Source organism: Alligator mississippiensis, chromosome 15 (genome assembly GCF_030867095.1).
Source record: "Alligator mississippiensis isolate rAllMis1 chromosome 15, rAllMis1, whole genome shotgun sequence".
In the NCBI taxonomy this organism is placed as follows: domain Eukaryota; kingdom Metazoa; phylum Chordata; order Crocodylia; family Alligatoridae; genus Alligator; species Alligator mississippiensis.
In genome coordinates, this window is record NC_081838.1 from 16779372 (window position 1) to 16848828 (window position 69457).

Genomic DNA, 69457 nt, shown 5'->3' on the forward strand with positions numbered 1-69457 from the left:
GGCCTGCTGTGGGACTCAGAGGCATGGAGGCAATGCAAATAGATCTGATGAATAAAGGGGTTAATAAGGAATGCCCTTCCCCCCCCCCCCCCCCCCCCCCGCCCCCAGGGCAGCAGCCTGACCACTTGGTGCCCTCCAGCAGCCCCCAATGGAGACAGCAGTGTTAAGGCGGGTGCAAGTGTTAAGGCGGGTGCAAGTGTTAAGTTGTGTTAAGAAGGATCTTGTCCCTGGGGGCTGGGCTGAGAACGTGCCAAACTTGTTGCACAGAAAGCAGCAAGAAGCATGCAACTGGCAGGAAATAGCAGGAGGCATGTGTGTGTGTGTTGGGGGGTTACACATGCACATACGCACGTGCGCACACACACACATGCACACACAGCTGTTTCTAACTTTCATGCCAAGAAAGATCCAGGGACCCTGCTACCCTGGGAGCTGTATCTCTTGCAAGCTGCTTGCACTAGGATGCTGCTGTTTTGGTGCTGGCTTCTCCCTGGTCCAGTTGAGGAAGCAAAGCAGGCAGGGCCCTGCACTCCCAGCCAGCCTCTGCCATGCCTCTTGGTGGTGAAGCACAGCCAGCCCTGCAGTAAAAAAAGACAGACAAACAGACGTCCCGTTAATTGTGTGAGCTCATCCCATCCTAGCAGTCCCCCAGATGCAAACCCCTCTCCTTCCTCTGCTGGTGGCAGCCACATTTAAGCTGTGGATGGATGGGAAGTGACATTAGTCTTGAACCTTTTTTTTTTTTTTTTTTGGGGGGGGGGGGGTCATTTAAACAAAATGGGTTTGGGGCAACTGCCAAGCAAAAACTGTCAGGGATAAGCCTGTGCTTTTACGCCAGAAGGGCATGCAGCTGGCCAGAATATTCCAGGCTTTGTTTAATCTTCTGTCTGTCTATCTATCAGTCTGTAGGTCTGTCCATCAATCTATCTGTCTGTCAGTCAGTTGATATCTATCTATCTATCTATCTGTCTGTCTGTCTGTCTGTCTATCTATCTATCTATCTTTCTATCTATCTCCATACATCCATATACTCATCTGTACTCTAATTCATCCACCCATCCATCCAGCTAGATAGCTATTTACCCCCATCCATCTGTCCATACACACTCATCTATCTATCTATCTATCTATCTATCTATCTATCTATCTATCTATCTATCTATCTATCTATCTATCTATCTATCTATCTATCTGTGTCTGTCTGTCGGTCAGTTAGTCATTTGATCTTGATCGATCAGTCTATCTGTCTCTCAATCTACCTAGCAGTCAGCGGGTTGGTCATTTGATCTCTGTCTATCTGTCTGTCTATCTGTCTCAATGAAATCTTTTGATTCTCACTCCCTGAAGAAAGAAAACCATGGACGTGTGGCACTCATCATCCTCATACGATGCGGTGGAAGCTGACAGCTTAACCCAGGGGCGGGCAATTATTTTGGGCGGAGGGCCGCTTACTGAGTTTTGGCAAGCCATCGAGGGCTGCATGACAGGCAGCCCAGGGCAGTTTAATATTAATTTTCTAAATTTTTTAGGGACCCCGCAGGCTGGATAGAATGGCTTGGCAGGCCACATCCAGCCCACAGGCCGCATCCAGCCCACGGGCCGCATTTTGCCCGCCCCTGGCTTAACCAGATTCAAACAGAGATCAGACCCATTGTTGAAGGAAAGGGGAATCAGTCACTATGGAGCAGGGAGTGAGGGGCATGGCCTCTGCATCAGGACTGACTGGATATTCAATGCAACCTCTGCACTTGGACCTTCAATGCTGGAGGCTGCCAGGGAGAGAGGAGCAGGGGAAAATCTGGTCAGGTCCAGGCCACTCTCCAGTCCAGCCTCCACAGGTGACCTACCGTCCATCTGACCCAATGAATGGCACTTCTTATGAGCTTTTGGGGGGGTTTGATAAAGCCCTGCCACTTTGGCTGCCAGGGGGTGTTTCCCAGGGAAGTTTCTGCATTGATGAAACCGCCTGGATCCATGCAATTTCTGATGCAATTTTTCCTCCCCACCATCACAGATTTTTCCTTCCTGCCCCTCCCAAGCTGCAGGTTTCAAAGCAGCATGATAGGGTCTTGTGAGCACAGCCCTATTTGCTCTCATCCACATGTCCTGGGCCTTCAAGTACACAGTGAGGGTGAGTCTCCTGGAGCAAGGAGAGGGATTTCTGCACCTGCTACACCTGGCAATGAAAGCTGGCCTGTCCCAGCTCTGCACCGCGGCTTGTCAAGAGCAAGGCAGCAGCACCCTCTGCTGGGATGCTCACGGCAGCACTGGACAGTCACCGACTCTTTGCAGCCAGCATTTAACACCAGAAAGGAAGGGGCCTCCAGGTCTAGCTGGCCCAGCACCCTGACCCCCATGGTGTACCCTTTCTCCCTTCGCAGGCAGTCTGGGCCTGGACTGAATTGCCTGGCTGCCTTTGCAGCTGTCCTGGAAATGCAAAAAAAAAAAAAAAGAGATAACTGGACCATAGAGCCACTGGTTCCACCCTTCTTTACAGCCTCGCGTCTCTGCTGCTTCAATGTCCCACCAAAAATAATTCATGATGCTGATTATCCCTCTGCCAGTATCATCCATCCGCTCCCATCGCCCTGCTCCCTCCCTGCGGGCATTCAAGACATCTGGCCTGTTGGACGGCTTCCCAGAATGCTTTGGGAGGAAGAGCCATATCTCCCAGCAAAGTTTGTGGGGGGGATTCAAGTCTTCTTAGGACAAAAGCACATGGGCTTGATTCCCTCCTTCCTTGCACCCTCGGTCCTGATCCTGATGCATGCTTTGGACTCTCGACAGCTGTGGATTGCACAGACTCGACCCCCTAAGAGCTGCGGCAGGGTGGCGGTAGCAGGAGGGCTCCATATGTGCCCAGTCCCTAGGGCTGGGCACGTATGGAGGGTTATACTCGGCCTCTCTGCAGGGTCCGAAGCCAGTACTTGTGTGATGGGCTCCTGCCTCCTTGTCTCTGAGGCTGTTGGGATAAAGGCAATTTTTTGTGGGGGGAAGCTTCTTACCCTTAAATAAACCAAGTGCTTCTCCACGCTGCTGTCTTGCCTGGAGAGGTGGTTCCCAGGGCGCCCCTGCTCTGTCAGCAAGCTCCTCCGGTTTCCAAGAAGCCAGCTCCCCAGCAGATTGGGTTTCCACCTAATCTCCATCCAGACATCCTGTCTGGCTGCCCGGCTCCCCCCTTCCCGTCCCCGCACCCCGGTCTCTGGTTTATTTCATGGACGCTGCATTGAAATATCATTAAGTGAGGTCGACAGCTCAGGGGGCAGGTGAGGCTGGTAATTCATCTCTGTGCCTCTGGGGGCTGTGGCGCTGAGAGATGGATCCATGCTGAGCTCAGAGGAGGATGCACCTGGAAGGACCACAGTGGAGGAGTTTTGGAGGCAAAGAGCAAAGAGACTGGTTGGCTCAGGCCAGCTATGGGGGGAGCTGGGGCTGGGCGTTGTGAGTTGCTGCAGGGCAATATAGTACCAAATCGTCACATGTACAAGCACCCGTAGTGACTGGGAGCCTGTGTTGTGGACCCTGGGGACCTCAATGGGCTGGGCACAGAAGAGTAACACCCAGTGATGCTCTAGGGCTACGTCAGCAGATCTCAGATACTTTCAGCGATGAGGGCAGGGTGTTGTACCCCACTGATATGGGCATAATCTGCTCAGCTGCACCCCAAGACACTAGTCCTGATGCCTGTCCGAACACTGGTCTGAATCTAAACTGAGCATCCTGGAGCATCCTCTCCATGATGGCATTGGCAAGGAAACGGTAGCCCACCCAATCAGGGTGCCTGCCCCATTTGGGCTGGGGAGAAAAGCAGGCCCAGGAGTACTTGGGGTTTATCTAGCTGCAGTTTGCTACAGTGGAGGTTTCTCTGCAGGGCTGATGACCCTGCAGATGCTATGGGAGCCGGAAGAGGTGACCTGGGGTCTGAAGAGCTGTGAAAGGACCATGCTTTGGGTGAAGACTCTGTAAACTGAGCCTGGATTGGGGTGGAGGTGGGTTGGGAGGGTGCAATGGCACCGCCCCCTCCCCCCTCCCTCCACCTGGCCTAACCTCTGTTTTACAGATTCATAGATTCATAGATGTTAGGGTCGGAAGGGACCTCAATAGATCATCGAGTCCGACCCCCTGCATAGGCAGGAAAGAGTGCTGGGTCTAGATGACCCCAGCTAGATGCCTATCTAACCTCCTCTTGAAGACCCACAGGGTAGGGGAGAGCACCACCTCCCTTGGGAGCCCGTTCCAGACCTTGACCACTCGAACTGTGAAGAAGTTCTTCCTAATGTCTAATCTAAATCTGCTCTCTGCTAGCTTGTGACCATTATTTCTTGTAACCCCCCGGGGTGCCTTGGTGAATAAAACCTCACCAATTCCCTTCTGTGCCCCCGTGATGAACTTATAGGCAGCCACAAGGTCGCCTCTCAACCTTCTCTTGCGGAGGCTGAAGAGGTCCAGGTGCCCCAGTCTCTCCTCATAGGGCTTGGCAGATGGGGAAACTGAGGCACGGAACTTGCTCAAGGTGGCTCTGCAGGCCAGAGCTGCACGTAGCTCCCTGCTTCCTTCCCAGACCTAGTCCAGTGCTCTTGCCCCTTACCCAAAGTTCCTGACTGCAGTATGAAGCTAGAGGCAGCCCGCTGCTAGATCATGGCTTCAGGTGAGTCTCTGCTGCCTGTGCTGTTGGGTGGGTGAAATGACTTGCCTCAGGACACCCAGGGAGTCAGTGGCAGAGCTGAACTGATGCCTGGGGTCCCATCTTGCTCCAGAGCAGGGAGGACAATCCCCCCCCCACCCCCCTTTGTTTCTCCCACTCATCTGTGCAGATCCCAGATGGAGCCCTGAGTCCCTTGCTGTGCTAATGTGATGCAAATGAATGGGCTGATACCGGCCTGGGCTTGATTGTGGCTGCTCAACTGACCTCAATGGTGGCAGACTGGCAGCTCTGCCAGCGGAGGGAGGGTCTGGTTTGCTGTGTCTCTGAGCAGGGCACCATCCAGACCAGTGCTGGTGAGAGGGGGCTGGTCCCGTTTGCCCTATGAAGCATTCAGCAAAGAATGTAACCCTGAGTCCGGCCACCTCCTCCCTGCCAGGGCCGGGTATCACGTGCAGTGCTCAGGCTGGCCTGCCTTGCTCTGAATGCTGATCTATTGATTTACAGCTCAGCTAGGCTGTATTTTTCCAAGACTGCCAAAAAAAATAATCCCTTCTCTTTCTGTGCAAACCACTCAGCAGGGGCCTTGTACTATACTGTAGCCACCCCCGGACCTTGGCATTATCTGCGGTGCCCAGGGGACCCACCATCTCCCACCCCTGCAGTGGGGAGCCTGGGGAATGAAGGCCAGCTATTTGAAATGGAGACGGGGGAGTGGGTGAAGGGTGGCATGGAGCAGGGAGATATGCCCTAAACCAGGGGGGTCTAGATGGCAGGTCTTGGACACAGCAGCTGTCTTGGCCTCTGGGCAGACATAACTCTTAACCCCTTTCAGTGGGGATGAGCAATGTCCCTGACACCTGTATTCATGAGAGGTTGCATCTGAGTCGGGACCTGGCAGGGCACAGCCCTTTATACACTGAGCTTGCCCCACAGATAAATGGCATCTCCCTAGAGTTATGGGAGGTCCTCCATAAGCACTTGAAATGGAGGATCCCACATTAAAAGGCTGTCCTAGGAGAAAGCAGGCCTTTTTTGAGCCAAAGGGAATCAAACCAGCTTAAAGCAGCAATGCGCTGGCTAAATTAATCTAGGAGCTGATATCTTAATAGTCCTGTCTGCATAATTACAGGACATGTTTTTAAATGGTTCACATAGGAGCACAACCAAACAGCTTGAGGACGCCTATGCCGGTTCTGAGGCTAGCGGCAGAGTCCTGATAGGTGGACAAATGGATGATCTCCTTTGGTCAGGCACCTCCTGCAGCCAAGCTGGCTCCTGCCTTTCCTTTGGATTAAACCAGCAAGGCTAAGAGGGACAGTGACAGTGGGCAGCTCCATGTCCCCATGCACACTGCCCAGGCTCTTGTGCCCTGGAGAGGTCACTCCAGCTTCACTTAATCTCAAGCAAGGATGAAGTTCAGCAAGGCTCAGTGTAATGCTATGGTCTCGCAAGACCGACAGGTGCTTGTTACTACCAGGAGCTGGATGGGATTTTTAGCAAAACCAGTGAAGGAGCTGGCAGGGAGCATCAGGAGAGCAGCCGTCCTGCCAGCCAGGGGCATGGGGGTCTCCTAACAGGCAGATGGTGGTTGCTTGGGTCCCAGCTGGCTTGGTGTTGGGCAGCTGAGAACTGCTTGAGGGCATCATGCTGGCATTGCTGGTGTTTGGTGTGCATGTGCCTCCAGGGTCTGCTTGGCTGCTTGTTTCTCACTCGCTGGTGGGTGTAAGCTGCTTGTTGGTCTCACTTGCTGGTGCTTTGCACTGGTGCATGGGGAAGGGAGTCTGGCCTGTATCTCCCTTGCCAGGAGAATGCAGACTTCAGCCCTGGTCACATCCGTAGCTGTGCAAGACCTATCGAGGGCGCTACAGAGACCAAGGCAACTGTGCTGGTTCCTTGGCACTGGGTCTGGGTTGGGTTGCCTACAGCTGGGCCTGGTGTAGGTGCTGAGCTCTGGATATGTGGCAGTGAATAGGGATGGCTATGGTTTACAGCAGGGCAGGGGCCTTGCAGTTTGGTTCTAGGACAGAAAAGGGCACAAGAAGACAGGAGAGCTGATCCATAGGGCTTGTGCCTCAATTTTTCCCTTCTGGCGCACAGCGATGAGCCTGGAAGCAATCCATCAACCTGACCTACCCTGCCAGGATGGCACCAGGCTGCAGAGTGGGCACAGCATGAATCCAGATGCAATATGAGCCTGGCTAACCCATCTCCAGCTCTTGCCCAGAAGCAGAGGGACTGCACTGACAGTGTTGTACCTGGTTCTTAGGTCTGCTAATTGACTAATTCGGCTAACCAGAGCTGGACAGAGTGCATCTCCTTGTTTCAGAGGTCTGGAGTAGCTGGGCCTGTGTCTGAGATTCTGTTCCTGACATCCTGGCTGCTTTTAAGAAGCCCACTTTTTTTTTTTCCTGCAGTGTCCTAGGGCTGTGTAGGCTCCTAGCCTGCCTCTAGTGACAGCTACAGCAACCTCCAGGCTGCTCTAGTTGAAGTTGGTCCCTCTGGATGCAAGCAAAACCATGCAAATACCCCCTGCCCCAGGGGTAGGATCAATACAGGTGCAGAGCTGCTGGCTGGGAGCCCTGGATGGGGCAGGGTGCAGAGGGGAGAGGTGTTACCCCTTTCCATTGCCTTTGCAGGGGCCAAAAAGCCAAAATCATGGAGTCCTGGAATGATGCACTGGCCAAGCAGGGAACATTTGTTTCTAATTAGGGTGCAGCATCCCTTGCTGAGCACGCAGCTTGCAAGCCCTCAGCCACAAATGTACCAGCTCAGGATGTGATCTCATGAGCCAGTTGAGGCTGGGAGGAGAGACCTCCAGGTTGTTGCTGATTCAGGCAGTGGCAGAGGATCAGGGAGGAATGAATGGGCCATTGTGACGTGTGGGGGGAAATCTTCAGGGAAAGGGGATATTTCCTTCTGGCCTGGCAGCCGGTGCAGCCCCAAGCCACTGCCTAGTTGCATGGCTGGGTTTGGAGCAGGGTAGAAAGATCCTTTGGCTGATTCCCCTGCCAGCAATATCAACTGGATATGCTCATCTGTAGGGCAGCAGCTACACCCCAGAGCTGGCTGCATTTCGGGGCCAGGAGGGCCACCTCTCAGCAGTGTTGCTCTGAGCTGTTAAAAGCTGCAGCGTTCCTCCACAGAAGTAGCTGCATCTTGGTGCTGGCTGAAACGACTCTACATCTATCCCTTTGGAGTACATGATGCTGTGGAAACCCTTGAAGTCCTGGATGCTCCAGCTGCTTGATGACCACACAGCCCAGTGCTTCGGTTGTAGGGGAAGAAAAACCTTTCTAAGTCCGTTAGGAGGTGTGGGCTGGGAAAAGCTGCCAATGGAGGCTTTGCTGCTAGCCTGGGAAGTCCTCCAGGCTTGACTAGACACCTATCTATTTCAGCGGCTGTAGGAAAAAATTGAGTCATTTCTACCTCAAGGCTGAGCAGTGGCAGAATTAGACAAGGCTAAAAGCGGCCTGGATCAGCTGGGATCTTGCACCTGGTACTCCATAACCCTGAATGAGCATTTGAGGGGGCTGTCTGAGGAGCAGAAGGAGGTGGCTTGCTCTGAAGGAAAGGAGCTGGCAGTTCCCCATTGGCAAAGAGCAGCACATCTTCTGTGCTTGGCCTAGCAGAAAGTGCATGGTTGCTATGATGCATGGGGCACGATGGATATAACCCCCCCACCCTGTGCTTTAGAGCCTGAGCTGAACACTTGCTGGCAGGGGTCAGGAAGATGGGTCTATGGGTTGGTATCATGGGGACAGGCTGCCAGGATGCTGGTTGAATCCCTGCATCTTATACCCTGGCTTCTCTTGGCGGAGGATCAAGCCCCCAGCACATGAGGGTCTTGGGCCTGGGCGGGCCTTCTCAGTGCTACCCTCACCGAAGACTGGAATATCCAACAGAGCACTGGAAAGTGGTGCTTTCTGAGCCCAAAAGTCCAAATCTTGGACACTTCCACAGAGGGAAATTGCCCTGAGCTATCTGACCTTTGCCACCCAATGTTTCCAGAGAACAAATAAAAGGCAAACGATTGCAGTCTGAGTGCCACCATGACCTCATTGCTTCGAAACAGGGCCTTTTCCACAAAAATCGCGTGCTCCTAGGAAACATTCAGGTGTTGCCAAATGGGCATTTTTCGACTGTAAGCAGTTCTCCCAAGTCTTCATTCTGCTCTGTTTCCCGACCTTTTTAAAACCCCTGGGTTTTGAATCTCGAGAACCTCTGCCAAAGCGACAGAGATTGCTGCTAGCAATGCTCTCTCCTGTATAGTGGGGCATCCTGCAAGCTTTTGTTGTCCTGCAAAATGCCTGGTAGGCTGTAGACATGGCATCAAATTGGAAAGAGAGGAAACCCTCCTCCCTACAGCCCCTTGGCTTTAACAGGAAGCTTCAGGGTGGCACTGTGCGACCACCTCTGGGGTGGAACATAATGTCTTTGAACAGGCATTAGAGACCCCTTGCTTGGAGAAGGGGGTCACTCCCTGGCTCTACAGTGCAGGTGGAGTAGGGCCTGAGAGCTGCTTGACAGCACTGCAGTGGGGTGCAGTGGTTAGTGCACAAATTCCTAGCTCTTGTTAGTTTTGGGCAAATACTTTCTTTTTCTCTTCCGGCTATAAGCCCTTTGGGAGCAGGGTTTGCTGCTGGGTGTCTCAAAGCCCCTAGCACATAGGCGTCGTGGGCCTTCTCAGTGCTACCCTCATTATAGCAGGAGATGCCTTGGCCTCTTTCATCATAGGATTGGGCTTTACCACGGCTGAAATGCAGCCAGCTCTGGGGTGGAAGGCTGCAGCCAGTTGGCGTGCAGCAGAACGTTGTGGGCAGGAAAGGCTCGGGCAAAGAGCAGCGAAAGCAAAACTCCCGTCTTGTGTTTAATGTCCAAGTAGCACAGGGAGGATCTGAGCCTTGAAAGGGTTTGGCTCAGTGAGCCCCAAAGCTGGATCTATCGCCCCTGGAGCACTGAGCTGGGGTTGTTGGGCGCTGATTAACTCTGGAGAACGTGTCTGTTGCAGGGGACCGACTCTTGATTTCTATTTCTGCCCCCTCCCCTCCACCGGTTGCCAAATGAGGTCCTATCAGCTGGCTGACAATGGACCCCACTGTAGTTAAAAACTGCCCTAACAAACCCCTGTGCCTTTATGAAGCCATCACCATCATTGTTATGGACTTTTCCCATCCCCATTTCTCAGCTGAGTACACTGAGGCTGGAAGGGTTCCAAGCAGAGTGGGGGGAAAGAAGGGACATCCATGGGTTGAGGGGAAAGGGGAAAGCACCTGCCAGTACTAAGGTGATCTGGACTGGATGCTGCCTGCTGTCACATCCAAGTCACACCTGGTGGTTTTAATAAGCAGGAAATAAAGCTCCAAAGTTGCAGATTCTGGAATAAAATCAGGGATATTTCCCCCGTCTTCCAGCATTGCTTTATTTTTTAAGTCTGTCGTAAAGGACTGTAGAGCCATTGATCCATGCCCACCCTGGCCCCCCATGCACACAAAGAGCTGGGGGGGATTTGCATGACAAAGCCACCCTGGCTACCCCCAGCCTCCTGCCAACAGCTGCCCCCCCCATTCCTTCAAGGCTGCCAAGTGCTGCATATAACTCAATCCAGGGGCCAACTGGCCACCCTGAAAAGAAGACGGGATAGGGGGGAATCACTTGTGCTCTGTATTGATCCATGACGGGTATTGATTCACTTCTGCACCCAGAGCTAGGGCAGGTACCTGGGTGTGTGTGTGTGTATTTGAAATTCTGCAAGAGAGTGACCAGGACCTCAGAAAAGCCGCATTTCTCCCAAGCCAGGGCACCGCACTTTGGATTTGCAACTCGGAGGCATCAGCAAGTTTTGCTGCATTGGATTGAAAAGCTGCCCTGCTTCGGTTTTCTCCTCCCGCATCTTTTCTCGGGATGGTTCTGCCAGTGGCAGGGAAGGAGGAGGGAGGAGGGAATGCAGCCAGCGCAGCATCGAATTAGAAATACAGTGCATTTCCTTGGCACTATAGATTTTTTTGCAAAAGGGTGGGGGGAGTGGGAGGGAAAATATAAAAGGCTGGAGCGGGGGAGGATTTGTGTGTGTGCATCCAGCAGCTCTGTCCTGCCCGGCAGCTCCTGACTGTATATTTTATCTGTGCTCCCTTCTGAAATAACTGCAGTTCATCTCTGCATTGCCCCCCCTGCAAGCACCGGCTGAGCTCCAAAGGAAAAGTTCTTTCTCTCTCTGCCTTTCTCAGCTCAGCACACACGCGCCTGGTCCTCCACCAGAGGCTCTGCAAGTCTCCTCCCAGCATCCTGAAGAGGTTGGTGAATGACTTTGGGCTATTTTTTTTCTCCATCTAAGGGAGACTTTGGAAACTGGTGACACTTTAGAGCCAGGTTGGGATAACTGATGCCTCCTGGTTGCTTGTGAGCTCAGTGGTGGGTCCTATCCAGCCCTTGAGGACCAGCACTCACTCCAGTAAGACTCACTGGGGCTACTGATGGGAGTGGGTGCTAGCCAGAGTCTGTGCGGCTGGCTCTGGGGGGCTCTTTTTTTAAGTGCAAAGAGATTTCTTGTTTGACCTCCCTTGCTCTTGATCTTTAATGCCAGAAGGTAAGCGAAGAGATGCAGCAGGGAGTCTGAAAGGGTCTGGATGGTAGATTTATCTTGTGTGTGTGTGTGTGAGTGAGATGAACCTGATACACCACAGAGGAGATATTTGACCTGCAATATTCAGCTCTGGGCTTGTCACTTTGGTTGGGTCACTTGCTGGAGAGGTTTGTCCTTGGCTTGGGGATTTTAAGGGTTTTTTTCTCTCTCTCTGCATCAGATGATTTTTTCAGTGTGTGCAAGTTTTATTATTCTTGTTTTTAATAGATCAGCTTTGTGCTACAAATCCAACCTTCCCCCTACAGCTACTTCAAATCTGCAGCTCTAGCGATGAGGGAAACATGGTTAAAGTTGCGCGTGTGGGAGAATTGCGCGCCGGGCAGCAGTTCTGGCTGAGCAGGGCTGGGGAGGATGCTTGCTGTGTGCGCCTCTCTGAGCAGGGACAGGCTGGGAGCAGCACTGGGAGATGGATCCTAGCAGCACTGGGAGCTGGATCTAGCAGCCTACTGCTGCTCTGGGCATGCTGGATCCAATCTCCTTGGCTTCTTCATCCAGAGGTCTTCCTGCTCAGCTCCCCAGGACATAGAGGAATACCGAATATTAGCAGCGGTGGCTGCTTTTGTGCAGGGAGGGCAGGGGCACTGGGCTGGGAACTGGGGGACCCGGGTTCAGGTCCTGGCTGAGCTCTGGACTTGTTGTATCTGATGGGGCTGGGGTGTGCATCTGGTTCCATGCCCTCTGTGCTGTGTGATAGGGGATGGTGCTCCCTGAGAAGGGATGGGGTGCAGCTAGACCCCCATTTGTGAAAGGTGGGTGCATGTCCTGATGCACTGTGGGGAACAGTCCAGGCCTGGCCGGCTCAGCCCTTCCCTGCTGGGCTCCATGCAGCCATCGCTGCACCTGGTTCTCAGGCCTGGGTGATATGGGAGGGTCAGAGGGGGGCAATTGCAAAGATCCCTCCCAGCCTGGGGATCAACCCTGCTGCCTTTTATGTCTTAGGAGCTCCACATATCAAGGGCTCACTCCAAGCCACAGGTTTGCAAAGCACTGTCTATCTTCCATCGGAGCAGAAGGGTGACTGCATCTGGCTCGGGATTTCCCAGGGCTTTGTCATCATCCCCAGCAAAGGCCCCCCAGTTGCCATCCCACACCCTGCTGACCCCAGGACAGTGTTGCCCCTGTGGCCTCTATGGGCAGAACCGTCATCCTGCTGGAATGGGTGGGTGCATGTCTGAACTGGGCCCTGCCCTGTCAGGCTGCCTCAGAGCTGCAGGAGAGCACAAAGTTCCTTAACGAGGCATTTATTTTGCATATTTAACGAATTGAGGGCGGCGCTCCAGAGACTCCTATCTCCAACCAGCTGTAGCCAGAGGCTTTCTGCTAATGCAGCCAACTTAGAGCCATCCCAGCCAGGCTCAGAGCCCCAGGTCCGGCATGCCAAGATCAGGCCTGTGGAGCTTGCAGTCCTTGTCAATAGGCAGGAGGGGAAACTGAGGCACTGGCAGGGGGAAGTGACTCTGAGCAGCCAGTGGGTCAGTGGCAGTGATCTGCTAGATCACACGGCCTATGTGCAGGCAAAGGGCATGGTTGAGGGACAGATGACACTTTAGATGAGCTGCTGGGTTTGAATCAAACCTTCCCTCACTGCCCGGTGGTGCTGGCCTTTGGGGCTCAGGTCCCGTTCTGTTCCCCCTGTGTCCATCCTTGTGGCCTCTGGGCTGCTCCTGGTCATGTATGAAGCCTGATGCCTGCTTTGGGGGATGCATTTTCTCTCCCTGCTTTGGTGCAACCCATCCCTCCTCCGGCATTGCTCATCCCCTTTCATCCCAGACAGCATGGTAGAAAGAAATCCCCTCTGTGCTCCCTTCCCAAATTTATGGTTGCCAGCCCCCAAGCTGAGCACCTCTGTCTCCTGGAGGGGCAGGGGCTCCTGGCTGCACGGCAGGATCGGGCCCTGGCTTTATGCTCTGGGGCTTAGCCAACAACCCTAGGGGCCTCACAGGGAGGAACAGGGGGTGTGAGACCCCTGGGGTCTTTGCCAGCCTGCCCAGTCCTGTTCTGAGGTCTGGTCCCTCCTTTTCCAGCACGCTGCCTGGATTTGTCGTGGCTAGGAGATATTGCTGCCCAGACCTCGGGACTCCTGGGTTCATGGCTGGGGAGCATGGTTAGATTGGGTCAGGATACCTGGGCTCCATTCCTAGGGGGTGCTTCCTAGTGGTTGGAGCAGGTTGTCCAGTTGTTGAGGCTACTGTCTTTTATGTGCAGCTGTAGGAGGGTAGTATAGCCTAGTGGTTAGAAAGGAGGCTGTCTGGAAGCCGGATGCCAGGGATCTCTCCCAGCCTCTGCTCCTTATCTGTGAGTCATCCCTGCTGTGTGCCTCAGTTTCCCCCTCTGCCAAGTCAAAGGTGGGGCCTGCTGCCTTGTGGCACTTCAGGGGTGTTGGGGCTGGGACCTGCAGCCCTTGTCTGGAAGGCCTTGTCTATGGGGCTGGAAGGATGCTGAGTCCCCCATACACGCTGCAGGGGCAGGACTGCTGCAGGGTCAGAGTGTGTGTGCGCGCGCGCGTGCATCTGTGCATGCACACTGCAAGAGATCTCATTAATGGATCTCTAAGGCTGGGTCCTTCTGTCCTGGCTGGATTCCAAGCTGGGTAATTATCTTCCACCTGGTTAAATATCCCAGGGGCTCCAGTAGCTTCCTTCTTCGCTTCTCTTTTAATTCAGTTGGGGTATGTCTGTGTGCACGCGTGTCACCCCCACTGGTGCCTTTGACTGCAACCCCCACCCCTCCAAACCCATTGCTGCTCCTTCCCCTCCCCCCCACCCTCCACAGGTGGGTACTGGCCATGCTGGAGCTGCTGATTCCTGCCATCCCTGGCACACCGAGGGCAGGGGTGTGTGCAGGTGTGCCGCCATGAGAACATGCCCCATGTGTCCTGTGCACCCAGCCCCACACTCAGGACAGCAGAGCTATGTGGCAGTGGCTCGTCATGGAGCAGGGGTGTACCTGTGCCCAGGTTGTCAGCACCGAGGCTGCTCTACATTATACCTGGGGCAAGGGGAGCAGGTGGGGCCTTGCACAGCTCCAGAAACAGGGGTCCCCTACCCAGCCTCCGCTTCCGCTGCCCAGCTCTGCTGGTTGACTATGGGCCAGGCTCTTCCAAGTTTCCTGCCTCAGTTTCCCCTTCCTTCTACTCTGGCCTGGGTAGATGTACAGCCCCTTTGGGAGCAGGGGCTGGCTCTGGCTGGGTTGCCTGTACAGCACTTAGCACCAGCCTCCGTGGGTGTGTCCCAGGCTGGTCTCTCCTGAGCTCTGTTGCACTACTTGCCCCCCACAGACTCCCAAGGTGAGTACCTGAATGCAGATTCCCCCGGTGCTGAGCAGATGCAGCATCTTGTCCCCTCCCCAGCTTGTCTCCTGTGGTGGTTCAGCCAATTCCCCCCTTCCCCATCTCCTGAGATTCCAGCCTGAAATACCAGCCCCAGGAGCTGCATCCCTGCTTTCCTGCTCTCCCAGACCCCACCCAGAGTAGATTCATCCCACCCAGAGGGGCTGGCTAATGAATGCAGTTACAAGGGATGGAAGATCTATGCTCTGTTGGGGAGGGAGGAAGAAGCAGGGCAGGCTGGGGCTGCCACTTATGTCCCCTCCACACCGGCTTCAGCCGCCTTGTCCCAGAGAGCCCCTTTCTATTCCCCTAGCCCTAAGTTGCTCTGACTCGCAGCAAAGCCCACCCCCCTTTCCCTTTTCCACCCCTCTGCCAAGTTATTTTCATTGCTGAGGCAGCTCCTAGGCACTGTCCCCCTCCAGCTCCCTTCCCCTTCAAGATAGGGCTGTGTGCCCCTGCACCCCATTCCCTCTGCTTTGCTTAATGCTGCAGGAAGGGAATCTGGGAATCCTCCCTGCAGTGGACCTGGTATTCACCCATTGCTCAGCTGGCATTGTGCATGCTTCCCAGCTGGCATAGGACTCCTGTGCTTATATCTAGGGTGCTCCCATCAGCTCCTGGGTAAAGCAGGTGGAAAAATGGCCTGATATCCCATTGGGAAAGGCCTTGTCTTTGCAATCAATCTTTCCAGCTGGAGGGTGTTGATTTTGGCCATGCTTTGCTGAACGACCTGGAAGAGGTCAAAAGCCTTTGGATAAAGCTCAGGGCAGACCCAGCTGGATGGTCCATGTGCATGTGGATTAGAAGTGGGATGAAGGAGGTTTCCATTGATAGCACATGCTAAAGGGGTGTTGTGGGGGAGGGGGGCAGGGAGGATACATGCAAGTATTTTGGGGGACATGTGTGTAAATGCATCTATGCACTGGTGGACAAGTGCGTGGGTATAGGAGTGTGCATAGATGCAGCTGTATGCAGGCAGAGGGACCTGGACATGAGCATGCTTGAAGGAGCTAGCCTCTCGCATGTGAGGAGTTTGTGCCTGCACACATGTGCCCAAAGCACATGCATGTGTATGTAAGTGGGACATGCATGTCCAATGCATGTGCTTTGGACACACATGTATGCACACATTGGTGCATGTGTGTACACATGACTTTACTCCTGACCACGCATACAGGGGCCCGCAGGTGTGTGCAGCCACGTGGCATCCAGGCAGGCAGGGGGGGAGGTTTGCACACATGTATGAAGCTGTGTGCAGGGAGCAGGTGTGACAGGGCCCAAGCCCAGTGCATGTGTGTGTGTGCAGGTGTGCACTGACAGGCACGTGCCTGCCGGTCTCTGCAGGCTCATCAAAGGCTCCTTCTCTCTCCCTTGCTTCCGTTGCCTGCTGGCGCAGAGCCAGGCCCGTGGATACGCGGCTGCTGACTCATTCTGCAGCTGAGCAGCTCTGGAAAGCCACTGCTCTGTCTCCTTCCCCTCGTTTCCTGCGGGGCCGACAGGGCACCTTGTGATCCCAGATGACTAAAGCCTCACGTGCCGGGGAGGCTTGGAAGGAGGCTTGGAGCAGGTTCTTGTCTGACAAGCAGGCTGGAGGGGGCTGGGATGACCCCAGCTTCCCACTAGTGGGACATCGCCATTGGGGCCCAGCAAGGTTGTGGCTTTGGGCATCGCACCCTGGGTGGGCACAGGCCCCTGCTCAATCTACAGGCTGCTGCTATCCCACCTCCATCTCCAGGATGGGAGCGATGGAGCTGGAGCTGGGAGATCCAGCATGCTCGTCTGGCCCCTGCTCCCTCCTGAATTTTGGTGACCCATTTGGGATGGCTCCTCCCTCTATTTATCGATCTGACTGTATATCTGTCTGACTGTGTATCAGTTCCTGTACCTACCCATCTATCCAGTTTTTTCTCTCTCTTTTCCTTTCCTGTTGCTTTTTTCATTACTTCTGCTACATCCATCCATCCATTCATCCATCCCATTGCAGGGAGGTGCATTGGTGGTGGTCTAGTTCCCAGCTCTGCTGATTTTTGTAGGCTCTTTGGGGTCTTTGTGTTTTGTAAACCCCTGATACTGCAAGGGCAGAGCACCCAGCTGCCCACTGTGATGGGAGGGTTAAAGAACCCTCCCAAAATAAGACCCTGCATTTTGGATTCTTTGCTTTCAGGATGGAGCCAGGGGATCCATTTCCATGTTTTCCATGACAAAATAAGGGCTAGAAATGTTGAGACAACATCTAGATCCTCACTGGACTCCAGAAGCTGGTGATTTGAATTATCTTGAGATGCACCATTAAAAATGCAGCATGCCTCATGTTGCTGCTGATGGGTCTGGAGGCACGAGAGCCCTCATGGCCCCGGAGAGGGGATAGCGCAGGCAGGAGTTAGGAAGTGAAAAAACACCCTCTTGGGAAACGGTGGGTTTTTTATGGCTGCCTTTCTTCTCTCCTTCCTCCGGTGCTTGCCGTTTGGAAAGCCATCACTCAAGCCACCGTGGCACCTTGGGAACGGAAAAAGGAGTTGGGCAACAAAAGCTGTCTGCTTTCACAGGCTTCCCAAGGAGTCTGCCTTGAGGGGCTGCGCTCATCCAGCTGGGTGCTGAGTCCCAGCTGGGGCTTGGGCTGGAAGGCTTTGTTCTGATTCCCTCCAGAGAAGCGATTTTTGAATTGCAATGATCCAGAGAGAGCGACAAAGGCTGCCTGGCCGTCCGCAACGTCCACAGAGGGCTGGAAAGCTGGCAGGGGAGGCCTGCTGCTAACTCCCGAGGTCTGGGAAAGAGCCATCTTGGTGGAGATGGCTTGGATGGGCCGCTCACAGCCCTCGTGGGATCAGGATGATTTGTCATAGGCATTTAGGGAACAGTAGGGAGCTTCCGTGGGCTGCAGCCTGGGATTCACTTGTGGACGCTCGAGACAATGTAGGGATGGATCCGAAGAGGTTTGTGGAAGACTGCTCCATCCACAAATATTTGGGCTGGATGGATGCCTGGCTGGGCTGACTTAGGAACACGTACATCCTGCCTCCGTGCTGAGGCTTCAACCCTGGAGTCTGCTTCCAGCTTCAGGATATCACAATCCCAAAGGGCTTTGGGATCAAGGAAAACCCCAGAGTAAGATCCAGTGAGTGTGTTGGGTCCACACCCTGCCTGTCAACCTCAGTTGAATGAGGAAGGAGGGTGGAGGAAGAGCCAGGCTGGCAGGAGGCATCTGGGAGTCACTGGAGAGGCAGAGAGGTGAAGTGACATGCCCAAGGCTGTCTGGGGAGACTGTGGCAGGGCAGGGACCATTGCAGCTAGCTCAGACCATTGCAGCCTGTTTCTCTCCTCTTGCTGCCAAGGGGCTCACAGCACCAGGTGGCCCAGAGGGGCTCAGCCCGGCAAAGCCAGCGTTAAGTGCCTGGGAAACCCTTTCAGACAGAGCTTTTGGAAGCAGGCAGGGGGAGGGGAAGTCGCTTTGTGCCAAGCAGCCTTGAGAAAAGCCGGGGACATAATGGGCTCTTTGGTTGGACCACGGCATTCACAGCCTGTGAGCCGAGAACCGCTGGCCTGAGCAGAATCGCAAAGTGAATTTCCCTGGCTCCATCCCCTCGTGGCTCCAGACACAGCTGTGAAACCCTTCAGCAGCCTCTAGGATGAACCCATGGCTCTGGCTACACACATACATGCACACGTGTGCGTACGCACACGTAGCCTCCTGTCCTCACTGCCTGAGGCCCGGCAGCCCTAACCCATCGTCTGGTGCACCCCGGCTCCAGCTAAACACAGGCTGTTAAAACCCATCCTGAGATTTTTAACCACAGCATTTCCAAAAATAACTCCTCACCCAGCCCTGGAGATATTAGGGGTTTCCCTCATAGTTTCCATGCTGCGTTGCTGAGCTGATGGGTTATCTGCAGCACAGATGTCTTTCTGGGGCATCTATTAGGCACCATGTCCTGCTTCCCTGCCCATCCCCTGACACGCAAAAGGTTCAGGAGAGTCTGAGCATGGCACATCCAGGGTCAGATTTAATGGGGGCATCTCCAGAGTCAGTTTGGGATGAGACACCAGAAAAGCAGCAACTCAAACGGTGTTTATGGACCAGGGGCCAGATTCTTGCCCTCTTCATAATTATGCCAATGGGAGTTAGGCACCTAATCCCCTCTTGTGCATCTGCTTCTGGAGCTGTGCTATAAACCCCCGTGACTTTCAGTCTCAGCCCCTTTGAGGGCTCCTGACTCTGTCAGTGTTTGGGAAGGGTGTTAGCTATTTTTTTTGTGTTTTGTGTGTGACCCTGAACCTCCACCTCCTCCTTGGCACCAGATGACAAGGGCTCTGCAAACAAATTCCAGCGGAGCAGCAAGGGAAACTGTCACCTGGAAGATGTTGGTGTCACTTCATTGCAGGGCTTGGAAAGTTTAGTGGTGAATGAGGCTGGGCTTCGTAGGGAGACATGGTGAGGGTGGGGGTGGTCATGTGGCCCTGGAGAACTGGAGGTGGAATGTGCCTTTGCCACTGCGTTCCCATGGGATGCTGGGCAAGTCCCTTAGCCCAAACCTTTGCTTGCTGGCACCGAATTTCATTGTTCAGTCTTTGTAGCAGGCACCTGGGACTTAGTTTGCTACTGCAGCTATGCCTAAGTATGTACGGTTTGGTGTAGGGCATGATTTAGGAGCACAGGGCCAATAGCCAAGGGCCCCCTGAATCACCCCTGCAAGCTCTTTTCTTCCGCTCTAAGGCACGGCACCTCCATGGGGCCCTTGGCTGTGCGGGGGACAGGGAAGATACAAAGGGGTATTGGTGGACTGCCCCTTCCTGGACTATGGCAGGGTCCAGGGGAGGAAATACTGAGTGATTGTGAGACCTTTTCCCCTGGTCTCATGGGGGCTTTGCTATAATGAGGTTGTGTGTGTCATTGGTAAAGTGCTTCAGCGGGCATCTTTGGGGGCATTTGTGATGCCCACAGTGCTCAGACGTATTCACAGACACGAGAGGCAGTAAGGAGAGATTGGAGCCCCGGTGTCTGGGCAGCGAAGTGGAACAGCCTGGGCTCTGTAGAGCCATCACGCAGGGGAGCGGAAAGCGCCCGGCCAGCCCCATATTTCTTCTGCGGTGACATTTCTCCCGACAGCAGGTGATTTGCAAGAGAAGGTTTCAATTGCTCACTGGCAGCTATTGCCCTGTGCAACAAACATTGAGGCGCTCTGCGAGCCCTGCTAAGCCCTCCACGGAGATGCATCTGGAAGAGCAAAGAGAGGAGGAATGGGGCTGGGGGATTGTACATAGGGCAGGGGCCTTCTTGTGCCAGGGTCACCCACCTCTGTGTTTCCAGCCATAATATCTGTTTTCGGGGGGGGGGGGGGGGGAGTGCAAATGAGGGGTCTACAGAGCTGTCTGTGTTTTCCCCCGCCCATCCCCCTGTACCTCTGTCCTTTCCTCTAGCACTGTCTCTTTCTCTCTGTCCTTTCATCCATCTCTCCCTTTATCTTTCTCCTTGCCTCTTTCTAGCCATTGCTCTTTCACTTCTTCTCTGGCCTCTGTTAGTCCATCTATGCACAGTAATTTCTTTTTCTGTGACTGTCTCATTGCCTCCACAGCTTGCTTGCTTGGCTCTATCCATCCATCCATCCATCCGTCCACCCATCCATCTTGGTAACTCATCCATGCAGTTATTTACCACATCCATCCATACACACTCATCTATATCCACCTACCCAACTATCTATCCACCTACCTACCTATCTATCTAATCAGAGTGTGTATCAATCTCTGTACCTACTCATCTATCCAGTTCTTTCTCTCATTCCCTCTCCTATGCCGGTTGCTCTTTCCATTACCTCTGCCACATCCATCCATTCATCCACCCCTTCCTTCTCCAGTTTTCCCTTTCTCCTCTTTACACCCTGTTGTACGCCAAGCACCTGTAATGGGTACATACAGATCTTCTCAGGTGCTCTGTGTGCTCTGTTGAGGGGGGGAGATGGAGCAAGAGGACTAATATAAACTCCCTTTGATTTGCCTTGTGTTTTTTTTTTTCTCCCCTTCTGCATTTCCAGGTGACACTATGGCCGATGCCTTCCTGCTGCTGCTCTGTGTGTTTGTTCCCCTGGCCTTCCCCCATGCATTTGTCTCTGGAGACAGCACAGGTAACACGCACCCAACCCCACCTGCCATTATGGATGTGGCTGGTGGCACTGCCTGTTACTAAGGTTGACTGATAGTTTCCATTATAAGCCCCTGTTTTCAGGTACTTGCAGCTTTCTCCAACGTTAAGCCCTTGGGCTGAAACCTCCCCATGCTGCGTGTCTGCCTCTGGTTGGAATCTGCCTTTTAATTACTTGAGCCAATATTGTTTCTTTTCACAAGTCCCCCTGCCTCGGTACAGGATCGACCTACTCTGGCATTGGGAACAGGGAGAAGCAAAACCCATTGCTGTTGGCAAAGCACTTAGGATCTGTGGGGGCATGAGCCATAAAACAGCACTGGGTTGGGGGGGTGGAAAGTTGCTACTTCTGTCCTCAGAGTGGTCAGTCAGGCTCCAGGCCACACGCTGGACCGTAAGTTCAAAGCCGGAGGCTGAACAGCTGCCCAGTGCATGAGCACGGGCTGTTCTGGGCAGTGAATTAGGCAGAGGCTTGTGGCAAAGGCTGGACCGGAGCATGGAAGGAGGCTGTTTCAGTCAGGCCTCTCCATCCAGCTGATGCCTGTGTGATTGGGGCTGGGAGCTCGGCTTGTAGCCTTTAAATTGACCCAGGTCCAGGGGAGTGAAGGGGCTGCAGAAATCCAGGTGAGCAGAGGGCGTTGCAAACACCTTAGGGTGTCGGCTGCATACTGCACCCAGGGGATGGGGGCAGAGTGAGGGAGAAGGAAGAGTGAAAACTGCCTTCCAATGCAGTGAAAATTGCAATGAAAATAGAGGGTGCATGAATGCATGTGTGCTGTACAGGTTTGATTCACTGTACTTATGTGCAGCATGTATGTGTCTTTCCACTAGATGGAAACACGCATGTGTCCTAGGCCCTGTATTGCTCATGGCAAGTGGGACTCTTCCTTTTAGTTCAGCTGGTGCTTTCAGAGCAGGGTCACTGTGCCCCCCTATTTGCTGACCCCTGTGTGGCACGGTGACCCCACGTCCCAGCCTGATATGGCTGACCAGATTGTATCCGTCTCCCTTGCAGATGACCTCAAGGCTCTCAAGGTCTCCATCAGCCAACAGCCACCCGTGCAGGCTGTGCTAGCTGGCAACATCCTGATCCCTTGCAGCATCACGTACCTGCGCCCCTTGCCCACCTCCAGTACGGCAGGGCGCCGGGCGGTGCTGGGGACCCCCCGCGTCAAATGGACCTTCATCTCCGACGGGAGAGAGGTGGAGATCCTGGTCGCCCGAGGCAATAGGGTGAAGGTGAGCGAGGACTATCGCTTCCGTGCCTCCCTGCCCACCTTCCAGCACCAGCGCACCAACGCCTCTCTGCTGCTCCGGGAGCTGCGGCCCAGCGACTCGGGGATCTACCGCTGTGACGTGCAGCACGGCATCGACGATGGGCATGACCTGCTGGAGGTGAAGGTCAAAGGTAATGGCGCCAGCCTTTGGGGTTGTCATGTGGGGCATGGGAGGGGATGTAGAGCTGGTAGCTGCTCAGAGAAATCTAATAAGGACAGGGTGAAAAAGGGATATCTTCATCCTCTGGCGGCTCGGGAAGTGGGGAATTCAAAGCAGCAGTTATGAGCTCCAAACGAGATCATCCCCTCATTTCCAGGAGACCCAGAAACCTAAAAGCAGCTTGTTATAAGTCAGTGGGAGTGTTCCCTTTGCTGGATTTCAGCTTCAAGCCTTTGGAGAGGGGGTTTTGTCTCTAGATGGAAAGAGAATCATAGGCAATAAGGGTGGGAAGGGACCTCAGGAGGTCATTATCTAGTCCAAGCCCCTGCTCAAAGCAGGACCAGCCCCAGCTACATCATCCCAGCAAATGAAAGGGCAGGGCATTTCCAGATCCAAAACCACCTTGCAGAGAAGCGTCAGATTATCGCTCTATCTATATAATATAATATATATCTATATAGAGATATATCATCTATATCTCTATAGCCATATCTCATATTGATGAGGTATCTATAGCCAACCTCATATTGATGAGGTTGTTAATCTTTGCTTAGGCTCTCCTTGGGTGGGTCTTCCTCAGTGGGGACTGAATTCAGGATCTCCTGCTTCAGAGCATATAATATGATAGCGGAGGTGGTGGCAGTACAGATGCAGTGACCACTCAAAGGTGATGGTGCTGCTGAGCATTATCTCTTCATATCCCTGCCGCCCAAAGCAAATGGCTCCCTCCCATGCTCCAGTCTGCACCCATCCTGCCATATCCCCCCCATCTGTCTCCCAGGGGTTGTCTTCCACTACCGTGAGGGCTCCCAGCGCTATGCCTACACCTTTGCCGAAGCTCAGGAGGCCTGTGCCAGGATCGGGGCCCGCATTGCCACGCCTGAACAGCTCTATGCCGCCTACCTGGGTGGTTATGAGCAGTGTGACGCCGGCTGGATCGCGGACCAGACCGTCAGGTGGGCGGCCAGCTGTCAGGGACCGCAAATCGCCCATGGGGGCTAACCCATGGCATGGCCTGCAGTGGGATTCAGGAATACAGGACATGCAGTGAATAGAGGGAACGTGTGCATTGATGCTGCCTGGGACTAAAGGGCTGGCAATAGTGAAAGGTCCTGATACAAGGCCTAGGGCCTGAGCATAGATAGCTCTGGATCCGTTTGCACCTAAATGCAGGTTGCTGGATCTCATGGGGCTGCTGCAGGTATCTGATGGTGAACCGGGGAGACACAATGAACCATTCAGATGGGGCTGGCCAGAAATTCTGGGCTAAATTAAAATATTCCCACCTTACCCCGTTCTCTTCCTCCTGCAAAAAGCCAGTAGCAAACCCATCCCTGTGCTTCCTCTGCCCAGGTACCCCATCCATACCCCGCGGGAGGCCTGTTATGGAGACATGAATGGCTTCCCTGGGGTCCGCAACTACGGGGTGGTGGACCCCGAAGACACATACGACGTGTATTGTTATGCCGAAGAGCTCCACGGTAATTACAAGCCTGAAGCGCATGGTATCTTAATTGGCTGCTCTGACCCTGTGGTCACCCTAGCTACCCATGTAGCCCCCGCAGCCTGTCTTGGGGATCCCCTATGGGGTAATTATGGAACAAGCTGCCCATATATGAAGTTTCCTCTCAGTCAGAGCTGGGCTTATGCCCTGTAGTCTGCAATTGCTTTAAGGCCTCTTCCTTTCCCCCCAGTTCTGGTTGCAATTTTAGTCACGCATCCTTGGTTCTGGAGGATGGCCCCAATACTCTGAGATGCTGGGAACCATCTGCTGGCAGTGACTTCAGCAGGATGCTCTAGATATCTGGATGTTCAAATGTGGGGCAAAGGAGGCACATATCCCCTTTTTGGTTATTTCTCTTGAGCTCTGAGGGATGCCTGTAGTTCATGAGCAAACAGTGCTAGACCTGAACACCTGCCCACAGCCATGAATATTCAGTGTATCCAGGGGACTTTGCCCTGTCTCTTTGATGGCTTGCAAAATCCCCCCGTTCTGTACATCTATCACAAGAGAGAATCTTGGCCTTGAGTACTTCATCCTACTGCATGGAAACATTGCGCACTTCGGTGGCGACATCCCAGGGGGAAAATGGGTGACAAAATAAAGTTGTCTGTTTGCTAGCCCGACCAAAAAAGCAGTGAGGGGAAAACATGGGTTGGATGAAACCAGGACAGAAACCTTTTACGGTGAAACAGAGAAAGCCCATGAGGTTCATTCTGGACCAGCCCAAAAGGTTTGGTTCAACCCAATATTATATGTCTTGTTGCATTGGAGGGTCGTGCTGCTGGAATCATCCCTTCTGGGTGTTTTTTTCCCCCTTGGGCACAATTTCTCACTGTCTTCTACCAGAATTTATGAAGGTTTTGGTTCACATTGGACTTTTCAGCCCATTCGGTAATATCACCCAGCTCTGTTCCCAGGGTCTAAGATCGACCCATGCATCTCGCTTCATAGCTTGGAGTCTGTGCATGTCTAGGATCTGGTGGGTGGGTGTTTGAAGAACAGAAAATGGCTTGAATTACTAATGTATGGTGCAGAGGGTGAGAAAATCTTGATTATTGATGGTCATCGTAAGTTATGCATGTGAAAAGTGCTAAATCCTGGCTCTCTGGCCTTATTTGAGAGCATTTCTTTATGTATTATAGCATGGCCTTTCTTGCTGGATGGTTGCATGGTCTGTCGTGTTGTTGCATGTTTCATGCTGATGTCATTGTAAGTCCATATGGACTTGGTGGGTTGTCACATGAGTCCAAGGGCATCATTGCATGTCCTGCCTGGGGTCATTTTATGGGTGGCTGTAAGCTGATGGATTACATGTATGATGCTGAGCTGGTGGGTCACCACGTGCCCAGCCTCAGAGCAGAGGCCAGTCTGGTGGATCGTTACAGGTCAGGCACTTACCTAGTGGTTAGCACACATGAGGGATTGGCGTGTTTCCTGGAGATCCAACACAGGTCATGCCTGAGATCACTGCTGCATGTACTGCTCTGCTGGGTTCTGACATCCGTGTGTTTTCACATGCATGAAGCTCATGGGATGAACTGTGACACCGCCTGCCTGTGTATATCATTTTATATCACACCGAGTGATGCCCAAGGGTTTGTGCTACAGACGGCATTACAGCTGTAACGTGGAATTTGCCACCCTGTAGAGCTGATGGCACCAAGTCCTTGAATCTCTGATGTCTTATTATTTTGGAGGACAAAAAGACTGTCTTGGTCTGGTGTGGGCAGCTCTGCTGAGGGCTGAATTGCTCTGTCCTGGATCGGGGTGGACACGAGGCATTGGGGTTTTGCCCCCTGATGCCTGGCAAGCTCCAGTGTGGCTCTGGGAGGGCTGAGCGGGCTTTGGCTGGGGTCACAATGTTCTCGTAGTGGTGTTGGCACCCGGTCACGGCAGGATGTGAACTTATCGGGCACAAAGAGGGGTTCAGGTCAGCTGGAGGAGACATCAAAGGCTTGGATTCTTTCCCCTGCGCCGTCTGCCCAGCCCGGCAGGGCCCTTTGGAACAGAAACTCACCAGACAGCAGGAAAAAGAGAAGACCTGGAGAAATGAAAGGGAAAGCACTGGCTTTTCCAAAACAATCATGGTCTGTCCCCACTGCCACAGCCCCACAGCTGTGCTGGAAGGGTCTGGATGATCCCTCAACTGCCAGCGTAGCCCATGAGCTCCAACAGCTTCTGGGCTGCCTTCTCAAAGGGGTCTATATGCTTTAAGTCCGGTTGGTCTCCTAAGGGATTTAGGCTCCTACAGCCTTGGTCCTCAAAGACTGCTCACTCCTGGCAGCTCTCAGTCAGGGGTGGCCAACCTGGGGCACCCATGCTACAGGGGGCACAGATGATCTGCTGCATGCCATGCACACAGGCTAAGGTGGGAGATTGGGTAGGGAGCAGAAAGCAAAGCAGCGAGCCAGGCATGGGCTAATTTGTGGCATGCCTGCCAAAAAGCCTGGCCCCCACTGCTCTAAATTTACTTTTGAGGACCTAAATGAAGCCCCATTTTCCAGGGTGATTTCAAGAAAGATATTCCAAAGTGATCTAGGAGCCTAATTCTCCTTTTCTAGAAGGTGATGGGGTAAGTCCTGCTCAGGACACCTGGTTTCTAGCCTGGCAGCAAATCCAGGACTGGGGCGACCTTGGGCAAGGTCACCTCCCCCTTCTGTGCCTCTGAATCCAGACCTGGCCAAGGTGTAGCTGTAAGGTCTGTGGAGGAAAAGCATTCGTGATTCTCCTAGTAGTGAGAAAGATGGCAGCTTGGGAAGGATATGGGCACTCCCAGCCCTCACCCAGTGCCTTGTGCTTGGAAAGCCTCTTCCCTGCAAAGCAGATCCTCTCCTGTAGCTGCATTCCCAGACTGGATCCAATGCAGCATTTTATTGTGGGTTTGCATTGAGATGGAGGGTCCGGCCGCCCTGCCCTTCCCCTCTCTCCCTGGGTGAGGGGAGGCTTGTCTCCATGTTGCCCGGCTTGTGCACTGAGCGTTGCATCGTCCTTTATATCTGCATGTGATGGTCTTGTCCTGTTGTCCTGGCAGCTCCCTTCCTCTCTCAGCAGACTGTGGAGTGCTTAAACCCTCTTCATTTTACATGAGTTTGGTGCCCTGCTGCTTTGTTAGTCCCAGGTACGGTCTCCATGGGGCTGAAATCACCTCGGTGAGCCCTGGATGCCAAGAGTTTCTCTTCTCATTGGCAGTCAGGAAGGATGGCTTGGTGGTAAAAACAATCTGCCTCGAACTTAGACTGGGGGCTAAATTCCCTTCCCTGCCACTGATGCCCTGTGTGTCCTTGGGCATGTCACATACCCTCCCTCCATGAGAGCCATGGAGGCAGCAGGGTCTACCAGCTTGCTTGTAATGTGCGATTGCACTAACACTAGTGCTATTGGTATGAAACGAGTGAATCCCCAAGGGCCAGCCCAGCACCTGTCTGGCTTAGAGGTAGTGAGGGGTCTGCACGACAGCAGCAGACAGGCTTGGGGGGGGTCCGAGTTCAGGTCCAAACACCGACTTCCCCATTGCAGTGGCGGCCTCTGACAAAGGGCTGGGAGATCAGGGCTGCTGATGCTGGGGTGTGTCGTACAGCCCACGGGTGGGAGAAGAGGGAGGAGGGAGAGGGGCTGTCAGGCCCCGTCCCTCACAGGGACCCTCCCGGCTCTGATGCCTCCCTCCTTCCTCTGTGTTTGCAGGAGAAATCTTTTTGGAGACGGCCCCAGACAAATTCACGTGGCAAGAGGCCAAGGCTCACTGTCAGGCGCTGGGAGCGGAGATAGCAACCACGGGTCAGCTGTATGCGGCCTGGACCCGGGGGCTAGACCACTGCAGCCCCGGCTGGCTGGCCGACGGCAGCGTCCGCTACCCCATCATCACCCCGCGGGAGCGGTGCGGAGGGAGCGTGCCAGGAGTCAAAACCATCTTCCTCTTCCGGAATCAGACGGGATTCCCCGATGCCCAGAGCAGATACGATGTGTTCTGCTTTAGAGGTAAAGCAGCCGTCGCTGGCATCCGCTACAGATTGTGCCGCGGCTGTGCACGGGGAGGGGTGGCATCCACCCCCAGGCCCTGCCGGAGCATCGGGGACCCTGGGCTCGGTGCTGCTCCGCTGCCCAGGGAAGAATTTCACCCAGCATAGGGCTGTCCGGCAGGGTCGAGAGAGAGATGGTCTGTGTCTGTTGCCTAATGACTGATGTCTCTGGACAAGGGCTCGCGATGCTCCTATGTGCTTTGCTGGGAGCATGGAGATGGCAGGACGTAGCAGGTCTGGTTTCTTTCTGGAGGCAATAAGTACCTACGACAGCTGGTAGTTAGGTGCTGCTGCATGGTAGGACTGTGATGCCCCATGTGACTTCTCGGGTCTCGGGCAGTGTCAGGGAAGGCCTGGTGCATGAGTTTGGTGTCTGTCAGGATTGGGTGCAGTGTGATAGCTGATCATTTGGGTTAGGTTGTGTCTGGGTCTCGGGGTGGTATTGCAGCGGTGGTAGATAGCTTTGGTTCATGCCTCTTTGCTGAAGGAAGGGAGGCGAATTTAGCTCCATCAGGAGGAATCCACATTGCTTTTCCGGGTGTCTGTGGCTCTGATATTAGCCTGACTACCTCCAGACAGGACCCTGCATGCCTCTGTCTCCTGTAAAGCCCCAACTCCCCCTCTCCCAGCTTCTGCATGGGCCCACTCCCTCCTGGCCCCCAGCCCCTTGGCCTGGGTCTCCCCTTCCCTCCCATCCCACTCTTCTGTCTCGCTTGACTAAATGGGGCACTTCTGTTCTGCGACAGGTTCAGTAATTAGTTGGAGCCGCTATTCTCAGCTCTTGGATCCTAACCAAATTGTGCACTTCCAAGGGGCTTCTGGGGCTGCTATATTTAGTTCTTGAGATTTTATTTTTAAGAATGAAGGTCTCTGTCTATATCCATAGGCAAAAAAAAAAATAAAAAAATCTGTGCCTGGCAATTGTATTCAGGTTAACAGGGCTCTTGGCTGGGGAAGGAGAAAGATCTGTGAGTAGCAACAGCAGTGACTGATATATTGATTCATGGGGACATAGATAACTATATTTATATATGCTGGTACTATATAAGATCATTTCTGTGTAGCAGTGATGATTGATTGATACATGCAGTTTATCAGGGTTTTGTCTGCTAGATTGAAAGATGGATAGATCCTATCTTCTTTCTATCTTCCCGGTACGCGCACAGATTAATAGGGTTCTTACCAGTATACTATACTTACAAATCTATATGTAGCAATAAAAGCTGATATACGCAGGTTGATAAAGGTCCATCTGCCTAGGCCACTGGACATGTGGGGAGATAAGAAGGTGCCTCCAAGGTTAAAACAGAAGCTGAGCTATGGAGGCTTCTGGGCTTTATTCCTGGTTCATTTACCCAGTAACTGAGGTTCAGTTGCTCTCCTCTGGGCCTCAGTTTCTTTATGGTTAAAGCAGATGAGGCCATACTGTCCCATCAGGAACAAGGCTTGGTGCATTCATATCGCTCAAGCGCTCTGAGATTCTTGGGCAAGGGTTGTGAAGAGGTCCATGATGCCAGCAAAGAGATGCTTGTTTAGGCAACCAGACCAGGAAGCTAAAGGGAAGACACACAGGTTACCAGACCAAGGTGTGTTAACTGTAACCCCTACCAGCCTTGTTCTCCAGTCTTCCTATAGATTTTGTTGTCCACCCCCTGCCTTATATCCCAGACTGCTTCTAAAACAAAATAGCTGGGAAGAAGCATCTGAGCTCATTTCTGCTGCCTGAGATGCTCAAATGCTTTCCACTGGTTTCAGTAATGATGCTGGAGGCACATTAGAGTGGTGCTCTGGGTGAAGATGCTCCCTGTTTTACAAGCTGTATTTGGGACCAGCTTTCACCCAGGGAAGCCGCATTATTTCTATCACTTTGGCAGCACCTAGGATGTGACCCAAGTGCAGTGGAGTCATTTTATTTGGAGTTTAATCCGTGGCAAAGAGCGGACGCACAACCCCATTCCCCCAAGCTGGCTGTCTGCAGTTGAGAGGAAGGGGACCTGCCTTGCCTTGGGTTACCCTGGGATAAAACTGAGCAAGGGACACTCGGTGTGTGTCATTGGGTGTTATTGATATGTTGGTGTTGAAGTCTCAGGAGCTGCGGTGTTTGAAGTTGCGGTCAGGAGATTCCAGCATCAATCTGATGAAAGACCGACCACAGGCTCAGTTCGGTAGCAAAGATTGGGCCAGGTTTATTGTCAATAAGCCCAGCCCTGCCATGTCCTGACCTAATAAGTACATCAGTCCATGAGTTAAGGCATTTGTATGTGTGACAAGGTAGTTGGCACAACACCACACAGGCTCCCCAAGGCCACTACAAAATTCCCCGGATTTCCAAGTCTCCTTTTATACAATGATCAAACCCAATTGCATATTGCACTCCATCTATACCTTGAATATCTCAATCCATCCTTCACCACAGGCTTGTTTTACATCCTGACCTGGGTCTTCCCATTCTCACCTTCTCATCCTGGTCCTGGACTATCTTATGCCTTGTACAGCCATCACCCCCTCCCATCTCCTGGCAGGGGAGCCCATCTGACCCACAAACCAAGTTTTGCAGACATAAGGAGTTCATGCATCTCTCCGTTTTGCTGGTCCGGCCTACTCTGACCAACGCTTGTGTTTGCAGCATATAATGATCAATGTTCCAGTGAGACTTACAGTACGTTCTAGGTGCACCTACACATGCATTTACTCTGGCTTAAATTTACTGCACAATAAATGGAAAATAGGCTGGCATCTACACGTGGAGGCATTGAAGCACATTAACGCTGTATGTGGACAGACTTGGAACATTAGTCCCCAGTCTACACCCACAATGTTACTGAGCAGTAAGGCATCTGCACATACATTACTGCGCAGTAACTAATTGGGCATAAATTTGATACCTGCATGATGCAGGTATCAAATGTATGCTCAAGTTGGCATAAGTCACCATATTTACTGTGCAGTATGGGTGTGTATGTATAGATGTGCGCGTGTACTGCACAGTAATTTGGGTTACTGCACAGTAAATGCACATGCGTCCTCTAAGTAGTTATTTTCCCCCATGTAGCAAAGTTGCTCTGTCTCTCCAGGGTAAACTTTACCCCGTGTTTGAGTGATCTGCTACACGTGGTTGTGTCTGGGCCATTCCCCTCGGCCTGCTGTAGTACAGATACGAGTTCTTTCTCCAAGCGGCTGCATAGATTCATAGAGAAGCAGGCTGGAAGGGACCTCCAGAGGCTGAATGGGAGCTGGAGCATGGGAACAAGCCTGCAATGAAATCAGATTTAACCACTAAGCTGTGCTTCCCCCTCAGCTGTCACTCACTAACTGCTGTCAGTGGTGTTCCCCCTGCATGTCCTCATTGTCCTTTGCTGTGTCATTTAACACGGATGGCAGGACTCTCTTCTCACTGATCGCATGTGCTATAGCTGGAGTGCGGAGCTGTCCTCAGGGGGGGACCAGCCCGGTCTAGATTTTACAGCATCTTTTGCAACTGGGGCCAAGCACTGCAGTGAGGTCCCCCATGGGAACAAGAGAATTTCCCTTGCCGTGACCTGGGATATTAGAGCCAGGAAGAAAGAAACTGCTGGTCTGGGATGGTTTAGACAGGGCTGCTGCTGCTTGGAGCATGGGCTTGGACTAAACATCCCTGTCAGCCTTGACTTTCCTGTGATTCTAGGATGGGGCTTACTGGACTCAATGGGTTTTCTCCTGTTCCAGTCTGAACTGCACCAGAACCACATGTGTGTGTGCAAGAGAGAGAAGACAGTGGTCCTGGATGAAAGAGAAGTCGCAGGCTGATGCTAATTCGCAATTCCCCTCCAAATATATATCCCAGCCAGAGCCCTGTTGGGCGCAGACACATTTTGCCCTGTGGGAGAGAGCAAGCTGGAGATGCTTCCAGGGTCAGCTGGCCCTAATCCATTGGAATCAATGGTCTGCGTCCCTCACTGGTGCGAGTCAGTCCGCTCCAGTGGCCCAGATCACCGATGGGCACAATTTTGGCACCTGTCTGCAGCCGCGAGTGTGCTGAAATCCTGGTGAGGGCTCAGGAGAGCCTGCAGGCTCCCTGATGCCACAGGTGGGGTGCGACTCCTTGAGCCTCAAACCTGGCTTGGGAAATGACCCTGGAAAAAGTGTTTTTGCTGCAAATGCCGCAAGCTGCTCCTGTCTCAAGCTGTTTCCCCCGGGATGCCCTGGGACTTGCCCCTATGGGAGACATTAGCCAATTACTAGTCATCTAGTGGGGGTGTTGCTGTACTTGTGATGGTCCTAAAAAAATGCAAGAGGCAAGGATCTCTATGGGTGATTACCCTTTTTTTGCACCAACTACATAGCTGGGAAGGACAGAGACAAGCTTTTGGGTGCCGGATACACCCTTCCTCAGTATTTGGTAACTGAAAACTTGTCTATATCCCTTCCGACTATGTAGTTCATTCAATAAAAGGTATCACACACCCAAATCCTTGCTGGTTGGGAGCCATATGGACTATTAGTCCTAGCCATGCTCTTCGATGAAATCTCAAGGCCTGATTCTCCATTAGGATGCCATTTCCAAGCCCATTCACAGCACCCAAGTGGCATCAAGGGACCTTTTGCGTGCACCTGGCCTCAGAGCCGCGGGATAGGCAGTTGGGCTGGTTTGATCCATGAGAGCACCAGGGCTGACTACAGTCTTTTGAACCCCTCCAGGGCAGCCCTGCTCTGGGAGCATCATTGGTAAGGGGTCCTGCTGCTGAGGGGCCAGGACGAGGCAGTAATATCCCACTTTCTTTCTGCCCACAGAAGAGCCCAGCTCTTTCACTGAGGTTCCCGAAAATCACCAAGCCAGTGAGCCCAGGGGCCTCCAGGACATTGTCACAGTGACAGAGAGGATGGAGGAGCTGCAGCTACCCCAAGCAGAAGTGGACAATGAGTCAAGAGGGGCCATATACTCCGTCCCCTTTTTTCAGGATGCTGAGCGGGAAAAGCCAAGCAGTGCCCCTGAAGAGGCGAGCGTGCCCGTGCCCCGGCATGCCCCACTAGATAACTCCGTGTCCTCAGATCTAGGACTCCATCTGCCACCAGCCACACCTTCCCCTGAGACCCCCTTCACCTCCAAGGCAGAGCTGGGGGGCCCAATAAGCTGTGGTGCCCTGCCAGGGAGCCCTGCCCGGCCAGGGGAAAAGGGGAGAGGTGGAAATTGCACAGAGGCCAGTCAAGAGAGACCCAGGACTGGTAGGTAGAGCATCCTTGTTAGCGTGATCAGGAGGCGGTGCCTGAGTTATGGGGTCATGGCAGTAGCTTGGAAGGCGTATGCCCAGGTGCAGTGTGTTGAAGAAACCAAAGAGGTTTAGAAAATCCCAGCCTCTCCCATAGGAGCCATCACTGACCTTCCAGAGCTGAATTTTGCAAGGTGGAACAGACAAATGGAGATCATAGTCAGAGGGGGTAGCAGTCACCAAAGGGATCATATGTTTAGACATCTCTGATCCCCATTGGAAAATCTGCCTTGAAGATTTAGGATTTGATGAGAATTGCAACGTTTATGGAGGTGCCCACAGATGGGATTCACCAAAAAGCCTGATTTGGTTTCCGTGGAAATAGGCACACAACTGCTTTGCAAATCTGGTCCCTTCTCCCATTTGCCAAAGTGACTCAGGCACTCACTTTGGTCTCTTCTAAATGCACTGGAACTCGGGCTCTTAAGTGACTTGGATTTGCTATGTAGACACACCCCAGTTAGCTTGAACTGAGCTTGCTCAGGTACCAGCAGCCATCTAGCCAGGGCCACCCAAGGCTCACTTACCCGGGGTGGAGCATGGCATACCTGGAATGGTTTAGGACTGTAACTCAGGCCTCATGCTCCTAAATCACTTTAGCCTGAAGTTTGTCAGTCACTTGCATCCTTTTGAAAATGCTGCTCTGGGTTGAGTGAGCCAGAATCCAAACCCTGGATCACAGCTCAACTCTGCGCTGGCTGGAGAAAGGCTGGGTGCAATTTGGGAGGGGTTGGGAAGGGAAGGGTCATTTTTTTTTCATGCTTCCGCAGATCAGATGAGCTCTGGTTGGGCCTGGGAGTGCTGCCATCCCTGGGAAAAGGTCGCCCCGCAGAGATGTCACTAAGGAGCAGTCATGCCAATGGTGTGGGGGCTGAGACTTTTCAGGCTTGCAAAGCATAGAGATGTCAAGACACTTGTCTGGCAGCATGTGGGTGAAAAGGGACCTCTGAAAATCCATCTCTGCACAGGGGAGTGCCTAGCTGGTGGGATTTGGCATAAGAGCATTGCACCACTTCATAGTGGGTGGAGTGGGAAGTGGCTGGAACATAGGTCCATTCTCTGCTTCCCGAGACCATAGCATCCCAGGCAGCTGGAGTGCGAGTTAGGGCAGCACCAGGCAGCTCTAGTTGGCACAGGGAGCTGGGCACAAGGGTGATTCAAGTTCTCTGCAAAAGGGGGTGGCTTTGATGCCAGCCATGTGTCTGTAGCTCTGCAGCCCCTCCCGAGCCCCTTCACCTTCTGCAAAAAGCCTTGATGGAGAAAAGATTCAGGAGCTCGGGGTGGCAAGACAGAGGAAGGATGTTGGCATAGTGAGAGCACCAGCTTGCCCTGCAAGAGGCCTGGGTTCTAGTCTGTCCCCTGCCACAGAAGCCCTGTGACCTTGAGCACATCACTTACCCCTATTGTGGAGGGGGAGGGTAACAGCTGCCCATGTGGGGTATAAGGACACCTACATTTCATCTTGGCTGATGCTCAGCTGCTCTGTGGATGGGGGTCACCTGCAGAGCTAGGAGGACGGTAGCTTTTAACAAGCCCCTTCAGGCTAGCGCTGTCTTCAGGGATGCATGCTTGGGTAGGAACAGTGCAGCCTTGGGATGTTGTGTTGAAGGAGAGAACTACTGTTGTTTTTGGGGTGGCCCAGTGATCCTTTTGCATCACAAATGCCCCAAGGGTTTGTCCCCAGACTTCTGACTGGGGACCAGAGGTACGTGTGCGTGTCTGGGAGGGTTTGGTCAGGGCTGAGCCTGCCTGGAGCCAGGGGGTGGGTCTGCCCGACTCGAACAAGGTTTGACTTGAGTGCAGCAGCAACCAGCTTGGAAGCGTCTGTGTTTCCCCACGGCCTGGGTGGGAACATACTCTTCCAAGCCACGCTCGTCCAGCCCCGTGCTCACTGTCTCTGTCATTTGGATTGTGCAGGGGAGGAGCACGGCGCAGACCAGGGGCACCCGGGCTCCTTGTCGGCAGGCGAGACAGCCCGTGCCCCCAAAGACGATGGGACTCTGATGCTGGACGGTGGCCTGCAGAACCCCATCCACCCCACCGAGGCACCCACGGACGGCTCGGTCACAGCTGCACCCACGCTCAGCCCAGCTGCTGTCTCCCCGTCCCTGAGGGATGAGAGCCAACGCAGCGGGTTACCTGGCCCTGCCCTGGCATCTCCAGCGACCTCCCAGGAACGTGGAGAGGAGGCTGCAGCAGAAGGCAGTTCCTTGGATATCACCCATGTGCCAGAAGTGAGCGGCGAGGCGGACTTCTTCCCTGGCTCCAAGCACGGAGAAGGGGACACTCTTCCAGAGGATCACCCAGCCCCTGCCTCAGAGGGGCCTGTGGGGGGAAAGTGGGATGTCTCGGAGCAGCTGACTCCAAACACCAGTGCTGGGAGCAGCCAGGACTTGCTGGGGCTGGCGAACTCGACCATCGCTGCTTCCACGCTGCTGTGGAAGGCCAGTGAACCAGGGCAGGAAGAGCCTGCTTGGACCCATGCCACCCCCCAACAAGGCTTGGTCTCGGGGTTGACCAGCACGCACTTCCCCAGCCTGCGCGGCCCCCTGGGTGCTCCTGAAGAGACCGAGCTCTCTGGAGATGCCTCCACAGGCACCACGGTGAGCCCGGCCACCTTGCAGTCCATGTCCCCCAGCCTGCAGGAGCCAGGCGAGGAGCAGCCGGGCACTGTGGGGGCTCCATTGCCCGGGTCCCAGCCAGGTACCACTGAGCCCAAGGTGACCACGGTCCCTGCTGGACACTCAGGGGCCGACCAGGGGCCACCCAGTAAGGAGCTGTCAGGGGAGAGCGACACGCAGGCAGTGGCCCGGGAGACCGTGGCAGTGCAGCCTCCATCTGCAGCATCTCCTTCTGCTACCCCAGGCAGAGAAACCAAGGGGGACGGACCCCCCGCCAGCCCTGAGCATGGCCTGGTGCCTGAAGCAGCGTCCGGCTCCATGCTGGAGGGGATGCCCTTCACCGATGCCCCTTTGACCACAGCCCATCCCTTGCCCATCCTCCCCACCGAGCGTGCCAGCCTGGGCGTGGGGGCGAACATCTCAGGTAACCCATACAGCTGCGCTGCCTTGGCCCTCTGGGCAGCCCTTTCCCCTGGCCTCTGGCACTAAAACCAAACGCCTTTCCTTCGTGCTGTGCTTTCCTCTGTCCGTCTGTCTTTCTTCCTTTCTTTCTTTCTCTCTCTCCTCTTCAGGGAAGGTTCGTGTCCAGAGAAGCACATATTTGTCAAACAAATTGGGTCGAAGCCTGCATGCACTTTAAAGCTTTCCTACTTCTATGAAGTGTTTTTAATGGGGAGGGGAAAAGAAAAGCTAAATCTCTAGCTACCGACTACGACTAACCAGGATACTAATAAAGAGAATTAAAAGCTTTCTAGAACAAAGCTGCCTTGGTTAGATCTCTGCTTCCCTTGTCTTTATTGGTCTGTTGCCTCTTTTTTTGTGTGTGTGCGTGTGTCATTTGCAATTTCCTGTGTCTCCCACTGACGAACTAATCCACCTTACTTTACTCCAAGAGCCATGGGCTGCATCAGTGGTTCTTAACCTTTATTAGACCCATAGCACATCTGGGGAGAAGCCAGCTCCATCGTCACTTGTTTTTTTTTAACTCCAAGGAAACAAAATAGAGCAAGTCTTCCATTCTTCCTCTTTCATATGACATTTTAAGATTACAACTCCAGACATCCAGCAACCCGGATGAATTAAATATCTAATTTTAGATTTAGATTAAATTTAGATTAATATCTACATTTGATAACCTTTCGACTGCTTCAGGGGTAGCTGCATGGATTGATTTTTTATTTTTTTTTTTAGATCACCATTAAATGATGCAATTGGGCAATTTGTTCAGAATGTGTTGTACCATGTGAAAAATCGCAACCCTCACTCTCTTTGATTCTCCATTTATGATTGCCCAGCCTGATCGCCTTTCATTGCTCAATTAGATCATTTAATGGTGATCTAAAATCAAATTTTCTGTTGCAAAGAGCTCAGAATTGGTTTTTAACATGTGAAATTCCTGTGTCTATGTGCATCAGATTGGTGCCCTGAAAAGTGCTAGCGCTACAGAGAGTCACAGGCGCCCTTGAAAGGACCTCAAGGCACCCCAGGTTACTGCAGGTCCCCGTTTGGAAATCCCTGGGCTAGATTTCATAGATTTTTAGGGTCGGAAGGGACCTCTGTAGACCATCGAGTCCAACCCCATTCTGAGCCTCTTATTTTAAGGGCACCTATCTTTTGTGCTCTGGTAGTAGAAATTGTTGGCGTTGACAACACAGCCCCTATTCCCAAAGTTTTCAATAGCTGTATGGGCACAGTATCATATCTCAGGGCACATGCACAGAGCAACGCCAGTGGTGCAGGGCATTGCAAGTCCCCTTTTCCCTGCCGCAGGTGGGCCCCCATCTCCCCTGTGATGTGACAGACGGACACTGCTTTCTGCTGTGGGTCACTGCCCCCAAACAGGCTTTGCTTTCCCTCCCCAGCCCTGGTCTAACCCAGTTCATCTTTGCACACCTTCCTGGGTTGATCGGCTGCTGCGTCCTTCAGCAGCAGTTGAGGGTGCGGTGGTCTCTCCAGTCAAAGGAAAGTGCAAGGGCCAGTAGAGAATGCATCTCTATGCTGTCTCTTTTATGTGAATGGGGGCATAGCAGAGCCGTAGCCCCACTTTGCACCTTCCTGATCTCCATGTTCACCCCATTCCCAGGCTCTTTGTGCAGAGCCAGGGCTGTATTTCTCACCACTTTCTGCACTGTTCCTTGCTATAGTCCTAGGAAATGCAGCACAGGGCACCGGGGTTCTCCAAGGCAGCAGGAAACTGGTGTTTAGAGTGAGGTTGAGCCCCTTCGAGGCCTGTTCTCCACTGCTGGGAGCGGAGCCAGATCTCCGAGGGACATCTCCATCACTCAGCGTGGCAGCAGATCGCTCTGAAGGGGGAACTGCTCCTTCCAGTGGCTTCCCGGAGGGGAGTGGGACCAGATGCCTTTGCTGTCCTCACCCTGAGAGCTGGCTCCAGTGTGACTCTGCCATCCAGCAGTCTCTTGTACTTTCCAGAAGCCCCAGGCCCCTTTGCCCCGATCAGGCAGAAGTCCCAGCCATGATGCTGAATGCTGTTACCTCCCAGCCAGACCAGGAGCAGAGACTGTCTTTCTGGCTGAGTCCCATGTGCTCATCGCCTCTTGCTGCCGATGGCCTCACAGCTCTTCGCTCACATTGCAAGAGATCTGTCCCATTGATAAACACAGATGGCATCAAACCAGTGCTTCCCTTCACCCCAAGCAGGACCACACTGGCCCCAGTGCCTAGCCATAGGAGGCAATTTTATTTGGGGACTCCCCCTGAAAGAAACCAGGTCTTCCAAGGAAGCAAAAGTGCTATGAAGACCCTCTCACATCCTATTCTGGCATCTCAGAAATGAGTAACCCTAGTGGGAACAGGTCTAGCTTTGATCTGAGAGCTAATCCCAGCTGTATCGGAGGCTGATGCCTGAGGATGTAGGCTGCTGTGCTTTCCTGCGTCTCCAAGGCACGACCCGGACTCAAGACCATCTCCAACACCAGCAGCAATTGCAGGAGCTTAGAAGTGGGTTTCTTTGGGGGCCAGCTTGTGCTCTTAGTAGAATCACAGGACGCTTGTACACGTTACAGGGCCCCTGTACACATTATGTTATGTTACATACATGCTATCTTGCAGGCTTGTAGCCTTCACTGATCCCCCTGGGCCACACTGCCAATTGTTTGATCTGAGCACAGCACAAGCTAGCTGCTTGTTGGAGTAGGGTAGTGCTGCTGTTCCCACCAGAGAGCTGAGAAACTGGGGGGGTGTGAAGGTCAAACCCTTCAATGTAGGTGAGTCTGGGGGGTATTATGCACCTCGCTGGAGAAGGCCTTAAGAGCTCACCAGCAGCCAGGAGCCAAAAGCAAACTGAAATGGCTGCAGCAAGTGCACCCAGACCCCAGGCTAGAGCCTTGCCACCAGCAGTGTCATCGTAGCAAGGAGCACAGCACAGGTTCATTGTGTCTCTATTTGCTCAACTTCTTGAGGGTGGTGCTGGCATCTCTCTGCCCAGACAATTCAGGGGCCCAAAGCTGCCTTGTGCCATTGTAGGCATCCCTGTCCCATCTGTACATGAAGGTAATAGCAGTGCCCTCCTGGGCCTGCTAGGACGCACACTTCAGCCAGCAAGGCTAGGACCCGGGAAGGGGGAGCCGCAACGTCTCAGAGCACAAGCCCCATGTCTCATCATCTAAGGTGTCAGCTGCGCCTGAAGGATGATGGCGCCGTGGCTGGGGAGACAGGCCAGGACGATGGGGTGACCGCAAAGGCAGCCATGCAGCACACATCCACTGCTCCATTTAGCTGCCAGCATCAGGGCTTGCAAAGGCTGCTCATGGGCCATTAGTTGACCCAGCATCAAGGTGTCTGCTGCGCTCCATTGAGGATGTGAGCAGGACTTAATAGAGCTCCTCGGTGAGGGGCCAGAGGGACATTATGTGCTGCCGAAGCCTTACGGTGGGACAGCTCGTCTCTGGCGCTGTCACTTTTCCTCTATTGACCCAGCCTGGGGCACGACAGGGAACAGACAGGATAGGGATGGGATGGAGTGGGCACTGCAGCAATCCTGGCATGGCTAAGGTTGGAGACAAGCAAAAGACTGGGTGGGAGGGGGGCAGGGGTAGGGAAACTGAGGCACGGAAACTGACTTTGCTCAGGGGGACAGTGAGAGGAAGCACGTTAGGTAAGGAACCCAGGTGACCCAGCAACCCGACTGCAACGGCACTAGGTTGATAATGGGCAAGGGCCATGGGGGGAGGAGGGTGTCACTCTCTGAGGTGGGCGCTGGGACACTGTATTGTCCCCCCAACCTCCAAAAAAAACCAAAAACCTACCACAAATGGGTGTTTGGGGCCTATTGCCTAGCAGGTGGCCTGTTTCCAAGGTTTCAGGATCAGGCCCAACAAGGTGCCTGCCAGAGCGTGACTGTGATCACTGAAGGCAGCTGCCCCCCAGCTCTGACAAAGGCACCTCCCCCCCCCCCCCCCCCAAAAAAAAAAAAAAAAAAAAAAAGGCAGATGAAAGGAGAGGTAGCCACAGTGTGACGAGACTGCAAGAAGCCCAGGTGCAAGGTAGTTTTGAGTAGTCCTCAGTTTTTTTTTTTTTGTTGTTTTTTTTTGGGGGGGGGGGGGGTTAGCACCATGAGCACATGCATAATATGTGAATGTGCATGTGTGTGTGTGGGTGTGTAAGAGAACTTGAGCACCCCCCCTGGTCTGCCTAGCACTTCCTCTGTGGACCCCTGGACTCGAAGCCCTGGTGGGATTTAGGAGGGGGGGTGGAAATGCTGCGTGGCTGCCAGCTTCACTGCATGCCTGTGTTTTCAGAGGACTGCATCCCCAACCCTTGCCTGAATGGTGGGACCTGCAGCGAGGAGGAGGTGGGCATCAGTTGTGTCTGCCTGCCGGGCTATGGGGGACACACCTGTGAGACAGGTGAGTTGTTGCTGTGAAACTGGTGTGTGTGGGGGAGGTAGGACTTGCCTTTAATGAGCAGTTAATTGCTGGGGGAGCCTGATTTATAGGTGGTCTAGCTGATGACTAATACCCCAATTTTCTACCCCTCTTTGTGGGGGGAGGCAGGGGTAGTCCTGACGCTTCCCTGCCTCTTTTCCTCCCCCACAGACCTGCAGAAGTGTGGCCCAGGCTGGGACAGCTTCCAGGGCTCCTGCTACAAGCACTTCTCCACCCGCCGGAGCTGGGAGGACGCAGAGTTGCAGTGCAGACACTATGGCGGCCACCTGGCTAACATCCTGACTCCCGAGGAGCAGGACTTCATCAACAGTGAGTGGCCTTCAGGTGGCCCCTGAAGGGCAGGAGAGAGGCCAGGGCCACAGGCTGGCACAGGAGGGACCCTCGATGGCAGTCTGGAGAGGTCCCAGGAGGAGGCCATGCTTGCACTGTGCCAGGGCTGCAGCTGGCAGGGTGATCAAGGGTGGGTGTTGGTGGCTGTGGGGGAAATCAAGGTACCAGGAACCCCGATGCTGCACAGCCATTTGCCTCTGTCTCTGCCATGGGACCCCCTGGCTTCCCCCACGTGATAGCTGCCCATGGCTGGGAGGAATGGATGGCTTCATTGTACTGGCCCTGCATCTCTGCCCGTGACCCCAGGCCTGGGTTGCTGGATGTCCGGAGTGTGAGCATTTGCTCGAGAGCTAGGCATGTCTGAGCAATTTCTTGGGGCTGTGATATGGGGTCTGTCTGGGGGCAGAGACCTCTGCCTAGGAAGCCAAAAGAACCCCCTAAATGCCCACACCTTTAGACACAGATCATTCCCTACAAACTATACGTGTGCATGCACGCACAATTATTCCCTACCAACCAGGCATGTGTGTGCATACCTGTGATCTTTCCCTACCAAACACACGTATGCAATCGTTCCCTACGATCCATGTGTCTGTATGCATGTATGATCACTCCCTACCAACCATGCACGTGTTTCCAAGACTGACAGACCTGTCCAGTCTGGCTGTGCCTGTTATTTTATTCTCCCAGCCCTAACTGCAAACCCCTGTGGCTTCCAGATCAGTACAGGGAGTATCAGTGGATCGGGCTGAACGATCGAACGATTGAGGGCGATTTCCAGTGGTCAGATGGGAGTCCCTTGGTAAGTCCCAGGCACTCAGCACTGCGCCGGATACCAAGCAAAGAATAGAAGCCCCATCAACAGCCTTTATTCCTTCCCATCACCTGGAAACCATTCCCCACCTGTAGGTGTGAATCAGACACTTCAATTGGAGCTCCTTTATCCAGGGGTCTATGGTATCAGTGCTCCAGAGGACAAGCTGCTTAAGTAGTGCCAAACCCTCTTGAGCTGGGACCCTGCTCTCCTGCACAAGCTAAGCCTCATCTGTCCAGTCTGGGAGGCCTATGCTGAACCCTGAAGCTGTGGCTGGGGTGGTCCAGGCCTCAGGGGTCTGGGTTTCTGAGTCAGTGCTGGCCAACTGTGCCAGTCCTGGATGCTGTGGTGCTGGTAGCATCCACGCTCTGTGAAAGAGCAGAGCCACTCACCTTTGATTTTTAAGTATCCAGCACTCACAACTGAATAATAACGTGCAGCAAAGTGTGTGTGTGTGTGTGTGTATACGTGCATATGTAACACTAGCCTGCAGCACCGTGTGTGTGCATACACACATGTGAATGCATGTGCATATGAGCATGGACTCATATGGGCTGTAATCCCGGCTCTCCAGGCAGCCCTATATGACTGAGCCCGTTAAAAAACCTAGCACCAATGCTTAGGCTTCATGTGAATTCTTGGTTGTGAGACCCCGGTGTCTCCCCCCAAGCCAAGCCATGCTCCAGGCTGGGCTGCTGTCCTTCTGCCGCACCATGCAGTGGGTGCAGTACCCTTCCCTCTCTGCTGGTGCATGCTGTTACTTTTCCACCCCAGGGATGGCTGCGCTGCAGGGCAGGGTATAGTAGGGACTGTGCCCACTCTCCCATGGGTTGCTTCGGGTTCAGCCCTGATGTGCCTTCCAGAATCCCCTCTTGCACCTTTGCAATCACAGCTAGTGCTCTGAGTAAATCCGGCACAGGGCAGGTCTGTACCAGGGGCCCAGCTCCCCAAGGGATATGGGGGATTCCTCATCCACTGAAATGCTGCTCTAAAAGCAATGTCAGAGCTCAACCCCAGCACCTAGGTGAGAATCATCCAGAGCCCCTCCATGTTGCAGTGAGTACAACTTCAGCAAACCGACTCAGATAATAGCAGGAGCAGGGCTGCCTACAAATCAGACACCGCGAGAGCTGCATATTGAACCAGCCTTGCAACCAGGGTTTGCTCCTCCACGACCATACCCAAGACCCAGTCCTGTCTCCTGACATTTAACGCGTGCACTTTTTGCATGCTCTAGTCCCTGGCTGCTTTTTTTCATTCGCTCCTCATTGCCCTTTGACAGCTCTATGAGAACTGGCATCCTGGGCAGCCTGACAGCTACTTCCTATCCGGAGAGAACTGCGTAGTCATCGTGTGGCATGATGGGGGGCAATGGAGTGACGTGCCTTGCAACTACCACCTGTCCTACACGTGCAAAATGGGGCTAGGTAAGCATCCCATGCAGGGCTTTCCTGCAAGCATGGAACTGGAAGCTGTGGGTATCCCCCCCCCCCCCCCCCCCCCGGGGGACATTTCCATGAGAAACAATCATTTTCAGTGATTTTTTTGAGGCAAAGTTGAACTCCCCAGGCCCCATGAACCCTATGTGCTGGCCAGCTGGGCAAAAGAAGGGGCTTTACCAACCTCACTCAGCCCCCTGGAAAGTTATGACTCACTGATCAGGTGGAACATGCTCAAAAATATTCAAGGGCAAGTTTCAGGGTTTGCACTTTGGCTGTAATCCCAAAATTGGTTCTAGCAACATCTGGACCTTCTCTCTCCATTGTATAGCATGGCCCCTGTGATGCTTACATCCAGCTGACTGGCAGCAAGAGTAGGCTGTTTTCCCCTTTGCAGTAGGCTAGAACTCATTTTTCTAGTGGGCTACAAAGAGAACCGGATGAAATGGGTGCAAATGGTACAGCTGGTGTGGAAAAGAGGAGCTGAAGCATCTTGCCAGACATGTAGAACAAAAAAATCCTCCTAATATTATCTGGGTAGAAATTGGGAAATTTTCCACTCCCTCTCACATGGTCTGTGGGTCCCAAGTGGGCGGAGCAGGGAGACAGCCTTGCAATGGGATGCTTAGAGGACTCTTCTTCCTCCAGGACTTTGGAAGTATTATAAGGTCATCCCTGCCATAAGCCCAGCACATATCCTTGCCTTTGCCTGCCTTCCCTTTCCCCCCTCCCAGTGTCTTGCAGCTCCCCACCAGAGGTGACCAATGCCCGCATGTTCGGCAAACCAAAGCAACACTACGAAATCAGCTCCATCGTGCGGTACCGGTGCCTGGAGGGCTTCACCCAGCGCCACTCACCCATTATCCGGTGCCAGAAGGAGGGGATGTGGGAGCAGCCCCAGCTTGCTTGCCTGCCAAGTGAGTGCCTGCACCACAGGGTTAAATCCCTGCAGTTTTCACACACCTGTGAATTGGGATGAAAAGCGGCATTTTGGGGTTGAAAAAAGCATTCTGCTGAAAAGCTGAGGGTGGATTAAACCCTGACTCCAACTCCCAAAGGGGAGTGATGGATTTTCCATCAGTCCAGATCTCTGCCTGTGAGTCTGGAGAAGATGAGACCAAGGCGGGGATCTGATCACAGTCTTCAAGCACCTGAAGGGCAGTGACATAGAAGATGGAGACGGACCATCCTCTGCAGCTACTGGGGCAGGAGCAATGGCCCAAATGACAGCAGGGGAAAATGAAGCTGGGGATGAGGAAGGACTTTGTCACTCTGGGGCGGGGGTCAGGGTGTGCAGGGAGGTGGTGGATTCATACAGTCATAGAAAATGAGTGTGAGAAGGGATCTCAGGGGGTCACATCTAGTCCAAGCCCCTGGTCAAAGCAGGACCAGCCCCAACTACATCATCCTAGCCAGGGCTTTGTTGAGCCAAGCCTGAAAAACCTCTAAGGATGGAGATTGCACCACCTTTCTGAAGAACCTATTCCAGTGCTTCACCACCCTCCTAGTGAGAAAGTTTTTCCTAAGACCCAGCCTCATCTTCCCTTGCTGCAGCTTGAGCCCATTGCTCCTTGTTCTGTCATCTGCCCCCACTGAGATCAGTCCAGCTCCATCCTCTTTGCAACCCCCCTGCTGAGAATTGAAGGCTACTATTAAATCTCCTCCCAGTCTTCTCTTCTCTAGACTAAATAAGTCCAGGTCCCTCAGCCCCTTTTCAGAAGTCCTGTCCCCCAGACTCCCAACCACTTTTGTTGCCCTCTGCTGGACGCTCCAACTTGTCCGCATTGTTTCTGTAGCAGGGGGCCCAAAACTGGACACACGACTCCAAATGTGGCCTCCCCAGTACCGAATACAGGGGAAGAATCACTGCCCTCCACCTGCTGGCAGCACTTCTACTAAAGCAACCCAGGATGCCATTAGCCTTCTTGGAAACCAGGACACACTGTTGAAATCTCAAACCCTGGAAGTTTTCAAGAGCAAATGAGACAGACACTAGACTGGGATGGTTTAGTCAAGGATGATCCTGCCTTGAGTAAGGGGCTGACAGAGTGGGAGCCCCCTGAGGGCCATGCTTCTGGCAGATCCATTCCTCCCAACAGAAGTTACTAGGCTCAATACAGGAATAACACGGTGTAATTCTGTGCCCTAGACTAGAGGATTTAATGGTTCTTCTAGCCTTATAATACACCTAACTATGCCAGCACCAGGAGTGATGTCTGACCCACATTTTCCTTCCTTGTCTCTCTCTCCAGGTGTGACTCAAACCCCTGAGGACTGAGCCTGGATGCAGGAGGCAAGACCTCACTTCCCGGGGCATTGTCACTGGAGCTGGTTGCAAACCATGCGGGGATGGCTTCAGCCCCGCAGCCTGGGCACCAGCCCACACCGCAGCGATGCCTTCCACCCCCTGTGCCTTTGGTTGATATCTGTATAAAGAAAAAAGCCTAGTAACTAAAGATTCCCTTTTAAAAAAAAAAGAAAAAAAATCAACAGCAACATAAAACGTAGCTTTTCACTTTGCGCAAAGAGTATTGTGCCTCCCAAACTGTAATGGCTGCTGGAGATGAGGACGGTGCAAGCTCCGACCCCTGAACAGAGCTGCGTGATGGTGTACGGAGTCGCTCTCGCCAGCCAGCGGACGTATGCACTTCTTCATACCTTGGCATTCAGCTCCTTGAGTCTTCAGTTGGTTGGAACTGATTTGGCTCTGTAGAAAAATAAATCACACTTCCCATATAAGTATGGGCCCAGTCTAGAAGTAAGCCAAGGGAAGGGGTATTCCCAACACCCCCACCCCCCACCCCACCCCATGCTGGAGGTGCAAAGCAGGGACAGTGCTGGACACTGAGGTCAGCTCTTCACCAGCTGGAGATGCTCAGCATGTCTTTCCCATGCCTAATGAGACCCCTTTACACTTCCAGAGCATCCTAGAGGGCACTGAACTTCATCAAAACCCACTTCACAGGCGGAAAGGTAGGGAAAGCATATGCCTGGCATAGCGAGGCCAGCCAAACCCCTGGGGCCCATGCAGCCAGCAGCAAGGGATGGACTAGATGACTTCTCAAGGCCCCTTCCAGCCCTGTTTTCTCAGGGTTGACATCGCTCATGCCAGCCAGAGACTTAGAAAGCTCCGTCGCTCAGCTTCTACCAGTGCAGGCCACATCTCTGCTAGGCAGCTTCCCCAATAGATGCTCGGTAGGACAGACGCACCTACCCCATTGCTCTCTGAGTAGGGGTAGGTAGGTCAAGAGATGGTCAAGGGCCAGCCCAGATGAGGCACCTCAGTTCCAGTAGCCAACAGCCCAGAAGGGAGGGGCATGGCTAGCATCTGGTCCAGATGATGGGGACCGCCCCCTCCAACACAGCCAGGTCCAAAAACCCCCATTCCTCCACCCCTTGTTCAAAGTGAATTACTTTTTTTTTTTACGCTGTTGCTGATATTAAAACAAATAAACCGATGGAGAAGACCGTGGTTTGCTTTGTTTCAGAGAAGAGGTGAAAGCCTCTCTGTTTCCGTTTCCAGCCTCCTGGCTGTGTCTCAGAGGCAGGGCAGAGTGTTTGGGCCCGTCCCACCTGAACCCTTCAGCCAGGCTGCTGGGAATTTGGGGAGATCACCTGAAACTGCAGCATCGGGCTCCCTGAAAATAGGGATGGTGAGAGCGTGCCACAGTGAGCTTGGGTCCCCCCCCGACCCCGAGGGCTGGCCAGGGGTTGTATTCTATTCATATTAATATAATAATATATTAATTCGAATAGAACGTATTCGGATATATTAATATATAACAATATTCTAATAATATTAATGCTTATTACAATATGACTGTTTCTTGCTTCATTATTTCATAACCAAAAAGTATTGTGTATGACACATTTGACAGCTCAAAAGTGGCCCCTGCTATAAATTAGTAGTAGAAGGTCATGCAGGTAGCATGGTGATGAGGTGCCCTCTAGCCTTTTTTTACTTATAAAAGCACATTGATGAATTGTGAGTGTTAAACCTATAATGTGCAAAATAGTTGCGGGAATCATCGTGATACATTGCGGGATGAGACCCGCCCCCCCATAGAATATATCGATCTAGACAAGGTCATGAACATGTACAAGCGCCCGGCAGTACTAGGCACTGGGTAAGCAGAGAACAAGACAGTGGGTCTCTGCCCTGAGACGCTTACGGTCCCGGTAGGAGACAGGTGGGAGGGGTGGTATTTGCAGTATTGCTTTGAATGGGGAAGATGCTTTGTAAAGCCAAACACAAGAAGCAGAGCTGGGGGGCACAATACGGACTAACTGGTTCAGAGCGGCTCGAGTTTTTGTACACAACAACCTACTTCATCAGCTGCTTTGGAAGTGCCCTTAACTGCTTTAACCATGCAGCAAGGCCTTACCTGGTCCGCCGCCAGCTTCAGTTGCTGCCTCAGTGTCTTCCTTGGGGTATCTCCAAACCAGCACCTAGTTCCTGCAGGACGGGGATGCTGATGTCTGAGCAGCCCCAGCTGCCCACACAGAGCCTCAGACAGAGCGGGGACAGACGGGAGAGCAAGACGCACCCCGCACCTTCAAGAGCCCAGCTCCCATAGACAGGATGCTTTATTTTGGAAATTAAACTTTCTGAGCCCACATGGATTCCTTAGCTTTGGAGGGGAAATTTTCACTGGGAAATGATGTGGAAATGCATGTTTTTCTCTCCTCCCTTTCTCCACCTCCTGGTAAAAGCCAGGGGCAGGGAGGGAAGAATAAAGAGCAATTAAAAGTGAGGGAAAGTGACACTTAAAACCAAGACTCTACAATTCTTGGTTCAGAGATGATACCTTTTATTAGACCAACTAAGACATTGCAAAAAATGATCTTTTTCTGCAAGCTTTTGGGCTCACATGCCCTTCATGAGCCCGAAAACTTTCAGAAAAAGATCATTTTTTGCGATGTCTTAGTTGGTCTAATAAAAGGTATCATCTCTGAACCAAGAGTACTAGAGTTTTGCATTTCTTTCTGTTTCAGACCAACACGGCTACCAAATACATCCTTGTACCCCTTAAAAGCAATACACTCCTGTTCTCTGCACTAGTGCCAAGGGTTGAGCAGGCACAGCTAGGTCAGCAGTGCCTCCCAGTGGAGACACCCACTAGGGACAGAAATTACACATAAACCAGTATAAGTGACTGGAAACAGGTTCAAATCTGTAACACAACAGGGGTAGGGACAGAAATTACACATACAACATTTAAGTCATCAGAAACTGGTTTAAAAACAGAACAGAAGTTCAGTGCACATAAACCCGTTTCAAAATGACTGAAACTGGTTTAAAACATACCTGGCTGAATGTAGCACCAGACTTAACTGATTTGAGTCAAACCAGTTTATGAAACTTCTGTCCCTGACCCAAAAGTTCAGTACAGATAAACCACTTTCAAAATGGCCAAAATTGGTTTAAGCCAGAGACTCCCAAACTCTGAAAATTGCACACCACCAATTTAAAACAATACAACCTTAAGTACCATCAGCAAATTTGTGTCATATAAAGTAATTATAATAAATCTGTTAATGTGTACCACTGACAGGTTGTCTGTGTACCACTGGTGATACGTGCACCACAGATTGGGAACCGCTGGTTTAAACCAAACCTGGATGGATGCAGTATCAGACTTAACTGATTTAGATTAAATCAGTTTATTGAACTTCTGTCCTAGATCCCCGTGTCACCACAAAGAGCAGAGCTAAACGCCTTCCCGACAAACTCAGCTGGCTACAAATCCCTTGGCCATGCCCACATCCAGGCCAGGTACAGACATTGCACATAAACTGGTCTAAGTGATCAGAAACTAATCTAAATCTGTAACCATACAGAAGTATGGCATGCATAGATGGGTCTAAAATGGTGGAACCAGGTTTAAGATAGACCTGGTTTGATGTTCACTCAAATCTAATTGATTTAGGTTAGACTAGTGAATCGAACTTCTGTCCCAGATCCAAGAGTTTTCATGGCATCATGAGCTCAGCAGCAAATTGTGGTTTTTATCCCAACATGCTCCTAGCTGACAGCTCCATCAGAAAAACTTTCCAGCTCTAGAAAGGAGGAGGTTGTGGGTAACAGCTGTAGGAGTACTGGGTTCTGTATGGTCACGGGTTTCCTGTAGGACCTGGGTTGAGCTACTTGATTTAACAGAGCCTGCTCAGTAATGTGGGAATACGCAGACACCCCGTTTGTCCTTTTGATTTCCAGCAGCACGTGTTTGTGCAGCACCCAGCCCCAGGGAGCCCTGCGGTCTGTCTGTGCAACCAGCTGCTATTGCAATAGTGTTAAGGGTTCAAGGGAAGGAAGCATTTGGGGTAGGACTTTCAGCAAGCTCAGAATGGCTGTTCTGGGATCTTTTGCTTTGCCAGCTGCTGGCAAGAGATCGAACCAGCATGTCTGATCCTCGGAGAGGTTTGAATCAGGGCAAACTCTGGATCCGTGCAGCTATTTCTTCTAACGCTGCAAACCCAGCCTTGGATTCCACCCAGACATTGGATGTAAATGCACAGCCGGGGAAGACGCATGCTTGTTCCACTGCTGGCATACAGGAAAGGTCACCCATCATTTAGGAGCGCTGCTGCTGAAGCCTGAGCAGCCAAATGTCCTCTGAACTCTGCCGGTTTTGGGTTTAAAATCTAGCATCAGCTCAAGTAAGATCAGGCTACATCTCCAGGCAAGTAAAAAGCACAAAGGGGAGGGAAAAAAGGTGCTATTTTGGCGGCAGATTTACCATCATTTTATTAAATTACAAGGACAAATTCAATTAGTCAAACTTGTTAATTTGTAACATTTGCATGCTCAAAAAAACCCAAACAACCAAATTCAGGGCAAAGTGGCCCTGAGCCCCCAAACTGAGGGGTGAAATTCAGGCCAGATTCCCAGCAGCGGAGACCAGACTTTCTTCCCAGAGCAAGGCAGAGAGTCCGTGGACCCTGGCCACAGGAGTGGAGGGGAGTCATCTGTGTCCTGCTAAAATGGATGCTTATGGACCAGTGCGAGTGAACCGCAAACTGAATGGAGACCCACTGGGACAGAGAAGTACGTATGCAAGATGCACATCTCATGCCCTGGGTGGGTAGCCAGGCATGAAGGGCAGAGACCCCCCAGCTGCATGTCCTGTCGTCCCCTCCCTCAACCCCTACTTCACCGAGTAGCAGTAGGTCCCATACGTCCTCTGTTCCTTGTTGGGGAAACCAAAGCTCCGGACGCCGGGGTCTGGGAGGCCTCCACAGCGGGCCCGGGGGATGGTGATGGGATAGCGCACGCTGCCGTCAGCCAGCCAGCCCCCATCACAGCGGTCCAGCTGGGAGAACTTCCACGCTGAGTAGAGCTGCCCGACCTTGGCGATGGTGGCGCCGTGATTGCGGCAGGCTTGCCCGGCCTCCTTGAAGTTGAGGTGGCCACGGATGAAGTAGACCCGGCCTGGGGGATGAGAGGAGGGGTGGGTGTCAGGAGGGGGCACGAAGACAGGATGCTACAGATCAGCCGCCGGGTGCCAAAAAGGGGTGTCCTCGTGGTGCTTCGGACCTGGCTTGGAAACCAGCAGGCTCATCCCAGCTCTTGAAGGGGGTGGCACTGGCACCACTGAACAGGGAGCAGAAGGAGGGGGTGGTGGATGAGATGGGACACATGGGCCAGCTCAGAATGGGACAAGGCACTCAAAGGGAGACCGAAGGACAAAGCCGACACAGCACAGACGTAGACTAGAAGATGAAGCTGGCCTAAACCGGGGGGTGGCAATAGCCAGCTCCACCAAGCAACACAACACCTGGCTACATGGACCTCCACACAGGCCAGCCCAGATTAGCCATTGCTCCTCCCTCCCCGTGTTCAACCTGGACGCACCTTTCATGGCGGAGGTGAAGCAGAACGCATCGAACCGGTCCTTCTGCTTGTCTTTGGCCCCATAGGTCCGGATGCCCGGGAGGAGGAGGCGTCCCCCACAAGGCTCACGGGAGTTGATGATGGGGTAGTGGACTGTGCCATCGAGAATCCACCCTGCGTTGCACCAGTCCAGCCCTTCGGTCCAAGCTGCGGATCCAGCCAGCAAGAGAGGGCAGAAAAGGTCAGTACAAGGGAAGCCGGGGCATAGCTACCCATCCTACCACAGGGGAGAGGCAGCTCCAGGTGAGCTGGCACCTTAAATACAAAGTGGGATTGGGTCCCTGTTACCCGGCATCTTGCATGGTGCAAAGGGGATGCTGCTTTCAGCTCCCAGAGGCAGCATGGGCTAAGGGTTAGAGAAATGAGCGGGGCATCAGGACTCCTGGGTTCTACACCCAGCTCTGCGAGGGACTGCAACATAGTGGGAAGAGCAGAGAGGGGATTGGGAGATATAAGCCCTGGTTATAAACCCACCCACATGACTTACCGTTGCCCTACAGGCTTACCAGAGGCTTGCAAAGCCCCTCTAGGAACCACTGCGTTAATTAACACAGAAGAAATGATGCCATAGAACGACTCAAACAAGGTAAGAGAAAGCATTGAGACAGTCAAAACACATAAAAATGGACATAAGACCTTTTTTCAAAAAAAAAAAAAGTTGGTTTAATTTTTTCAACATTTTGAGGGATTTTTATCCATCTTTTTGGTAAAATAAAGTGCATTTGTCATCAAATCCGGAAAATGTGGTAACGACAGCAGATGGATTAGTCTGTTGATGCCATTTGATGCTTTTTTTTCAGTTTTAAAAAAGGCCAATTTGGGGCTTTTTCATGTTGTGGGGGGGAAAATGGAAAATGCCAAATTCAATGATAATATTGGGGGGGGAAACATCCATTTAATAAAAGCGTAACTACGTTTTGGGGGGGAAAATCAGTAATAATCTCCGTCAACATTTCAGACAACTCTCCCTCAAGAGAACAGGTTTGACTTAAAAGAAAAAGGGGGGTGTTTTGGAAACCAGCGGGATATTTTATGTCGGTGGGAGCCAACAAAGCAGCCCCACACCCTCCCCGAGTGTCATCCCGATCCCCTGCCCCTGTCTGATCTGCTGCTCTTCTTTCTGCTCCCAACCCGATCTGCTGCTCTGCTGTTTGCTCCCTTTCCTGCAATGCGCAACGTGTACAAGCGCCCTTCTTGCCTGTTCTGCTACGTTCTTTCCGCTCCCTCCCACATCTGTTTCAGCAAATTGCTCATTTAACAGCTGTTCTAGAGCTGCAGGCCCAAGCGGGGCAGTCGGTGGGGCGTGCGCGGGGTGGGACTGAGGGGACAGTGAGCTGAGAAGAAGTCGCCATCACCTTTGTACAGCTGCTGGTAGGTCGCCAGCCGGGAGTCCTGCTCCTCACATGCCCGCTTGGCCTCGAAGTAGTTGAACTTGTAGCGCCCGTTGCCCGTCTGGTAGGGGAAGACGACACCTGGGGAGTTAGGGGGAGAGGGTGTGAAAGGCATGCTGGGCCTTGTGTTCCCCAAAGAGCCTGTGGGCTGAGAAGACAGCCAGAAGGGAAACTGAGGCACAGAGCGGGGACGTGACTTGCCCCAGGGCAAATAGCAAGCAGCATCTGGGCCAGCCTATCTTGATTGAGAGGGATGCATGGCCCCCTACAAGGGAAAGGACCAGCTCTCCCCACCATCAAGCCCCCCGGGGTGCCTTGTTTCTCACCCTCCAGCTGCAGACTCAGGGAGAGGCTCTCGTCCTCCAAGCCATTGACAAGCTGGCAGCGGTAGCGCCCCTCGTCCTCCAGCGCCACGTTGGTGATGGTGAGGGAGGCATCGAGGCGGTGGCCGCGGCGCAGGCGGGCCCGGGCGCCCAGGTGCCCGTAGTTCTTGTGCTGAGCCCCATTGGTGATGAGGACGATGTTCTCCAGGAAGTCGGCTGGCTCCACCTTGCTCCACTTCACCTTGTAGCTGGGGGGCAGGGAGCGCAGCACGCAGGGCAGGGTGACCGTGGCACCGCGCTGGGTGTGAACCACCTCGTGCAGCGGTTCCAGCAGGTACTGCAGGCGCGGGGCAGCCGCTGCAAGGGCACACAGACTGTGAGCACCACCCCAGGGCACCCCTGGAAGCATCCCTCAATCCTGCTCTTTCCATCCCATCCTGCTCAGGCACTGCTCGGAGGATGCCCAGCAATCCTCACCCTAGATCCCAGACACCTCCCAGCCCCTTCCCTTTCCCGACTCCCACCATCCCCTTTTCTTCCAGCCTTGTCTCTCTTCACTGATGCACTCAAATCCCAGCCTGCCCAGGCCTCCCAGACTTTCAACAGGCCTCTTGCTCTTCCAGCCATTCCCCTGTTGTCAACAGGGTCTGTCTACTTTTGACTTGAAAGAAAAAGAGGGCTGTATTTGAAAATGGTGGGATGTTTTAGATCGGTGGGAGCCAATAAGGCTAGGTACAGAAATGACACATAAACCAGTATCAGTGACTGGAAACCAGTTCATATCTGTAACACAACAGAAGTTCAGTCCAGATAACTGCTTTCAAAAAAATGGTCAAAATTGATTTAAGCTAAACCTGGAGGGATGCGGTGTCAGACTTCACTGATTTAAGTTAAATCAGTTTATTGAACTTCTGTCTCGGATCCAAAGGGCTGCCCTTGGGCACAAACTGCAGCTGACCCCCCATGTCATTAAACATCAACAAGCTGGGATGGAAACAGCCCCCCAGTTCCTCCATCTCCAACAGGCAAATCCAGCTCCGAGGCAGCTACACACACACGCATGCACACACGCATGCATGCACGCACGCACCTGGATTCCCAGTTGCCTTCTGGTAAATGGTGAAGGCAGCAGGCAGGGAGGAGAGATAGGCAGAAGCCAGCAGCAGAAGCTGGTGCATAGTGAAGCAGGAGCCCAGGAGCTTGCCTAAGAGAGAGCAAGGGGGTTATTTCGGTCATGTGCATGGCAGGCAACCCCCCACGTTCGGTCCCGGTGGAGACTGCTCTGTGGTTCGTTTTGTGGTGGTGTCCTTTCCATCCTCAGCCAGGGATCCCTTCAGAGTTTATTCAACTCTGGGAGGCTTGGCCAGGCACCAGGACCATCATAACAACAGCATGCAGCCTCCTCGTACAGCCCCTGGTGCCAGCGCCAAACAAGGCACAGTCTCTTACGGTCCAAGTCGGCACGAGTTGGGAGAGGAAACTAATGCTCCTAGGCTGCACCTGGGTCACAGAGCTGGGAATGGAAAACCCCTCCCCAAGAACCTAGCTCTGGCCTCTACCCACTGCCCCAGGCTGCCTCTTGCCCCTAAAAGCCTCCATGCCCAAGCAGAGCCCTCCACACTGCTGCCCCCTCCGTGACTAGACCCAGACCTATCATGCTGACAACCAAGTCCTCATCACCAACCAACCCACCACTCCCATCCAAACAGCACCAGTAAACCCAACCCATCCTTCCCGAGCTGCCCTCCCCTATGCTGCCTGCTCCACAGCGCTGGACTCCGGGTGGCCCAGTGCCTGAGCCAGCCAGCCCAGCCCCATCTCCACCACAAACTGCCCTTTGTTGGGGGACAGAGGATGAAAACACCAAACCTGCTGCTCCGGGGATGCTGGATTCAGTGGCTGGGGTAGCTCCAGGCTCCCGTCATGGCGAGCAAGTGCATCGATTGGCATCGGGTGGCACAGGCTCCATATCAGGCTGGCCCGCTCGGGGACAGGGAAGGAAACCAATCTCTACTGGGAGAGGCTTTATCCTCTGTCCTGAACAGCCTCCTGGCCCCCAGTGGACTGCAACTCCTCCCGGCTCTGGCTCCCGCCCTCCACAGCAAGCCCAGTAAACAGTTTGTGCGCCTGCCTTTCCCTTTCTCTCTCTTTTTTTTTATATAACCTCCCCCCCGAATGCACGAGAAAGAAGGAAGCACAATTTCCCATTGTGAGCATCTTTCCCTGTATTGTTCTGCTGGGCAAAACAGGGCGGCCCTGGCTAACAAGCCTGTCTTTATTCGCAGCCACAGAGGCCGGGAATTCAGAGAAAATGTCAACACCATTTTGACGTGGCCACGGTCGCGGCCACGGTCGCGGGGCTGATCCGCCACTCTGGAAAAGGTCCCCTCTTGGCTTTTCTGGGGACCAAAGGGCACTGACCAAAGTGCTTCTGTTTGCTTTAAGGAACAGGGATTCTCCCACAATGCACCAGGCCAGCCGTACTCTGATGGTTGCAATAAAGGAGGAGCCCGCTGCATGGCCTGACAGCTATTGCCATCGGCTGAGCAACCCCAAAAGGTTATTATTGCTCCTTGCTGCCTATTATTCCATCCCCAGACACCAGACCATGGCAGGCTAGTGGCATCAGCTTGACACGCTACCTTGCCCCCAGCTCCAGCTGGGAAAGTGTTAGTGGCTTTGGGCAAGTTGCTGGCATGGGTAATGTGCCCTCCCAACTGCAGAGAAGGGCAGCGAGCGCTGGGCTGTGGGAGGAGAGGACCCATCTCATTGCAAAGGTGCAATGTAGCTGCATCAGAGTGCCTGGAGAGTGCGAGACACCTGCCAGAGGTGCAAGGCCTCAGGTGATGGAAACAAAAATCGACCCATCCATTTCAAAGCCCATTTCTACCCAGCTGAGAGTCTGACCCCCTAAGCAAGAGCTAAGGACACATTATTGCTGCTCCTCCCGGGGCTCTCCAGCATCATGGCAAGACTCTGTGCTATTTTTGCAGTGAGCCCCGTGCTATTCTTAGGCAGGGCAGGGAGGGGCTTTTTCCAGCTGCCAGAAGCCAACTGAGTCAAGGGAGCTGCCAACAGACAATGAAGGACATGTCTGTTGTATCCTAGGAGAAGCCCAACTGGCCTCTTCTTGGCAAAAGAGCCACTGGAGGCTTTCCAGGACAAGGGCGTCAGCATGGACAAGAAGAGGGCATGGACTGGGCAGGGCTGGATTCAAACCCTCAGCTCTGCCACTGACTTTCTGCAGGACCTTGGGCATGTCCTAGTGTTCCTCTCTGTCCCCAGTCTGGAAGCCTGGGCCTGGCTCCTTGTCCTGGGACCTTCTGAGCATCTGGGAACTACTTGCTTGCCTGTCACTGCAGTGTCTGGCAGTACTTGTCTCCCTGGGTTTTACCTGCAGCATTAGATAGGGCATTCACTGGATAATTCCCCTTGCAGCTGTGTGCAAGGGTCTGCATTGATCTGGGGGATCCCTTCAGATAAGTGGAGGGCTTGCCAATGCCAGAGACCACAACTCACGGTGCATGGGGCAGTGGGAGATGCTCTCCATGGTCCATCAAGGCTCACTCACCTGTCTCCTGGTACTGGCCCATTGAAGAGCTGGGCCTTAATCCAGCCCTGGGAGCAGGGTCAAGCAGAGCAAGCCTCTCTGCTCTGCCTCATTTTGCCTAAGGCCTGATCCTGAGGCCATTGCACTCAGTAGAAAGGCTTCCCCGGGCTGTGATTCGGGCCCTCGGTCCAGATGTACCCTGCTCTCGTCCTCCTCACACGGTTGGGGACGAGGGTGAGCTTCTGCCTGTCAAAGGAGATGCGGAGAAAACAAAAGGAGACACAATGAGACTGTGTTCTGGAGCCCGGTCGCAGTCAGGCCTTCTCTCCCCTCCTCCCCCCATGTCCCGAAGATGCATCTCAAGGGACGGAGGAGGAGACGCAGCTCGGACGAGACACAAGACAAGCAGCAGTTTGTCTCTGGCAGCGAAGGACACCGTGATCCCAGCCTCGCTGTGACATGCAGAAAACAACCTCCCCTCCCCAGTGGAAAACAAGGCTCCGGGCCCAATCCTCAGTTGCCATCAGGCCCCTTTACGCCACTCAGTTATGCTTGCCACTGCTCCGCATGGCGGCTCTGGGCAGAAGAACTGGTGCCTAAACCCCTGCAGTGGGGTTTTTATTGGGCAAAAATGCTGACGATAGACATTTTCCTCCTCAAAATCCTGAGTAGCAATAAAACAGCTGAGACACCCCCAGCTTCTCCAATCACAGCCAAATCATCAAGCCTTAAACCCAGGCTAAACTCCAAATCACTCCCTGCAATAGCTTCGTTTCCGTGGGCTCTCAGCTGGAATAAATCAATACAGCTCTGCTAACTTCCAAGCATCAGACATTGGCACTTGTGAGGATCTGGCCCCATATGGAAAAACCCATTTCTAACCCCCCTGCCCTGTTCAAACTGAGCCATGAATACAAGGCAGGGGCTTGATTTCTTAGAGAGACCCTCAGCAGCCAGTGAGATTCCTGGCCCACATTAGTAACTGGTTTCATTGAGTTGAGCTCCATTGACTTTAATGGCACCATCCAGAATTACATCCTGGGAATATCCATCCTGACACCCAAGAAGGCAAGCTATAAAAACGGAGAGCGTCCGATTCTCATTTATGCTAAAGGTCCCTTTGCACCACTCTAGCAGCATAAAGGCATTCAAAATGGAAAGGAAATGCAATTTATGACTGCACTGAATCCCCTTTGCAAAAGGGCATTGTACTTATGAACAGGGTCAAGGTTTGCTTTCGATAACAGTCCCTTCTAGAGTATCCCCTCATTAAAGGACCCCCAGTTTGCTGATTGCATAATGTGCCACTTGCCGTACAAAAGAAAAAATAAAGAGCTGAAGAATAAAAGATAAATAGATTGAAATCTTAGACCTAATGATTAACCAGGTAATTGCTTTAAGGGCAACTGTAGGGATAAGGAAGCAGATTCTCAGGTATACTCAGGGCCCCGTACACCATTCTGGGCTGCACAAACCAGCCTGGGCACAGATGAGAACCTGGCACAATATGAGCAAAGTCAGGAACACACGTGCATGTAATTGAGGCCCTTGCCCAGCCTGCACACTGCTGCAGGGCAAACTCATCCTTAATAATTAACATCCTGCTGGATATTTGGTGTTAAAGGGTGTTTGATTGGTTTTGTTTCTGAGAGGCAGGTTTATTTTGGCTTGGGGGTTGGAAGAAATGAGTATCAGTGGGTTAAACATGGCACTAGCATAAACGTTGTTCTAGCCCCTTCAGTGAAGACATGCTGATGTATACCCCTTTGATGCCAGCCTAGGACTTGCAGTAAACTAAGAGCAAGGGGGCTGATTTTCACGGTATAAACCAGGAACAATGTAACTGGTGTGAAACCAAATCTCATTAGGAAAGGAACACAGGAGCAATGAAAGGAATAAAAATCCCAAGCCTCTTCCAGGAAGTTCTCTGCCCAAGAAACACGCCCTCTCTTTCTCTTCTCTCTGCATGGGTTTCTTTGATGCAGCTCTCTGCTTCACTTTTATACAAAAACACATGCATGTGAGCACACACAAATACATCTCTGCTTAAGCAATACCAGTAAAACCCCTCTATTGACATGTGCCTTTGCTTTGCATGGTGCCATATGTCTGCAATCTGGGTGGAGGCTGATATTTTTTTTCACTAATCTGGTGGCAGACAGGAACATAATTGTTCTGTACACTTCACTTGAATAAAGGCAGCTCTTACACACCCACGCAGGGGGATGGGGTGCGGGGAGGATGAGGCTATAAAACCCATGACAATCCCCCTGCGAGCCAGATTTTTCACGCACAGCAGCCAACCTAAAATAAATGCCGTTTTCACCATGACCCCAGATTGAGACTGGTCGAACTGAGCTCATCATCTGGCCTGTTGCCTTTGACAGAGTTACTCCAGTTATTTTCCAAATGGATGCTTTATGTTAGACAGCCAGCTCATCTCTGATGCTCTTCCTTTCTGATTTCACACCATCTCTGCATGCAAAAAAACCCACAAAAAACACCTCTTACCAAAATGCAGAAGCAAGGGGGGTGGGAAGTGGAAATTGCACTGAATTTCTTCCACACCCACTGATTGGCCACAAAACCGTGTGAACAAAGAACAGCCAATTTAGAAACAGCACATGCTGATCCAACTTCTCACCCATATCAGAAACTAAATTTGTTCCCAGGTAATTTAAAATCCACTTCATCTCATCTCAGAACTAATCCAAAGCACCCGATCCATTCCTAGACCAAATAAATAAAGAAAAATCCCAGCTTTAAAAGGGAGGAAGGGTTGAGTAGCGTGAGCAATTTAATAGTGAAGGCGTTAGACATATTGGGCATGTTTACACATGCATTAATGTGCCTTTTCTAATGCACATTCAATTTAGTACCTCCAATATGAGGTACTAAATTAATGCACATTAGGCAGCACTAATGTGCAGTAGTGCATTTGCACACTTTTTGAAGAACCGCTTAATGCACAGTAGACCATTTTACTGAGCATTAGCGGAATGTCACGGTTTTTATGTGATGCTTTAATGCGTAGTAAAATAATCTACTGTGCATTAAAGTGCATGTGTAGATGCACCCACTAATGATCCCAAACCATAGATCACAAAACACAATCTTCACAGCGTTAAAATTCCACTAAAAAAATCCCAGCAGGGAGGTTGTGGACTCTCCATCTTTGGATGATCTCCAACCCTGGCTGGGATGATCTAACTGAGGCTGGTCCTGCTTTGAGCAGGGGTTGGACTAGATGTGACCTCCTGAGGTCCCTCCAACCCTCATTTACTAGGATACAGTGAAATGCATAGTTAAAACATCTAAACAACCTTAACTTTGCCCATCAGTGAAGTCCTGTAATAAGCATAGGATGTTTATTCCAGCATTATAAATACTTGAGGTCCTTTGTGGATAAACCTGATTTTTAAAGACATATTTGTTTTTATCCCCCTTATTTCATTCCCCTCCTCTATGACTTGCATGTACCTTTCTAGTAACCCATCAAGAAGAACTCAGTGACCTAAGGGACATTAGTGACCTATACTCTGAGTCACTACAGCCAAGAAATATAACAAGCAAATGATGGTGATTGGCTCAATTACCACTTGTGTCACAAAAGCTCTCCTGGAAAGTTACTAAACTGTTGACCTGACCCATGCCTGTAGCTAGCATAACAATTAGAGGCAATCATTCAGGTCAATTATAAATTAATTATTCACATCACTCAATTAATTTCCTCAAGTGCCTGCATTATTCTTTTTGTTAATGTCATCTGGGACAAAATAAAGATTGATCCAGATGCTAAGCTGCTTAAAGGGCCACATTTTTGGCAATTAAATTAATGGATGCATTTGTAAATTCTCGGAAAATTAATTCTTTACTCCAGGAAAAGTGCTGTCCATTTGGGCTATACCTGTCATGCAAATCAATTAGGTTTAATCACTGTAATAAGGGCAAAACTCAACATTAATTGTGCTGTCACAACCTACAGCTACATAAAAACCTAATAGACTCTACCACTAATATATAACCTATAACCTAATCCATATAATCTATTATCTATTCCAGGCATCATTTGTACTAAGAAGGAATGAACGTTTGGTGAATACTACTAGGGACCACCCCGTCTCAAATCTAACCAAGAATCTAAAATCCATCTGAGATCATCAAATTTCATCTTTAATTCATCACCTTCTTTCATTTCTAATTCACTCCAATTAATTCAATATAATGTCATGCATTCTCCAAGCCAATCTGACTGCTTTGCTTCTGCTCCAGTTTACCCAGTCGAATCTAGAACTGACACGGCACAGTCTGGAGGTATGCGACTCCCAGCACACAAAACTTCCCTGATCGGACAGGGATTGCAGCTGAATGAATGGCAGCTAGAATGGGATGCAACGGGCTGGATTTTCGGTGGGCTTCCATCACAACAGCTGCACGGGCAGGACAATGCACACCCATGAGTCAAGGCACTGGCCTAGAGGTGAACCCTTCTGGTTGCGTAGGCACACCGTACGTGCCACAGCAGACAGCCCCTTGCAAAACATGAAGCAATTCAAACATGAGCAAATAGTTTCTCATCCCCAGGACTCATGCCTTGCCTCAGTGGGTGGGAACCAGCCTGGGACTCACCCACTGGAAGGTGGGGCTTGCTGTGTGTACTTAACCACCGTCTCGGGACTGGGACAGGCGTTCCACCTGCTGCCGGCCAGGTTTCACTTTCGTCTCTCCCTCCCTGGAGCAGCATGCCCAGCCACGCCACTAATTTAAGGCTGAAGCTGCCAGCGACATGCTTCCTCCTCGAGATCCTCACCATCCTCCTCTTCGCCGTCTTCGTGCGTTACGACCGGGAGGCCAGTGCCAGCCAGTGGCACCAGGAACTAAATCATCGCAACACCAGCCACCTGGACAATGACTTTTACTTTCGCTACCCAAGTAAGTACAGAGCTCCTTCCCCTTGCCGATTCCTTTCTGGGCTGCCACGAGTGCCATCTCTCACCCATGTTCAAATGCTGCAACGGAGGCAGGGGTCAAGCAGGGATCAAGCAGGGATCCTCTGCAATAGGGGAAACTTTGTCCTCAGTCCCTAATGCTAAGAGTCACTCAAAGCCCAGACGAGCCCCTGTGGATGTCACCATCTTAGCTGCTCAAATTAAAACATGCTCACGTTAAACATAGCTGGGGGGCTGCTTCATTCACAGCGTGCCTGCCTCTGGGGCTTTATATGCTGCTACAGGGGCCAAATACCATCCCTGCAAAATGGTAGCTGGTGGTCACAGATGACAGAACAAGGAGAAGTGGTCTCAAGTTGCAGCAAGGGAAGTTTAGGTTGGATATTAAGAAAAATTTTCTCACTAGTATGGTAGTAAAGCACTGGAACAGGTGTCCCAGAGGGTGGCATCTCCATCCCTGGAGGTTTTGAAGACCCGGCTAGATAAAGCCTTGGCTAGGACGATCTAGTTGGGGCTGGTCTGGCTTGGAGCAGGGGGTTGGACTAGATGTGACTTCCTGAGGTCCCTTCACACCCTCATTGTCCATGATTCTGTGAAAATCAAGTACAAGAGCACGTGTGTGTGAGTGTGGCAGGTGGATACAGAGATGTGGGGAGACCTACACTGGTAGTTTATGGGAGCTGAGGGAAGAGTTAGCTCCACTTGGCTTAGTCTTACTGTCAAGGCATGGACCTGGCTGGTGCAAATCCTTCCTTTCCTCTGTGATGCTGGACTGCTCAGCTCCTCTCCATGCCTTGGTTTTCAGTCTTCAGATCAGATCATCCTCTTCTGTCTAGTGCCATAGGGCCAAACGTATGCCAGAGAAATGGTCCCAGGCACTGCAGGCACCAGGCCTTGCCTATGGACTACACTGCAGAGCTATTGCTACAGAGTCAAAGCAGAGATACCAGGCTGCAAACGCAGGCCGGGACCTGCGTGTTAGCCCTGATCATACAAATGCTGCAGAAGCCCTGGGTCTTGGCTCTAGGATGCAGCAGAGCTTGCTCCCAGCCTGTTGGCTGGGTATATGTCATCTCTTGCCATAGCCCCTCACCAGGGCTGACAGTAGATAGCTGGATGGATCCCTGGCTGGTACACTGAAATAACTCATACCCGAAGGCAGATCCGGCACTGAACACCATTCCTCCTGGGTTTATGGGGTCTGCCACACAGAGTGGCAACTTAGCTTGGAGAATCAGAGGGGAGACTCAGCTTTGCCCACCTAGTTTATGACCTTGGACTAACCTCTGCCCTCCTAGACCTGTTCATTACTCTGGGAGATCGGGAATGCAGAGCTCATTCCCACTCCAAAAGCAAAGGGGTATCTTCCACACCCCAGAGGAGGGTGCATCTTGGCCCTCCCCTCTTCCTACCCCATGATAGAAGCCCGTCTGTCTTGACCCTACTAGCATTTCAACTCCAGCGGTGAGCAAGCCTTTTCCCTACAACATATCTATTCCCAGAGCTTCTCTGGGGTAAGGGCAGCAGGAGCTCACTGGGTTTAAATGGGGTCCTGATCCTGGTTAGCAGCCAGTGGCTCAAGACCCAGTACTTGTGGTCACAGGTACCGTCGCTCTCCACAGACACACGTTTCTTCAGGGAAGCCAAGCACGATGCAACAGCCTCGGTGCTGTTGTTCAGAGGCCAGAGCAAGCTGGGGATCACTTGGGGGCTCCTAGCAATCTGTGCTTAACCCAGCTGAGATCCAACACATCAGACCCCTCACCATCCCCACTGCGTTGCAATGGCAATAGGGGTTGCAAGGTGGGAGCTAAAGGCAGGAGCAAACATCACACACTTTTGGACAGCTTCACTGTGGCCCTATATGGACCCAACCATGGATCAAGACTCCCCTGTGCTAGGTGTTGTACAGCACAGAACAGCAAGTCCTTCTGCCAGCACCTTACAGTCATCCTTTTCATAGGGGCATAAAGCCACAGGCTTGAAACCAGCCCCCTGCCTCTGAAGGTAGCCAAAGGCCTAAAGCCATCCAACCCCAACCCTTCACCCCAAAACGTGTCGCTGGGCCACATACCCTGCAAAGAGCCACAGGTAAAAAGCAGGGGACATGGAGGCACTGCCCATGCCCTGCCAAAGAGTCAGCGATTCCTCTATGCTCAGGGGACTCCAGGTGGAGACCCAGGCCCACACTATACGGGAGAGCAGAGCTCCCCACCGCCTTTACCAGGCTGACCTGAAGGAGAAATTCCCACACAGTCAATCCCCCAGCACAGCATTAGAGGTTTGCAATGAGCACCCTTGCAAATGAGCCTTGACCAACGGTGGGGATAAGAAATCCCATGACAGCTGTCACAAGAGCTGGGATCGTGAACCCTGGTGAAATATTTACCCCTGGAACGGCAAAACACAGAGTAGGGCTGGGGTTGCCTTCGGAGAGCCAAATAGGGGCTTTGCACAGCTCACCTGAGCGTGCGGGTCAGCGGCGGCGCTTGCAAAACATGCTCTTTCTTGCCTTTGAGTGACAGCTGCAAATCTGAAAGGGGCAAAGACTGCAGAACTCGGAGCCTGTCTTGATGAGGTCAAGACACCCCAGGGGCGGGAGCTTGGCAGGGGAAAACCATACAGGTTCTCCCAGTTCCACAAGGGCAACTCCACCCAGAGCTGAGACAGACAATGACTCACCCCCTCCTTCCTCTGCACCAGCCTGACCCACGGATTCCCCTCCAGGGACTGTGCAGGTACAGGGAGGTCCTTCCTGGGCCCCGCTAGCAGCGTGCGTGAGCACCTTGCACATGAGAGCGCACCACTTCCCCCAGCTCCTGGGGCTCTGTGCTGTCCCATTGACCTGAATCACAGGCCTGTTTCTTGGACCCCTCTGGCAGCATGAAGAGGCCCTCAAAGCCAGGCACTTTTGGCCCATTTCAAAGGCTGCAAGAGTAATCCCAGTATACGGAAATGGTGGGGTGTTTTCCTGCAATGAATGAATTCCCCAGGCGCTGGACAGCAGAGAACTAGCTCAAGCATGCAGCAGCACGGGCCTGAAGTCACAAGGAAGGGGAGAGCCAGACTCGGTCTGGGCTTGGCTCTACCTGAGACTGTCACAAGTGACAAAGTGTTGGCTGGAAGCAAGGAGGGGAAAGGGGGCTAGATAGTCGGCTGGAATAAGTGAGCATCAGTCGCCCGAGTGGAGCATGGCTGGCTCGTACCTATAGATGAGATCAGTGCCCAGCAAGCTGATTTAGCTTGGAGACAAGGAGGGAGCACAGGACCTGGCGGGAGGAGAGTGTGAGACCAGACAGGTAGCCCCTGCATGGACACTGCTCTCTTGCTTATTGCTTTTCCAGATACATATCCCACTTCCCCCCACAGGCAGCAAATACCACCCCTATGCATGCCCCTCTAGGGTGGAGGGCCCCATCCTCATTACCCTAAGGGTCTCGTGCCCTAGGTTGATCTCAAAGCGCTTCCCCTTCATACCACCTTCTGGCAGCTGTATCTTTAGGCCTCTCTCACTCCTTGCTTTCTCCATCCTCCTCCCCCTCCCCCCCTTTACAGGGCTGGAAAAACCCTTTTATTTTTAAATAGAAGCTGAGATTCTCACCCAGCACCTCAACTCCAGGAGCTGGGGCTTCATCAAGAACAGCAAAAACCCATGCGCTGGATATTGGGATAATACCATGTGCACTGAAATCCGGAGGAGAGCTCAGCAATGGCCTGCTTTGGCCAAGTGTTTGGAGATGCATGCATGCAAGGGACCGCACAAAGGCCTACGCACTGCTGGCCTTGTTCCCATAATATTACCATGTCCGGGTCCAGGTGGAAATGCAGCTTTTACAAGCACAGTGTTAATAATTAGGCTTGCAACTCTATGGGGCAGCCTGAGCGATTCCAGAGTGCTTAGACAGGGCATTACCCAGTAGTGGCCTTAGGAGAGGGCAAACTAACTGGGTGATTGCCACACTTCAGGGGGCCCCAAAATTTGCAACACATTTTTAGGGGAGTGAAGTTTTTGCAAGGAAGTGGCTCTATTTGCATTTTAACACTTGACTATTTACTTAATTTCCTCTCTTTCTTTCTTCAACTTACTAAAAACATTGTTCTTTCTTTAACTTATGCCTTGAAGGGGCCCCAAATGACTCTCTTGCCCAGGGCCCCAATGATCCTAAGGCCACCACTGCACTCCCTTCCCCTCTCTCCTGCCTTGTTGAAATGCAGTGCTATGTACCAGCTTCTTGTCCAGAAGCAAAAATTAGTCTCTTTGGTGGTAGAGAGAGTGAGTGGTGAAACCCCAAGCTGGAGCCCTGCCCAGACACTTTGACTAATGTCCTCTGCTCTTGCGAAAGATCTCTGATGTCAGGGCCTCCGGTGTGTACATTTGGCTCAAAAGGCAGCGGATCAAAGTGGCCGCAGACGCAGCTGGGTGCAGCAGCCCTCAGGATGGGGCACCGTCCCCTGGGGAGAACCCAGGAAAAGGGTCCCCAGCCAGCTCACGTCCGCACTCAGGAGATGCCCAAGGTCATTCAGTGATCAAATGCTGCTTCTGGAGGGTGGTGAAAGCAAGGTGGGGATGGCTCCAAGCCCCAGTGGAAACAAGGGGACGAGGGGCTGCAATGGGAATTTCTCACAGTAAAATGAGGACTTGGCGCTGCCCTGCACCCACACCCTGGGAGCCGATTCTCTGGCTAACTCCACACCGTGTGCTAATACCAGGACAACTGATTAAACATTTCTGTGGCTTTTCCCCTGCCCGATTCATTTTTTCCTTTAGACCCACGGCAGCATTCAGAGGAAGACCTCAGACACCAACCTTGCTGCTATATTTCGAGGGGTTTGGGGTGGAGGGAAAAGGAAGAACTTTAAATTCTTGTTCGCAAATCCTCTTCCTCTGCCCCCTCCACTGGGTCTGCAATACTTCTAATCCCTTCCTCAGGTTTCCAGGATGTCCACACCATGATTTTCATCGGCTTTGGGTTCCTGATGACCTTCCTGAAGCGTTACGGGTTTGGAAGCGTCGCCTTCAACTTCCTGATTGCGGCCTTTGCCATACAGTGGTCCACGCTGGTCCAGGGTTTCTTGCACTCCTTCCACAACGGCAAAATTCACGTTGGAATCGAGAGGTGAGGGTGCTTGCTTGAGACTCAGATAGCTCCAAATCCCCACCTTGGCACTTCACCGCTCTACATCTCGCTCCCCTTTCCACGGGAGGGAGATAATGGCACTGTCCCCGCTCAGTGGAGGGTGTTTGAGGATGAGTGCTTCCAAGACAGCAAGGCATCTGGAAGCTATAGCAATGCGGGCCACACGAGGATCTTAAATAGGCCAGCAGGCATCAGATCACATGCATTAGCACGCAGCTTTCTCTGGGTCACAGGCAGCTCTTCTCCAGGTTACCACACAAGTGAGAAATGCAGGTTATAAACCCAACTTGCTAATACATTCAGTAGGCAAAAGGGGTGGGGAAGCTGGTGTTGCTGTTCACCCTGAAACAAAGAAGAGGTGGGTTCAAGTCCTCTGTCTGCTACTGATTCCCAGTGTCACCTATTTAATAAAGTAACTGCTCATTTCTCTTGAGCAGTGACCCTACCACCTCCTTGGGGCAGAGAGTCTCTGCTAGGATGCCTGCGTACAGCACCGAGCACAATAGAGGACTGATTTTGGCTGCAGCTGTTTAATACAGACCTGGATGGAAACAGGGCTTTATTTATAGATTTCAAGGCCAGGAAAAAGCCATTTTCCTGCTTGGCCAGAATATTTCATTGCACAGGAGGAAGCAACACCCTCGAGCTAAGACCTAACCCCCCTCGCTTGCTCACAAACCAGCCTAGGCTTTTTAATACATTCAGAGGTTCTGTGCCCACTCTTAGCTGAGTTATTTCCCCCCTTTCTAGTGTGGGTATCCTGTGACTGCCCAGAGAACTGGCACAAACCAGCTCAGCCTCCTCAGGGGCTGTTAAAACTGAACAGAGCGTGAAATTTGGCTGTGCAGAATTCACTTCAGGGCGGGAAGCGGTGGCTGGGGCTGGCACTCTGCACCCACTGCCCTCAGCCACATGCCAACCCTCCTGCCTTCTCTCTCTCTGCTAGCATGATCAATGCTGATTTCTGCTCCGGAGCTGTTCTGATCTCCTTTGGAGCAGTTCTGGGCAAGACGAGCCCTGTCCAGCTGCTCCTGATGACCTTGTTTGAGGTCACGCTCTTCGGCCTTAATGAATACATCCTGCTCAGCCTCCTGGGGGTAAGTCATGGAAAATGAGGGTTGGAAGGGACCTCAGGAGGTCACATCTAGTCCAACCCCCTGCTCAAACCAGGACCAGCCCCAGCTACATCATCCCAGTCAAGGCTTTGTCGAGCCGGGTCTTAAAAACCTCCAAGGATGGAGACTCCACCACCTCTCTGGGTAGCCTATTCCCTTGCTTTACTATCATCCTAGTGAGATAGTTCTTTTCTTTCTAATATCTAACCTCAACTTCCTTTGCTGCAGCCTGAGCCCGTTGCTCCTTGTTCTGTCATCTGCCACCACTAAGAACAGCCCAGCTCCATCTTCTTTGCAACCATCCTTCAAGGAGTTGAAGGCTGCTATTAAATCCTCTCTTGGTCTTTTCTTCTCTCTCTAAATAAACCTAGTTCCCTCAGCCACTCCTCATAAGTCATGTCCTCCAACCTCTGAACCATCCTCATTGCTCTCCACTGGACTCTCTCCAAGATGTCTGCATCCTTTCTGTAGTGGAGGGGCCCCAAAACTAGACGCAGGACTCCAGATGTAAGGAGGATCTTTCTAACTCGGAGGGTGGTCAAGCATTGGAACAGGCATCTAGAGAGGCAGTTGAGTCTCCACCCCTGGAAATGTTCAAGGGCGGGTTGGACAGACACTGGGCTGGAAGGGATAAGTCAGGGCTGATCCTGCCTTGAGCTGGGGGTTGAACTGGATGACCCTGCGACATCCTTTCCAGCCTGACTTGTCTATGATCCTATGAGCATTGATGCAGAAGACTCGGAGTTCATACAACATCTGCTGCTGGCTTGTGACAGGCCCTGTCCTGCCGCACAGCCTGCCCTCCCCATCCTGGTCACCACTGCCTTTTATCTCCTGCATCACCCAGGCCAAGGATGCTGGGGGCTCCATGACCATCCATGCCTTTGGGGCTTACTTCGGCTTGATGGTATCGCGGGTCCTGTACCGGCCTCAGCTGGACAAGAGCAGACAGCGGGAAGGCTCTGTGTACCACTCGGATGTCTTTGCCATGATTGGTAAGGACTCTGGAGATATATGATGGTGTTTCATTTTAATCATGGAAAAATATGGATTTGGGGTTACTCTTTTAAATCTGAAAATTGGGGTTTTTTGGGTTTTTTTTTAAATCAGAAAAAAACAGGATCCCTGGTCATCAGCGGTGTGGGAAACACATTGACCTTGGCTCTGTGCTTCCCCTTCCTTGCAGGCACGCTCTTTCTGTGGATCTTCTGGCCCAGTTTCAACTCAGCCATCACCACCCACGGTGATGACCAGCACCGGACAGTAGTGAACACGTACTTCTCACTGGCTGCCAGCACGCTGGCCACCTTCGGCATGTCATCCCTTATCAATGGGGAAGGCAAGCTAGATATGGTGAGTCCATCCCCATCCCGCTGTTCCACTGCCATGGTTCCCTCTTGGGAAAAAACTGTCCAGGCCTGGGCATAAGGGTGCAGAGTAGAAGCCCTGATCCTGGACACCTGGAGAGATGCAGGTTGACCTGTAGCCTGGGGAGGTGCAGCTGGGCACCAAGTCAACTCAATGCGTTCCTATGGCAGGTTGACCTGTAGTCTGGGGAGCTGCATCCCAGCTACACGTCAATCCAATGCATTTCTGCGGCAGGTTGACCTGCAGTACAGATCAAAATGGTCCGATTCTCCTGATCTGCACCAGTTCTAAATGAATTGATAGGTGCCAGCCAAGGTGGAACTGGCTGCCTCTTTGGACCTCACCAAATCTCCTTCTCTGGGACTGGATGGGGAGTGTGGGAGCCCCCCCTGACTCTGAGCTCTCTCTCCAGGTCCACATCCAGAATGCAGCTCTAGCTGGAGGGGTGGTGGTCGGCACGGCCGGCGAGATGATGCTGACGCCCTTCGGAGCCATGACTGCTGGTTTCCTCGCCGGCCTCATTTCTACTCTTGGCTTCAAATTCCTCACAGTAAGTGGCCTGACAGCACTTGGGGCCCAATCCTCATGGGCACAACAAGCCTGTTTCACTGGAGCAACACACAAAGGCCCTAAACCCCCATGTACATCTGGAGGGGACTGTTCCAGCCA

General features: G+C 52.5%; 3 protein-coding genes across 5 annotated transcripts in view; 2 read left to right on the top strand and 1 right to left on the bottom strand.

The window, feature by feature from the left end:
• Positions 1-10708: 10708 nt before the first annotated feature.
• BCAN (brevican) lies at positions 10709-45454 on the top strand. 2 transcript variants are annotated; one of them, XM_019484852.2, is made up of 14 exons: positions 10709-10935; positions 20643-20732; positions 21765-22157; positions 22968-23142; positions 23540-23667; positions 27372-27665; positions 32477-32908; positions 34870-35997; positions 40331-40438; positions 40628-40786; positions 41527-41609; positions 42904-43048; positions 43795-43977; positions 45313-45454. In XM_019484852.2, exons 2-14 carry the CDS (start codon positions 20651-20653, stop codon positions 45336-45338), a joined length of 3336 nt encoding a protein of 1111 aa, XP_019340397.1. In that variant the 5' UTR covers positions 10709-10935; positions 20643-20650; the 3' UTR covers positions 45339-45454. The 2 variants fall into 2 exon arrangements, with proteins under 2 accessions (XP_019340397.1, XP_019340398.1); XM_019484853.2 differs by lacking the exon at positions 27372-27665.
• A 4336-nt stretch (positions 45455-49790) lies between these two features.
• On the bottom strand, positions 49791-56768 carry HAPLN2 (hyaluronan and proteoglycan link protein 2). Of its 2 annotated transcripts, none has more exons than XM_059718296.1 (6): positions 56240-56768; positions 53759-53872; positions 52672-53025; positions 52310-52426; positions 50916-51101; positions 49791-50492 (listed from the first exon to the last, which is right to left on the bottom strand). In XM_059718296.1, the coding sequence occupies exons 1-6, from the start codon at positions 56259-56261 to the stop codon at positions 50209-50211; spliced, it is 1077 nt and encodes a 358-aa protein (XP_059574279.1). In that variant the 5' UTR covers positions 56262-56768; the 3' UTR covers positions 49791-50208. The 2 variants fall into 2 exon arrangements, with proteins under 2 accessions (XP_059574279.1, XP_019340395.1); XM_019484850.2 differs by lacking the exon at positions 56240-56768 and adding an exon at positions 54538-56227.
• A 4126-nt stretch (positions 56769-60894) lies between these two features.
• Positions 60895-69457, top strand: part of RHBG (Rh family B glycoprotein) — a 13289-nt gene continuing 4726 nt past the window's right edge. Inside the window, exons 1-6 of the mRNA XM_006266498.4 lie at positions 60895-61150; positions 66098-66284; positions 67252-67402; positions 68268-68415; positions 68607-68773; positions 69201-69338. Of these exons, the coding sequence (XP_006266560.1) occupies positions 60961-61150; positions 66098-66284; positions 67252-67402; positions 68268-68415; positions 68607-68773; positions 69201-69338 (981 nt within the window). The 5' untranslated portion in view covers positions 60895-60960. The remainder of the gene's footprint in view (positions 61151-66097; positions 66285-67251; positions 67403-68267; positions 68416-68606; positions 68774-69200; positions 69339-69457) is intronic.

Excerpts from the sequence above, each read along its gene's own strand:
- HAPLN2 (XM_059718296.1), bottom strand. The coding sequence starts at position 56,261 with ATGGGCCAGTACCAGGAGACAG. Across the intron at positions 53,873-56,239 it reads GGGCCAGTACCAGGAGACAG|GCAAGCTCCTGGGCTCCTGC; the intron begins GTGAGTGAGCCT and ends GCTCTCTCTTAG. Across the intron at positions 52,427-52,671 it reads CCTGAGTCTGCAGCTGGAGG|GTGTCGTCTTCCCCTACCAG; the intron begins GTGAGAAACAAG and ends CTAACTCCCCAG.
- BCAN (XM_019484852.2), top strand. The coding sequence starts at position 20,651 with ATGGCCGATGCCTTCCTGCTGCTGCTCTGTGTGTTTGTTCCCCTGGCC. Across the intron at positions 35,998-40,330 it reads CGTGGGGGCGAACATCTCAG|AGGACTGCATCCCCAACCCT; the intron begins GTAACCCATACA and ends CTGTGTTTTCAG. Across the intron at positions 41,610-42,903 it reads GGTCAGATGGGAGTCCCTTG|CTCTATGAGAACTGGCATCC; the intron begins GTAAGTCCCAGG and ends GCCCTTTGACAG.